General features: G+C 37.8%; 2 protein-coding genes and 2 long non-coding RNA genes across 8 annotated transcripts; 2 read left to right on the forward strand and 2 right to left on the reverse strand.

The window, feature by feature from the left end:
- Window positions 1–2,395: 2,395 nt before the first annotated feature.
- On the reverse strand, window positions 2,396–13,460 carry LOC115929897 (synergin gamma-like; the record flags this gene model as incomplete). Its single annotated transcript, XM_031000037.1, has 9 exons — window positions 13,300–13,460; window positions 8,910–9,135; window positions 7,673–7,845; window positions 6,301–6,541; window positions 5,301–5,541; window positions 4,483–4,704; window positions 3,820–4,159; window positions 3,236–3,458; window positions 2,396–2,629 (listed from the first exon to the last, which is right to left on the reverse strand). Coding segments are annotated over exons 1-9 (1,911 nt in total), but the record flags the coding sequence as incomplete, so codon positions are not given.
- An 8,668-nt stretch (window positions 13,461–22,128) lies between these two features.
- Window positions 22,129–32,821, forward strand: LOC105440573. 2 transcript variants are annotated; one of them, XR_004066795.1, is made up of 4 exons: window positions 22,129–22,467; window positions 25,636–28,846; window positions 31,225–31,350; window positions 31,620–32,821. It is a non-coding gene; the product is annotated as an uncharacterized LOC105440573 (long non-coding RNA). The 2 variants fall into 2 exon arrangements; XR_971708.2 differs by lacking the exon at window positions 22,129–22,467 and having other exon boundaries at window positions 25,608–28,846.
- Window positions 32,822–33,646: 825 nt separating this feature from the next.
- LOC105442619 lies at window positions 33,647–51,395 on the reverse strand. The gene is made up of 6 exons (XR_004066799.1): window positions 51,241–51,395; window positions 49,223–49,408; window positions 48,944–49,017; window positions 35,914–35,986; window positions 33,922–34,107; window positions 33,647–33,721 (listed from the first exon to the last, which is right to left on the reverse strand). It is a non-coding gene; the product is annotated as an uncharacterized LOC105442619 (long non-coding RNA).
- Window positions 37,665–48,307, forward strand: LOC115929940. 4 transcript variants are annotated; one of them, XR_004066782.1, is made up of 4 exons: window positions 37,665–37,866; window positions 38,195–38,341; window positions 46,363–46,488; window positions 46,758–48,307. XR_004066782.1 is itself a non-coding variant. In XM_031000125.1 (3 exons), exons 1-3 carry the CDS (start codon window positions 37,708–37,710, stop codon window positions 46,995–46,997), a joined length of 525 nt encoding a protein of 174 aa, XP_030855985.1. In that variant the 5' UTR covers window positions 37,665–37,707; the 3' UTR covers window positions 46,998–48,307. The 4 variants fall into 4 exon arrangements, 1 of the variants encoding a protein (XP_030855985.1); XM_031000125.1 differs by lacking the exon at window positions 38,195–38,341; XR_004066768.1 differs by lacking the exons at window positions 37,665–37,866; window positions 38,195–38,341 and adding an exon at window positions 43,415–43,983.
- Window positions 51,396–56,568: the final 5,173 nt, after the last annotated feature.

A 56,568-nucleotide genomic window follows, 5' to 3' on the forward strand; every position in this document is an offset into this window, starting at 1 on the left:
TCAAAATGAAAGTTAAATACTCATAAGTACACTAGTCAACATACTCTTCTACATACGCATGCATACACAATTCAACTTTGAGTACATAAATCCATGTGAGCCATGACACTCTTAAATCCTTTAACACTAAAAATTGTCTTGTTGGGGAGTATATTTCTATCTTTTAACAATACAAGAATTATTTTTCCTTTTTTGGTGCATGAAATCAAATCTATTCAACAATCAGACAAGTATTTCCATGCGTGTAACTTAATTCCTTCAAAAATTCTGTGAATTTGTAAGTTTACTCTTCCTATGTTGTCAGAAATACAAGAAAATTGCATCATAGGCATAATTTCACAAGATAACTTTTACATAATGGTGCCTTTTATTATTGATTGTCTTGCATGATACAAAAAATGTCACATTGTAAAAAAACTTGAGTATCAATTCTACATTTTTTGAATAATTTAAAAGTTTCCTTGTCCTAAATACAATAAACAAACTTTTGCATTCTACCAAAGTATGGGACTGAAAGGAAGGCATATAATCATCTACTAAATAAACTACCTAAAGCCACTATAAAAGCTATAACCCCTTGCCTGCACAGATTTACTATTGGTTTTCAGACACATGCTTAGAACAGAAAAATGAGACAATTCAGCAGACCTGGAAAAGGAGTACAATATGTGAAGAAGAGGTGAAGAGTTAGTAGAATTAAAACACTTTACACAAGTCACATGAAATATATCTGCAGAGAAATACGGACAACTATATCAATATGTACACACCAGCAGTCAGTAGTGATTAAGCTCAGAAAACAAACTGAAAGTCAACCTACCCTTCATCTGGCAATAGACTGTTCATGAGACATTACATTGAATATGAAATGGGCTGTTCCATTATAAATCAAAGGGTTTAAGTAGACTAACTGCATTAGCCTTGGTGTAGGCTGGTGATGATGAAGTTTTGTTTAGAAGCTGACGAGGATGGAATGACAAGAGATGTCAGGGTTGTAGCAGGTTTCTTTCCTGCTTTAGAACTGCTCTCTGTAAATTTGCCTGTTTCAATCAAAGTAACACACATACCTTGTTTATTTTATACAAAATTATATGCGAACTGCAGAGTTTGTATATATAAGTAAATTACGAGAAGTGTATATATTTCCATTCGAAGGAAACAATTTGAAGCACATATGTACATACCCTTTAAACATAAGTAGCATGGATATTGCTATGAATCAGGCAACCTTTGATAAATGAATTTAACCTTGGTTTATGAATAAAAACCTTGTGGCATGGTCCATTGCTATATTGGGAAAGTAGAAGGTCACATTTCCCAGATACTCTACTGACATAGATGAATTTCAATGGTAAAAACAAAGGGGAAATTTTGTATGAATTATTTCGAATTAGAAATTTGACCATATGAGATGGAAATGTTCACACAATTCAATAATTTCACTCTAATCATCTACAATAAATGTTCTGATGAAGAAGTTGGAATAAGATAGGATTCAAACTCTTGTATTTATGTTTACAAATTGATTTACAATACTGCCCCATCTTATATTGCTGATGCTATTATTGACACTATGGTCCCTCACTTGGTCTTTTTTTCTTTAAAGAACACTACTAGACTTGTTATTCCCAGTTTAAATCTTTCCCCTAACAAAAGAATCCTCTATTGTACTGCCTTAGAACTTAGAAAATGTCAAATGCTCAATAAAAGCAAGATTCCGGGTACATTATACCCACCTGACCCTAACCTTTACTTACTGATTGAAGGAAGGACACTTGTCATATACCTAGTTAGTAAAACCTGTGATACATTCCTTGAGCATAGCACATTACATAGCACCATTACTCACTGATTGAAGGAAGGACGCTTGTCATATACCTACTTAGTAAAACCTGTGATACATTCCTTGAGCATAGCACATTACATAGCACCATTACTCACTGATTGAAGGAAGGACGCTTGTCATATACCTAGTAGTATAAACTGTGATACATTCCTTGTGATAGTACATCACATAGAACCATTACTCACTGATTGAAGGAAGGACGCTTGTCATATACCTAGTTAGTATAAACTGTGATACATTCCTTGTGATAGTACATCACATAGAACCATTACTCACTGATTGAAGGAAGGACGCTTGTCATATACCTAGTTAGTATAAACTGTGATACATTCCTTGTGATAGTACATCACATAGAACCATTACTCACTGATTGAAGGAAGGACGCTTGTCATATACCTAGTTAGTATAAACTGTGATACATTCCTTGTGATAGTACATCACATAGAACCATTACTCACTGATTGAAGGAAGGACGCTTGTCATATACCTAGTTAGTATAAACTGTGATACATTCCTTGTGATAGTACATCACATAGAACCATTACTTACTGATTGAAGGAAGGACGCTTGGTACCCTAGGAATGGTGACAGCAGCAGTCTTTGGGCTTCCTGGAATGGAGCAAAGTCCTCCTCCTCCTCCTCATCAATCTTTGTGCCTTCTTGGTGGGGTTGTGTTGATGGTGGCTGATGAGAAGCAGGTTGTTGGGCAGCAGTGGGGTTGAGCTGGGGGATAGGTGCTTCTGGTAGGCTGCACAGAGCTGCAATAGATACCTCCTGGCCTCTCTGATGAATGGAAGCAAGCAATAGCAGGCATACATGTATGAGGAGGTTAGAGGATAATGGGTTCTAAAAGCACTGTACAAAGTTTATATAATATACGTCTTTAAACAGAGAGCAGGCAACTTTTCATCGAAGAATTACAGACAGCATCTCAGATTTTCTGTGATGTTTTAACTTTTTTTGGTGCATTTGTTTGTAGCAGGATGTAACGTCCTCTTGAGCCAAAGAAACAGCGATGCCTCTCATAGCAGTCAATATATCTATCATATAGCCTCACACTCAGTAAACAAAGTAGCTAAAACATTGTTATTTTCAAGTTCCAAGCAGTCTTGAAGCATTTCAGTAACTTCTTTAACAGATATGAATGTATTTCATATGTGTGCTTTATGTACATTTTCTGAACATTACTGTAAAAATACTAGTAAAATAAATGGTTTGAAGTAGTATGATTGCTCATATTTGTCATCTTTTTCAATTAAATTTTAGAATAAGCAATCAGCTTTAACACAGGAGTTTGGTGAGCCCCAACTTGTCTGTTCCAGTGAGGAACCCCTGTATTAAAGTTTGTAATATCTGAATTGCTCCATGTGAAATATTATGACTACAAACCTGAGCATGAGCAATAAGAGCCAATCCCATGTAAAGCTCTTGAGCCACCAGCTGACCAGGAAGTGCGTAGTTGACCATTGACCAGATATGACCAAGCAAAGGACGGTCCAGTCCAGAGAGAAGGAGTATAGGGTATAGAAGGTTGGTTTGTATGGCTCCATCATTGGTAGATGCCTCGAGGACTTGATGATAGACCATTGGCAATGAGGACTCATTCTGAAGCCTGCAAGACAAACATTGATAAAAGATTCTTCTTGACAGAGGATGCATTGTACGACTGGCTTCTATAAATTTAAAGAGATAGTCTACCCCGATATAAAGTTGATTTTAGCACTAACAAAATAATTAATTTATGTTTCCTCTTACATAAATTTCCATCTTACATATGCCCTAGATATAAATCATTGCACATATTTTTTACACAACCATATGAAAGTATCTATTCCTTCATCAATGGAGACAGGATGGCTCAGTGGTAGAGCAGAGGTCTCATGATCCAAGATATGCTTTCTTTGTTGTAAGGTAAAATAAATCATTAATAAAGATTTCACACTTTGATTCTTCTTCCTCAAGTTTAAACTCACCAGTTTGGAAGTTGACCAGGATTTTGATGTTGCTGGAATGCAGGCAATGTTACAGGCTGCCCAACATCACTTTGGCCCATTCCTCCTTGGACAGCGGTTATGGGATTCTGCTGCCCTCCTTGGGCTGCAGAGGGAAGGGTGAAGAGTGTGGTCAAGTCTTCACTCTCCCGCTGCCATAACCTAGACTTGTTACTTGGTGTGAAGGTACTAACCGACTTATGCTGGATGGTTGTATGATCCTTGACTTCATTTAGTGATGGTTTCTGGTTGAATCGTTTACGCTGTTTCTGGGATTCAGAGAGATCTGTAGACTGCTTCATCATGTTCTCTAAGGATGACCCTGGTAATATGAACGGTATTTCAGGTTTTTATCATGAAATGAAAGGAAACAGTTGGGATTGCATATCATGTCCATTCAAATAAAAGGATATAATCATGAATTAAACGAAAATTTTCAGAAAGGTCTGAAGGTACAATTATATCATTAGCATTTTTGTCCAACTTAAAACATGTAATATGAACTGAAACATATTTTTCACATTGCTAGTCATTAAAGTGTAACTCAGGTTTATATTTTCTCAATGTGAACATGTAATGAAGAGGTCATATAATTTATCCCATCAATCCTGTAAGTATAAGGCTGGAATGATATTAACCACATACCCATGGCCTTTGGATCAGCCTTTGGATCAGAGAATGGATTCTCTTCTACTTGTTTCTTATCATGGTCTTGCTTCTGTGTGTCTGAGTCACTCTGAGGGGCACTCTGAGGGGCACCAGGCCCTCCTCCGAGGAAGTCTCCAAAGCTATCATCATCACCTTCTGATGGTAGGGCTTGTGACCCAGGCTCCACTTTCAGTTCAGTTACAGGATGTACAACAGACTCTAAAATGTTCAAACCAGAAATACAGAAACGCTAAGAGACTGAAAACTCATTCGGATTATGATGTGATATCTGTCATTTCATGTGCTTCATTGAGCTTCAACAAATTTCTTATGTTACATTTTAGAAATTTTTAGTTATTTTTTAAATAGGTTTGTGATGCATAGCTTCATCTGAGCAGCAGCTAACCAATTTGATTGGTCTTTTTGAGAGGCTCCTTACAGAGACTGCGGGGTGTTGCTAGCTGTTAACAATTATCTTTTAATAATAATAATAATATTTTAAAGTCCACTCCAAATTTTATTAGGTTAAACCGAAAGGGACTTTTTTTTTGCCCAATTGATAATGAGCCCGGCAGCCACTGAGCAGCGCCAGATCAACGTTACTCTATCCCTTATTGTTGAACGCCAAACAAGGTAGCAGCAACTCCCGTCTTTTAACGTCTTTGGTATGACGCGGCCGGGGTTTGAACCCACGACCTCCCGGTTGTGAGGCGGACGCTCTACTGAGCCAACACACCGGTTTGATATCTGAACTGGCTATTGTAAGTAATTGCACAATATACAGTGTCTATATAATAATTGTATTGTTCCCAAACCTGAATTTGAAGGGGCATGGAGAAACTCCCCAAAGTCATCTTCTTTAGTTTGACCCCCGCTAGATGTCAATGGTGCAGCCTTCTGAAATCCACTGAATCCATCATCCATACTTTGAGAATGAATCACGGTGGGTGTAGCACCAGCTGGAGGATTCTGTGGTTGCCTAGCACCTAAAACCACACCCTGCATTCCAGGATGATGACCTTGTGGAATAAAAACCAACCGATTGCACAGGCATGCCTGGAATAACAAGAAGCCAACAAGAAATAAATCTATGCATTTACCAACACTTCTCTGGTGACACGTCCATATTGCCAACAGGGTATCGGCCATACTGCCAACAGGATATCGGCCATACTGCCAACAAGAAAATAAATCTATGCATTTACCAACACTTCTCGTGACACGTCCATACTGCCAACAGGGTATCGGCAATACTTACGAGATACATATAATGTCTTTACATGGAATGACAATTTGGATTTAAGCATTAGATACTATTGATAATCTTGTTCGTGAATATAAAAGACTTCTGAAATTATTATTGGCTACTTTTGCTGTTCAATTTTCATGTTCATGTACAGGTGTACAGTACATGCAAATATCATATAAAAAATATCAACTTTATTCATCCATGTATTTTCATTTTCACTGTGTGGAGGATGTCTGCAATTCCTCGAAATGGACACAATAAATCTTCTTGAAACTTGTACATTTACTTGGGCTTGGAAGGAACTGATCTAGTAACACTTTTGATGTCATCAGGTTATTGTGATGCCATCTGTATGTAATTTTGTCAATAAATTAGCATCAAGAAATTGAAACACATCTTTTAACAGAAAGTCTCTGCTACTCGTATTACGCATGATCAGAGACTATGTCATCATCTGCAATTTTGTGTCAATAAACATACTTGTGTTGTCTGTGCAAGACAGCACCTATGAATTTAAAAAGGCTCAAAATTTAACATTTTGAATTTGTTTCAAAACACTCAATTACCATGTTGATAATGTATTCCTGGTGCTTGGACCATGCTCGGATTCTGTTGAGTTGTGGTGTCATTAAGCTCTTAGATAAGAGGTCTCCCATGTCAAGGCTCTTGGATCCCATAGAAGACCTCCCACCAGAAGAGAACTCCTTCAACTTTCTCTTCTGTTCTTCTCGAAAACGATCCTTCCTCTCTTGCTCCTCTTTCTTTTTCTGTTCCTCCAACATCTTCTTTTGTTTTTCTGCATATTTCCTACCAAAAAAAAAAATACCATTAGGCTTGGGGATCCCTCTTCATCTTCAAACTCTCTCAAACACTCATTCTTTGCATGTTGCTGATAACATGAAACATCACAATCAAACTTCCAAGTAATACAGGTATTATGGTTAATATGACAATCTCTGCTAATCGTCTGTTCAATAGATTAAGCAGAGATTCTATTTCAATCATTCATTTTACTTACTAGAAATGTTCAGGATACTGTACATGTCGTATTTCAGCATGACAATAATTACATCATTTGATAAATGGAGCGAATAAAGAGCAAAATCTAGTAAATTAATGAGGCTAAAACTTCCTTTCTCTCTTCTCCTTCTTCTTCTGACTCCCATTCTTTACTTTCTCTTCCTATTTCTCCTTTTTTTCGCATCCATCATCCATATCATTTCATTGCTTTTGTCTGTATATTTTGCTTTTAATTATTATACTTCTACCTTATTATAAAAGACACTGTGTCAAAATTATTTTGAGGAACTTAAATTCTACAAGCTACACATGTACGTATATGCTCTTTATTAAGTTCTTTTTTTCATATGTAATTTCGAAATTATTTAGTATGCAATACAAATTATTTGCTCTGAACAAATACGATGTGTTAATTTTCTTTAGTTCTTCATTTACAGTAAAACACAGTTTCAATATTGTTACCAGATAGAATCATCCTCTATGATACAATTTTATTACCACGGTTTAGGTCAATGTTCTCAAATGGTACCCAGATCGTGAAAACAAGGCTAAAAAATCCAAAAATTTCATGGAATTGACCTTTTGACATACTAATCTATTCAGTTTGTCTCCCTATGATGTGGCATGTTACCACCAAGTTTTAAGTTCATGCCTCCAATGGTTATGAGATATCATGTAAACAGGGCTAAAACCTTAAATTTCAGAAATTGACCTCTATGACAATCAACTTTTGACCTATTTACCTCAAAATTGAATCAGATCGTTGTTTGAAGTTCATATTTCAAATGGTTTTTGAGATATCAGGCTAAAAAAAAGCAGGACAGACAGACAACCCAAAAGCATTATGCATCCAGCAACAACCCAGGCTTCCTTTTTTCATTTGAAATACCAGGTTCCCTGAATTACATGCACACTTACTTGAGTTGTTCTGGTGTCATATTCTGCTGAGTCTGGATATTCTGCTGACCAATGCCAGGTATGATCCCTGCTTGCTGACCAACTCCTCTAGTCATCATACCTGGCTGGATTACCCCTGCTTGACCAATGAATGGACCTTGCTGCATTACCATCTGACCATATCCAGGTGTTGGCTTTAAAGAAAAATACAATTCCTTTAATAGTAAATAATATGTTGACATCTCGTTCCACATCACAATCTATGAGGTGAAGTGACTGAACATGCAAAGGAAGTTTGAAACCCCCTTAGTCTTTATATTCTATTCATCAGTCAGCATTGACTTTGCTAATCTTTCTGAAATATCATATTCTGCTTTCCAAAGTCAACACAAATCACCACTGGATTTACAAGACAACTAGACTATGACTGAGTATTGAGTTAATGTAAATAAAAACAATGGTAATGCAATGGGTTCTAATTAACATGCAAAGGTGACAACTCTCCTCTACACAGGGCTTTATTTATTTATTTATTTATTTATTTCTGATCTTTTGACAGGGTAGCCCATTCACCAGCAAGTAGTGGTCTTCCATGGGGCCCTGAATGAACATATTTACATCGTTTATAACATTTATACAGAACAGTTACAAAAATAATACTCGTTTGCAAAATTAACATATATCATTAACCTAGTAAGCAGTAATGTCAATAGGAAAATATTAATTTCATGTAACATTCTACCAGAGGGATGAAATGTTTTCCACTGCAACATAGCCTGTGTCTATGAAACAGGGGAGGGGCACATAACACACAATGTAGGCTTCAGTCACCAATCTGGGTTGGATTCAAACCCACTATCTTAGGTTCGACAAGCAGTGCAGACGTACTACTGTATCAGGGTTTACCCATGTTCCCCTACACTTCCACAAAGAGTACATGTACAGTAATTGGGTTCTTAACCTCTTTACATGTAGGTGGTGATTCTCCTACACACAAGAACTCCATTTAACATCCTATCAGAGGGATAGAGTGTTTTGCTATTGTAACCAGCATGCATGTTTATTAACACACAATGCGGACTGCAGACATCCATCTAGGCTGACTTCGAACCCAAGATCATTAGTATGACAGGCAGATGATTTATCAGCTGAGCAAACCTTCCCTCTGCTCTTTTCCTTTTTTTTTTTAAACCGTGTGATTTGAAAAGTAGTTTTTACATCACAGATTGTTTTTGTTTTTTAATTATCTCTCACTTACGTAAATTCCTGCAACAGGCTGACTATGATACATGTGGGGAGCCATTCCCCCAGTCTGTCCCTGTGGTTGATGTTGCTGAGGTGGCTGTTGTTGGTGCATCATATGAAAGCTCTGCTGCTGTTGCTGCTGAGGTGTACCCATTGCGAACTGTCCCTGGATATTGGTCATTCCACCAGGTCCTGGTGGTACACGATAGTTCCCTGAAGGCTGGGAGCCATAGGGAGGTCTGATTATAAAGAACATACATAAAATGATGGATGTGCATGCCATATGTAAGTACATAGCACAGCATTGGTGCCTATTACTTATTAATTTATCAGTAATACAACATGCTTGGTCAGAAAAAAACAATTGAAATTGACTGAGTTTTAGACAAAAATTGTCAAACACAGACATAAAATCATAGAAAATGTAACTTTAAAATTTCAATCCAAGCATTTTGTTTAACATTGCCAAAAACTTAACAAGAAAATTAAAATACATACAGGTGTATAACAATTAACATGTGCAGAAAATACCAACAGAATGGCTGAGAGGTTTGATTCTAAGAAATACAAAGAGATTAGTAATAGTATTATACTTATTAGCATTGAGTGGTGAAGCCTGGGAGCAAGAGGGGATGGATGTATATGGGACGTTGAGGAGCTTGATAGGTTTTGTTATCTTGGGGATACAATCAACAGCGGTGGTGAATGCGAAATTACATTCACTTGGCAAGAAGATGCAGGTTGTGGGTTAATGATGTTTAATAACTTACAAGAGCGTCTAGTATAAAAAGGTGCACCCAAGGGAGTTTACTAAATTCAGTGAACTACGTGTGTGTGCAACTGTGCATAGTTTAGTACACTACAGCAATCACTATTATTATTAATATAAAGACAGCATCAAAGTGGCAATGCAAAATCAGGCATTTTCATGTACGTCGCATGCATTTGCATTTGCAGATGAACCAATAATGCTCAGAGGTCAGCGTTTTTGTAATGAAAAGCTACAGTCACAAGGATTTGTACAAACGATGTGAATCTCCCTGTTCGTAAGATTAAGAATTCCCAGAGTTTGTAAGAGATTCATAGATGGGGCAGTCTAGTTTGTTATGTCCTTCTTACTCACGGCGTTCATACAAACGCCGTTTAATTTTGATGGTTGTATGTGTAACTCATTAACTGACTGCATTCTCAAGTCTTTCTTAAGAAGATCTTACAAATGTTGTGTACCCTCCCTAGACTATCCCCAATCCTTACCCTAACCTTAAAATTTAAATCCGGCCCCAAATAATTTAAGTATGTAGTTCTAGAATCTACTTAGGCCAGCACTTGCATTGTGCAGCGGTTTGCCATTAAACCTTTGAAAAAGTGAATTACTAATATCAATGTCTTTCCGAAAAATACTCCAAAAATAACAAGAAAATTGACACGAAACAGGTAATAAACATAACAACCTTTAACTCATGATCTTTATTTAAACATTGATGAATATTTACTTCATTTTGGGTATGTTTTGGTGGGGTATCTCCACTACGGAGTTACGGGTCAAATTTTGGATAGTCTAGACTTCTGAACAAGCGCCCTGCTACCTAGATACTACTTACAGCTTTATTTTATTTGCAAACCTGTCCAGAAAGAAATAGATGAAAATGTGAAGAAAATTGAAAACTGTATAGCTGATGTAAGGAACTGGATGATTGAGAGTCGCTTAAAACTAAATGATGCAAAAACAGAATTCATTTTGCTTGGCAACAGTAGACAGCTCAGTAAAATTAAGGTTTCTCATGTTCAAGTTGGTTCTGTCCCTGTATCTCCTGTACATCAAGCTAGGAATCTTGGTGTAATATTTGATTCTGCCATGTCGCTCGAAACCCATATTTCAAATTGTGTTAAACTGGCCAATTGTAATCTACGTAATATCCGTGCAATTAGGCAATATCTCTCACCTCAATCCACCCAACAGTTAGTACATGCTTTTGTTACTTCGCACCTTGATAATTGCAATTCATTACTCTTTCGACTACCCGCCAACCAAATTAACCGATTGCAAAAAGTTCAGAATGCTGCTGCTCACCTTGTAACTAACACCAGAATATCATCACATATCACTCCTATCTTGAAATCTCTGCACTGGCTCCCTGTTCAACAGCGTGTGATATATAAAATTCTACTCTTAACCTAATGTGCACTAAATGATCTAGCTCCAGAATATATTTCATCCCTTCTATCACCCCACTCTGCAGGTCGTTCTGGTTTACGTTCATCACATAATATTAGACTTAAAGAAATACGTACCAAAAGAAATTGGGGGGATAGAGCATTTGCATCAGCAGCTCCTTCTTTGTGGAATAAGTTACCTTTCTCTATTCAGACGGCCAACACTCTCTCTACTTTCAAAACTGGGCTTAAAACTCACCTGATGCTCAATGCATATTGTTAAATTTCAATGTTCTTTTTATACAATGCATGCAAAACAAACAATCGCACTGTGCCACATTGTATGTACCTTGGCACCATGAAGTTGTATGATCTAATGCAAGTTAACATTTAATATTTCTTTAATCTTAAGTATGTTAAATATTAATTTAAATTATTTGTATGCGCCTTGAGCATCTCTAGAGATGGATATGTTGCGCTTTATAAATATTGTTATTATTATTTATTATTATTACCTAGGCCTAGATCTAACCCTAACCCTAACCCTAACAATTCGCAACTATTCTTGTTCCAGGCTTTTGGGCGCTAGTGTAGTTCTGTATCCTTTTTTTTTAGCAGTTTAATATCCATGCTTAGCAAAGGAATTTTAGCCCAATTCAATTGTTTACTAATTTTAATCATAATCATACATGTGTATATTGCATTTTCCATCTGAATTTGGATCACATCCGACATCGGGAAACCTCCATTTAATTTAGGGCTTCGATGTCAACGACGTCGCTCAGTACCGTCTCAACGCTATAGGCCCGCACCTCAAACTGAAGCTGTCAGTCCAAAATTATGCAAACTTCTTGCATTTTATGGTAATACGCGCATGCACGATACCATAACCCATACAAGAAGTTTGCATAATTTTGGACTGATAGTGATAGAGTAAAGGAGCCGGTAATAGGCCAGCTCCAGTTTTCGGCTGATTGGTTGGATGCAAGGTAAAATCACTCTAAAATACATCGCATAATAGCATAACACATATCCCACACATACCATACCATGCCAGTGTCACTGAAGAACCACATTTGCAATGAAAAATATATCCTAAAATATCACATTTTAGCGATGTAATCGGCGGTCCCGCTACCCGAATCTGAAAAATCGAGTATTTTACGCGTGTCTGTAAGAAATATGGGGACCATAAAATGAGCTTTATTTCAAGTATTTTTCAGATTTAGAGCCCGATTTTGTGCTAGTCGCAAGCTCAAAAGTATCTCATCGCATGTATTAAATCAATGCAGCCGCACACCGCAACGCACACACGATATCTCTGTCTAATTCAGATTCCAACTTCCAATCACCGCTGTGCCCGTCTTCGGCCAGGCGAGCACTCGGGAGCTCCGGCGTGGGATACCTGCTCCGCCCGCTTGTGCTGTACATCAGCGCGGAAACGCACGGCGCGCGCGAGCGCTTCCTATTGACTTTGTACATGAGGCCGTAAACTGAAACGCTCGGCCGATAACAGCTAGGCTCCAAAACAGTGAAAATTGAAATGAATATTGTCATGGCAATTCGTGATTTTTTTCTGGGATTCTTTTTTTGTTTAAATAATAATAATATTTGCTTCATGATTTGAACAAAAAATGATAATAAATAGGAAGTAAAGGGTCCTAAAAAAAAGGATTTTGTCTTAAGTGGCTGAAAACGGGCTCCTTTACTCTACAACTGTAGACTAGCTTCAGTTTGAGTTGCAAAGCTGTAGACTAGTAGAGACAGTACTGAGCGACGACGTCGACATCGAAGCCTTAAACGGAGGCTTCCCGATTTCGGATGTGATCCAAATTCAGGTGGAAAATGTGATATAGATCTAGTCTAGGTCTATGATTATGATTAAAATTAGATCTAGTGAAAAATTGGGCTAAATTTCCTTTGCCAAGAATGCATGAAACTGCTAAAAAAATGGATACGGAACTAGATCTACACTAGCGCCAGATTTTGTTTCTACTTTGGGCAGAATCCGGATAATTACCCTTAACTTCTGTGATATCATACAGGTGCAGATGACATTTAATTCTTGATCTTGCTAGTCAATCCAACGACACTACCGGTAAAGAGACAACATCATTCCCGATCCCGCGCCCGGTCCGGCCGGCGGCCCCGCCCCCGCCCGACGACCTAACATTTGTCTAGACTAGTCTACGTTTCTTTGCAAAAAGAGGCTTAGAGCGGTAAAATAGATCTTGAAAATTCAACATTACCTGTAAGACATAGTAAAATAACCGCTCCCTGGCCTAAGAAAATGAAGTATGGCCGATTTCCTGTACAGTTGGTAGTACAATACCGCTCAATCGTCAAAATTACGTTCCGGTTGAAAATGTACGTACCGTAGGTCTACCGTAAAGTACCCGTAAACAACACATATGGCGAGTAGTCGCAGTACAGTGTATACTGTGCTTATCCGTCTACATAAGGTTTTGGGACAGTTCGACCAATTTACAGCTCGACCATTCATAACCCGACCAACTACCCTGGACAACTTGACCAGGTTGCGTTACGTTATCAGGCGCGGTCGGGTCATGCATAGAGAAAAGTATTATTGGTGTCAGGTCAGAAAATTAGAGCCTGATTGAGGTAATGTCAGAGGTAAAAATGTAAGTGGTAAAATGACATAGATAGACAGATATTAGTTTGTCATTATCACAAAATAATTACTCAGCAGCTGTAAACGATGGTCAAGAACGAATTGCGAAGATTAGGAAAGGACGCAATCAATGAAGGATCTTAGGTGCCAAAAATGGGCAGGGTCCACATGGTACAGCCAACGGCGACGGTTTCCCTGCAGTGTCGATAGAATCAGGAAAATAATTTTAATTTCTGTACCAAAGAGCAGTAGCATACGCAGGATTTTTTCACGGGGGCCCGGGGGGTTAACATTTTTAAATCGGGCCGAAATTTTCGCAACGACTCAGCCAGCCGCTGAATAAGCGGGGAAGGGAGGGGGTATAAGAGGACATATTTTTGTTTTCTTCTCAGCAAAGCCGCTGAATAAGCGGGGGAGGGGGGGTAAGAGGACATTTTTTTTTTTGGAGTCCCAAAACTATTTCGCCACGACTCAGCCAGCCGCTGAATAAGCGGGGAGGGGGGGGGGGGGTTAAGAGGACATATTTTTTATTTTTTTGTTGGTCCTAAACATTTCGCAATGACTCAGCCAGCCGCTGAAAAGGCGGGGGGGAGGGGGGCAGGAGGACATATTTTCTTCTTTTTTGGGGTCCCAAAATTTGAAAATTTGACAGATCGAAATTTTGTTCCGTCCCGGGGGGGGGGGGGGGGGGGGGTAAGGTTACCTTTTTTAGGTCATCAAAAAACGACACAAAAATCCAAAGGGGAGGGGGGGGGGTTCTTCCAAAATACACACATAAACAAAACCAAAGTGGGGGGGGGGGGCGGGGGTTAACCCCCATAACTTCCCCCCCCCCCCCCCGCTCCCCCTGCGTATGCGCCTGCCAAACAGTATCATCATTTCAAGATTTTATTTCTTAAACTCAACTTGGACGTACGCTTTAGGCCGGGGTGTCGATACCGGGGGGGATGGGGGGATATACCCCCCCCCCCAATATTTGAGGTGGGGGGGTGGCCTGTACAATCATCCCCCCCCCCAATAATTCACCATCAACAAAAAAAAAAAAAAAGAGAAAAATAAATGATGAGAGCCCGATTAAAGTAGTTAATGGTTATTGCTCGCAAGATGACCATCAATATTCACATTTTGCTATCTCATTTTCATCATACATACATATATACTAAGTAAATGAGACAACCGTATATGAGACAAGAATAAATTGAATTCTCGCTCATACGGCTTCATCAGGAATTGATAAATTTATTCAATTTGTTCAATCAACAGCATCATAGAAATGCAGTGCGCCAAATGCAAAGACGCAGCGTTAAAAAGCAACGAGCTAAATGTTAAGCGCGTGAGCGAAAAAGTAGCAATCTGCAATACATATCAGACAATCCTGGACAGTGTAAACATAGATGAACTCTGTGACGAACTCGTGATGAGATAGGAGACAAGGAGAAAGCTTCCGCGCTTCGCGCGGGGGCGGGGAAACTGAATTCAGACAAGGATTAAGAGTCGAGAATGGTACATCGAATCGTCTTCTTTCTTTGATAATCTAATGAAACGTCAGAGCTTCCGCGCTTCGCACGGAGAATGGCTGAATTCAGACAAGGATTAAAGGTAATACAAAGTTTTGGTAAATTTTGAAAATTGGGTGGATAGTGACTCTTTACAATTTTGATATAATATTTGGATGCCCCTGTGGATGTATTATAAGCACTAGAAAGTTTAGCCCCTAAAACACTCCTACTTTCGAGAAAAATTGAATATAAAAATTTACCGGTGCTCCCGGTAAATTTTTATAAATTTCACATAGCACCTACGGCTGTTCAATGGTAGCTACGACCATGAAAATCTCACAATATGTAGTTGTGATACATAATTTTCAAACGGGAATAGCTAATCGGTCGATTTTAGTCAATAAACATTGTTTTATAGGTTGGTTGGTTGGTTCTTCGTTTAGATGGCGCTCTTCAATCTCAAAGATTATTTGCGCCAGTCAATTTCGTGTATAGCTTTGGCGTGGGCTTCGGAAATCAAGCCCACGAGCGACTTTCCTTGGTGAAATGAAATTAATAGTGATATGGTTTTATATAAAAAAATAAATAAAAAAAAAAAAAAAGCTGCAATATTAAAATTGCATAAAATGCACATAAAAGGCGAGATGGGAGTTAGTTGCAATTGTTCATGGAAAAACCGCAAATACTTCATTTTATATATTATTACAGGATCGACATAAGTTAAGGGGATCCCTGATAGCTTTAAAAGCTATCTAAAACGATTAGTATCGTATATGTAACCCAATAATTCACGAGTAAAAATTGGGTTAGACATCAATAATTGTTTCAGATTGGGGTTGTTCAATTTAATCCTTTCTTTTAAGAGACGTCTATCTTTGTCGTATTTTGTACAATAGAAAATAAAATGTTTAATTGTTTCATCTTCTTGACAAACTTCACAAAGACCAGTATCGTGTTGGTTAATTTGAAAAAGGTAATAATTTAAACTACAGTTACCTACTCTTAGTTGTTGTATCAAGCATTCTTCTCTGCGAGATAGGCCTTGTCTATGTATGGGCTTTGAAACGTCGCTATGCAAAGCATATAAAAATCTACCGTGTTCTGCATTGTCCCATTCTGCTTGCCATAATTTGTTATAATGGATCAAACGAGAGGCTGCCAATTCACTTCTTGTATTTGGTATAACTATGTCTATACACCTTTTCATGGCTCCTTTTTTGGCAGCCCGATCTACGATCTCATTGCCCCTAATATCGCAATGTGACGGAATCCATTCAAAAGCAACACAAACATCCTTAAACTGCAAAATATTAATTATGGATAAAATTTCATTTACAATAGCACATCTAATAAAGTATGAATCGATCATTTGTAAAGCTGACAAAGCGTCGCTAAAAATTACCACCGAAGAGGATTCAATAAATGTATTAATCCACTCTAGTGCCATTAGTATGGCCACTAGTTCTGCTCTCATAATACAGACATGGGATAATCTAAAAAATTCACCACATTATAATGAGACACATAAAACGCGGCTCCTGTCTTCCCATCCTCGAGTTTAGAACCATCTGTATATATATGTAAAAACCCATTCCATGAATTTCCAATGCTATCTAGAACAATCGATTTTATTTCAAATGGAGGCATTTCCTTTTTTTGCACTTTGCCATGGTGTTCGAAAGACACTTGTGGTCGTGCTAACCGCCATTCTGGGATTTTCGGCAATAAGTTGGTTTGCCCTTCCACCACTACTTCGTCTCTAAAGGATCGCAGTTTAAAAGGTCCTTCTCCTATCTTCCATTCTAAGTTATTTAAATCATAGTCATCACCCAATACTTCTTTTGTTGGGTGGTTTAAAGTACTAATAAGACAGTAAATAAACTCGAAAGTTATCATTTAACAACCTTCTACGATATCTCAGAGGCAGCTCCCCGGTCAAAACTTGTAAAGCCTGCAAGGACACATTGTGTATTGTGCCTGTAATAATCTTTAAGGCTCTGTATTGGATAGAGTCAAGTTTTTTTGTTAAAGATATACAAGCAGAATCATACATTTCACTCCCATAGTCCAAAATGGATAGGATAAGTCCTTTATAAATCATCATCAAAATCTCATACTTACTTCCCCAGGGGGTGCCGGAGACACAACGTAGCAAGTTTATTCTTTTCTTACATTTATCAATGATAGAATCTATATGGACAGACCAAGTTAAATTGGAGTCAAACCTCACACCAAGGAACTTATACTGCTCGCATATAGGTAGATTATGTCCTTTTATTTGTAGAAGAATATCTTTCTTTTGTTTGTTGGTAAAGACTAATACTGCAGATTTGGTAGGGGAAACGTTTAACTTCCACGTCCAACACCATATCTCAAGCTCATGCAGGGCCTCTTGTAATTTCCTGCGGGCCAGCTCTAAATCCTTATTTGAACACCAGATTGCAATGTCATCAGCATAGCAAGATAATTTAACATCACTTACATTTATCTTGAGATCATTTAACATTAAAGTAAATAATAAAGGACTTAATGAACTTCCTTGCGAGATTCCATTTTCTAACGTGTAGTGGCGAGACATATAGTTATTTATCCTCACATTAGAAATCCTACTCAATAGAAATGCTTTTATAAAAAGTAACATTTTTCCACCAATGCCTAAGATAGATAATTTTCTTAGTAGACCTGTTTTCCATAGCGAATCATATGCTTTTTCTAAATCAAGAAAGACCGCTACGGTATATTTTTTACTTTTCAAGGATATATGTATGTCCGTCTCCAATCTCACTAAGTGATCTTTGACATTCCTATATTTGCGGAAGCCAGATTGAATAGGATTTAATAGTCTGTTCTTTTCTAGAAACCACGTCAGGCGATTTTTTATCATTTTTTCCATAATTTTAGAGAATGTTGATATCAACGAAATCGGCCTATAAGAGGTCACTTGAGTCGGATCTTTTCCGGATTTCAAGATTGGTATTTGAATAACCTCATACCACTGATGTGGAAAAAGTGAGATTTTCCAAATGTCATTATACAAGTTTAATAAATACACGAGTGCCTTGTTCGGCAAATTCTTAATCATAATTAAATAAATATCATCCTTACCGGATGAGGAGTTTTTCATCTCCTTTAAAACATTCCCCATTTCACTCATGTTAAAGTCATCATTGATACAATCATCATCATTTGTTGAAGAATTATTGTACAAGATATTTTCGTTTTCATTTTTAGTTACGGAAAGTGATTCATCAACCGATTTAAAATAGGTTGCCATTGCATTTGCTTTTTCCTCAGATTCTTTCAAGATATTTCCGTCTACAAATAGATTGTGAAAGATGTGCTTGTTCATTGTACTGTCCCGCATTCTTTTAACCTGTTCCCAGACTTTCCCAATGTCTGTAAATCTATTCATTCTACGGCAGTACTCTAACCAATAATCATATTGAGCTCTCCTTAATTAATATCTTGACCTTGAGAGGGAGCTATACAACATAAACAGTTTATTATTTACAATTTTTTAACTTAAGACTCGATTTCAACTGCGACAACGGTCACTGAATATTGTAGGATCGCATTGGCTTCCAATAAGTTCATTTGCACCAAATTCAAGACCCCATACCAAAACTTTGTAATACCTTTAAGAGTCGAGAATGGTACAACGAGTCGTTTTCTTTCTTTAATAATCTAATGAAACGGCAAACGGGGAAACTGAATTCGGACAAGGATTTAGAGTCGAGAAAGGTACAACGATCGTCTTCTTTCTCTTATAATTAAATGAAACGTCAAAGCTTCCGCGCTTCGCGAGGGAGGGGGTGGTAAACTAAATTCAGACAAGAATTAAGAGTCGAGAATGATACATCGAATCGTCTTCTTTCTTTAATAATCTAATAAGACGTCAGAGCTTCCGCGCTACGCGCGGACAAGGGGACCTGAATTTAGACAAGGATTATGAGTCGAGAATGGTACAACGAATCGTCTTCTTTCTTTAATAATCTAATGAAACGTCAAAGCTTCCGCGCTTCGCGCGGGAGCAGGGAAACTGAATTCAGACAAGGATTTAGAGTCGAGAACGGTACAACGAATCGTCTACTTTCTTTAATAATCTAATGAAACGTCAGAGCTTCCGCGCTACGCGCGGAGGAAGGGGAACTTGATTCAAACAAAGATGAAGAGTCGAGAACGGTCCAACGAATCGTCTTCTTTCTCTAATAATTTAATGAAACGTCAAACTTCCGCGCTTCGCAAGGGAGGGGGGGAATTCCCCCTCGATCCCTGCACCCAACCCCCTAGGAAGCGCTCTTCGCGTGCTCACTACCGCCCCCTCCCTAAAATGAAATCCTGGCTACGCGCTTGGGGAGGGGGTGCAAACTGCCACACGCTTCTATCTCTTGGTTGATTTGATCCATTGCCGAAAATATTTTGGCACCTATCATCCCCCCCCCCCCCCCAACCACGGATACAAATCGACACCCTTGGCTTTAGGCCTCTTATCTTATCTTAGCATCTTATAATTGGGCGCTAAACTTCATAACGGGCCAAAAAAATTTGGGACTCGAAATTTACCTTTTTTTGCTCAAGGGGGGTTGGGGGTGGGGGTGTTGAGCTAAAAATCGGCGGGCGCGATTTTCATATTTCCGGGGGTAACTTGAAAATTAAAAATAGAAATAAGTGCTCACCAGGGATCAGTAATTATCGAGGAGGCCTATATATTGTCGATTGTCGATCGTCTTCAAAGCTCAATCGACGCACTACAATTAGCTCTTGAAAACTCAATATGATCCAGTTCTACATGTCATGTTTTTTTTTTTATAGAAATGATGTTTGTATGAATATGTTTTGGTACTTTCATAAGAAATCAGGGTGAAATAAGAGATTTTGTTTCTTAAAAATCATAAGCAACAAATTTGGTCGAGTGATCAGGGTGGCAATTGCACACCCTAGCTTTTATAGCATATTGAAATAGCTCGATCGATAACCCGACCAGGTTGAGTTGTCCAGGATAGTGGGTCGGGTTGTTCAGGGTCAGGATGTCTGTCGGTCGGGCTGTCCGGAGTCCGAACCCCCTGTAGTATAAACCTCAATCTGGTCGAATAGACCATTTCGTAGCTGGTCAAATGACCCCTCGTGGAGAAGTCCCACTTTGTGTATTTTAGAATAATCAATGCCAAAGTCATGTATGTGCTTCATGGTGAGGATATGTTATAATGTTTGTTTGTAATAACATGAACATAAGTCAATATAAATTGATCGGTATACAAATAATTTGCGAATTATCTGAAAGTTCCGCCTCCAGGCTTTTCATCCGTATTTTTATACATCTATATTTTATCTATATTTATCTATCGACTCTATCTATTATAATTAAATCTAAGAATAAATGTTCTCGTTTTCCTTTACTTCCCATCTTTCTCTCTCTCTCTCTCTCTCCCTCTCCCTCCACCATTCTCTTTCTCTGTCTCTCCTCTCTATTCTCTTCTCTCTCGCGTTCTTTTTTTCCGTTCTTCGTTTTCTTCCACGCATTACTAGGCGTTTTCTTTTTGTCGTTCTAGTACTTCTCCCACCCTTTTCTTTTGCAATACACAGTCTTGAAATTGCTTCGTCATCTTTTCTAGCACGCTTAGGGTAGGTGCAGGGAATTGGGGACCGCAGGGAATTGGAGACCACCAAGCTTGAACCCATCACTGTCTGTCCGTACGTGTTGGCTCCAATATTGCTATAGCGCCATTTGTGGCCTTTAACTGAAAACTAGACTATGCAATGTGCTCTTTCCCCGAGAAAATTGGCAAAATTGACCAAGGTAACCAATTTTTATCGTAAAATTTTGCTCTGATATAAAAACACAATTTTCACTGAATGTTGTGGTGTATTGCAGATATTTAGGGGTGGCTCTTAAAAGGTAGTTTTAAAATGATGATGAAGTGTGCCAACCATCACAGAAAACTTATGGCCATTGTATGTTGTGAATGGGTGTTGCACAGCACATTGTGTCTGATCAGAAATGTGTGCAGGCAATGGGGGACACCAGGTCCAATATTTATTATTATTATTATTATTCATTTATTGGTATAGAGTGATCGACCAGCAGCACAAAGCTGAAAGGGTTAAATTACAAAGGTACGGTAAATGAGTCATGTACAATATTATTACGAAACATAGTAAATAAATCTGTCAGTTGGTTTCAATGGGGACCAATTGCCAATTGGTTTCAATGGGTACCCATTGTTTCACTTTCCATTTAGGGGAGAGCGGGGCTAGTCCGCCCTGGGGGCAAGTCCGCCCACCCCTTGATTCTCAGCCTTGCGGTGATTGGATAAAACTTTCGCCGGTGATGTAATGACAAACTAGCAACACCCCATAACATACAACAGCACGAGGACAATGGCTTTATGATAAACAAAATTACGCTAAAATTACCATTTCAAGGCCACGTAAGTAAAAAAATTGTCTTGACATTTCTTGTATTTACCTGTAGACATTGATGGGTTAGGGTTAGGGTAAGGGTTTGGTTAGGGTTAGGGTTAGGGTTAGGGTTAGCGTTAGGGGTTAGGGTTAGGGTTAGGGTAAGGGTTTGGTTAGGGTTAGGGTTAGGGTTAGGGTTAGGGTTAGGGTTAGGGTTAGGGTTAGGGTTAGGGTTAGGGTTAGGGTTAGGGTTAGGGTTTAGGGTTAGGGTTAGGGTTAGGGTTAGGGTTAGGGTTAGGGTTAGGGTTAGGGTTAGGGTTAGGGTTAGGGTTAGGGTTTGGGTTAGGGTTAGGGTTAGGGTTAGGGTTAGGGTTAGGGTTAGGGTTAGGGTTAGGGTTAGGGTTAGGGTTAGGGTTAGGGTTAGGGTTAGGGTTAGGGGGGGGGGGGTTAGGGTTAGGGTTAGGGTTAGGGTTAGGGTTAGGGTTAGGGTTAGGGTTAGGGTTAGGGTTAGGGTTAGGGTTAGGGTTAGGGTTAGGGTTAGGGTTAGGGTTAGGGTTAGGGTTAGGGTTAGGGTTAGGGTTAGGGTTAGGGTTAGGGTTAGGGTTAGGGTTATTTTTGTACTACCTCTTGGCGCCCGAGAAAATACATGGCTTCTAAAAATATACAATTGGCGTCTGAGTATCTACCGTGGCATCTGAAAACCTACAATTGGCGTCTGAGTTTCTACAATGGCGTCTGAAAAGCCACAGATGGCGTCCTATTATCTACAGCTCGGCGCCCGTAAAGCTACATGCTACCCTAAAACTTACATGTTGGCTTCTTTTCATTTTACTCCTCTTAAAAGTAGATTTCCTTCAAAGTTATGGGCTGCCCATTGGTTTTTACAGGTAAGAAACGATATTTAACTTCCATTTTACCATTTACTTACGTTTTGTTTGAAAATAATTAGTTTTTAGTGAAATATGACGGTTTTTAGTGTCCAATGTTTTTTTTGGGTAAAATTTACCGAAACTTGTCTGATTTAGGACCTTTTTCTTTCACTTTAATCCCTTTTATCTTAGAATTGCAATCGTTTTGTTCTTCATGAATGAAAGATATCAATTCCTTATAGATTCATCAATCTATAAGTGTTTGCATATTCGATTTTGTATTTTGAATAACAAAATATCAGCATTTTTGTCGATTTACTACGAAAACCGATTCAAAAAAATTCAGGGTGCTGTTGCCGATCTGTGCCATCACCGTTAACTCTTTGTTTGCTTTGTTCGCCGATTTGCACGGACGTAGGCGTGCCAACTTCGCATTTTTGCACAGATGTATACGAGTCAATTAGACATTCATAATACCGCTCGCAGTGTGTAGCCACGCGTTGCGTTTACTATTGTTTACATTGTATACATCGCACACTTTCCGGTAAACTGTTTTTCTTCATAGTGTTACATTCGAAATTACCGTGTATTTAGCGGTTTTCTTTGGATTTTTTTTACTGATGTTACGATGGCACCTGCTGGAAAACGTCCACGTGTGTTTAGTGTAGAGGAGGCTCGAGATCTTGTTACTATGGAAGCATGGAGCATGGACTCTGATTCCGACGAATCGAGCAGTGACGAAGACTCTAGTGATAAAAGTGTTCCCTGAGAGTAGACTGATAGAATAAGAATGAATAAAAATTAATGAAAGAGCTAGAGATGACAGCAAGAAAGAGAGTAGACTGATAGAATAAGAATGAATAAAAAAAATGAAAGAAGGAGATAGAGATGACAGCAAGAAAGAGAGTAGACAGTGATAGAATAAGAATGAATAAAAATAATGAAAGAAAGAGATAGAGATGACAGCAAGAAAGAGAGTAGACTGATAGAATAAGAATGAATAAAAATTAATGAAAGAGCTAGAGATGACAGCAAGAAAGAGAGTAGACAGTGATAGAATAAGAATGAATAAAACTAATGAAAGAAAGATGTATCCTGTCTTGCCGTCATCTTTATATCTTTCTTTTATTATCTTTATTCATTCTTATGCTATCAGTGTTTACTCTCTTTCTTTCCGTCATCTCTATCTTATTATTATTATCATTTTCCTATCTATATGTACCCTATGTCTTGCCGTCATCTGTATATCTTTTTCTTATTATCTTTATTCATTATTATGCTATGAGTGTAATACTCTCTTTCTTGCCGTCATCTCTATCTCATTATTATTATCATTTTCCTATCTATATGTACCCTATGTCTTGCCGTCATCTCTATATCTTTCTCTTATTATCTTTATTCATTCTTATGCTATCAGTGTTTACTCTCTTTCTTTCCGTCATCTCTATCTTATTATTATTATCATTTTCCTATCTATAATTATGTACCCTATGTCTTGCCGTCATCTCTATATCTTTCTCTTATTATCTTTATTCATTCTTATGCTATCAGTGTTTACTCTCTTTCTTGCCGTCATCTCTATCTTATTATTATTATCATTTTCCTATCTATATGTACCCTATGTCTTGCCGTCATCTGTATATCTTTCTCTTATTATCTTTATTCATTCTTATGCTATCAGTGTTTACTCTCTTTCTTGCCGTCATCTCTATCTTATTATTATTATTATTTTCCTATCAATATGTATCCTATGTCTTGCCGTCATCTCTATATATTTCTCTTATTATCTTTATTCATTCTTGTGCTATCAGTGTTTACTCTCTTTCTTTCCGTCATCTCTATCTTTTTATTATTATCATTTTCCTATCTATATGTACCCTATGTCTTGCCGTCATCTCTATATCTTTCTCTTATTATCTTTATTCATTCTTATGCTATCAGTGTTTACTCTCTTTCTTTCCGTCATCTCTATCTTATTATTATTATCATTTTCCTATCTATATGTACCCTATGTCTTGCCGTCATCTCTATATCTTTCTCTTATTATCTTTATTCATTCTTATGCTATCAGTGTTTACTCTCTTTCTTTCCGTCATCTCTATCTCATTATTATTGTTATTTTCGTATCAATATGTATCCTGTCTTGCCGTCATCTTTATCTCTTTCTCTTATAATCTTTATTCACAGTAAAGTCCTTTCATTTCATATCACTATTTCTCTCTCATAATGTCTCTCACGTCCGTTCTCCATATTTTATTCATTGCATACTCCACTCGTCAATCATTTCTGATAATAAGCTCTCTCACAATAAAGTAAATGGAAAACAATGCAATATAGTTTATATTTTAAGATTGATTCATTCTTTCTTTGTATATCTATGGCTGTGATAAATGTACTTGAAATCAATTTTATTGAGGGGTAAAGAAGGTGAGAGAACAGATGCGGTGAACATTCATAATGAGACATTTCAATAAGATGCTGATTATGTCATGTATATCACATATAATATATTATGCCTATACCATTTTTACATGCTCATACCAGTGGGCAAAATCAATAACATTCTCTTATTTCTTATTGACTTATCATGGCACAACAAAGAAAAACATCCCCACGACGTCCCTTTTCATGCCCCGCTAAACCGGACATTGACAATAACCTGGGGTAATAGGGATTTCAATGGGCAGATTAGCCCATTGTCAAGGGTGGCTGAGCGGGGTACTTTCAAGTCTCTCCCTATTGAACTTCTTTTCTTCAACAACCTAAATACTAACCTTCTGAATTGTTAGAATACTTGAGCAAGGTATGTAAAGAAAGGTAAGAAGTCCACCTTTCTAATAGATTCGATTTGAAGATGTCTTATCATTGCTAAATAAGAAATTCTAGAGGGATAAAAAACTGCCGTAAATAAGAAAAATTAAACATTATATAATTATGATTATTATAAAAATGATAATTCAAAATATAACAAATGACGGTTCATCGAAAAGCACGTTTTCCGGTCTACAACTTTGCTGCACAATATTTTTCATCATGATCATCCAGTGAAGAGTTATAGCCTCTTGATTCAGCAGAGTCAATAAAGATTCCCTCGAAATGTGTGACCCTAAAAGAATGTGGCACAGGGTTTTTTTTTAAGTGGCGCATAAAGAGTTAAATAGCTTTGTTCCTGACCACCACTGACAGGGCATTTGACCGAGGCACTTTTCCGCCTGAAGTACTGGCCTGGTATTCGGCTGTTTTCTGGTATACAATGACGTGCAATGACATGGTAAGCAATTTAGATTGACCCCACTTATTTTCTTATTTCATACTTTTTATCCAAAAAGAGCCACTTCAATATGTTGAGTACAAATGAAAGTTTTTGTTTATGGTATCCATCCACTTGGCAAAGATGAAATTGATTGAAAAATCTCATTTGTTTTGAGTGGAAAACCTATGGCAATTTGCTCCACAACTCCTGGCCTAGCATTCGGCTGTTATCTGGTGAAGAAAAGTGATGCATTTGGTATGATACAAAATTTAGATTGACCCCATTTATTTTCTTACGTTTTGTTTTTTATCGACAAAAAGCCCCCGCGATATGTTAAGTACACTTGAATATCATTGTTTACGTTGTCCATCCACGTAGCAAACATTAAATTGCTTGACAAATCTCATTTGACCGAGGCACTTTTCCGCCTGAAGTACTGGCCTGGTATTCGGCTGTTTTCTGGTATGCAATGACGTGCAATGACATGGTAAGCAATTTAGATTGACCCCACTTATTTTCTTATTTCATACTTTTTATCCAAAAAGAGCCACTTCAATATGTTGAGTACAAATGAAAGTTTTTGTTTACGGTATCCATCCACTTGGCAAAGATGAAATTGATTGAAAAATCTCATTTGTTTTGAGTGGAAAACCTATGGCAATTTGCTCCACAACTCCTGGCCTAGCATTCGGCTGTTATCTGGTGAAGAAAAGTGATGCATTTGGTATGATAAAAAATTTAGATTGACCCCATTTATTTTCTTACGTTTTGTTTTTTATCGACAAAAAGCCCCTGCGATATGTTAAGTACACTTGAATATCATTGTTTACGGTGTCCATCCACGTAGCAAACATTAAATTGCTTGACTAATCTCATTTGTTTCAAGCTGAACACCCTTCATTAGGTGTTCAACTTGAAACAAATGATACTTTTCAATGTGTGGTGCATTTGGTATGATACAAAATTTAGATTGACCCATTTATTTTTGACAGTTATGTTTTTTCGACAAAAAGGCCCTGCGATATGTTTTGTTTCCAGCAGAAAAACTTGAAAGGGCGATCTCCCTTGCCAAGTATTTAGCCGTTTCAATTGGATGATTACGCAAAACCGTCATTAACTCCAACTTCGTGGACGTCCTATTGAAATGTATGATACAGAATTAACATTCGTTTCTCAAGGATGTCTACAAACTAAACTTAGTGATGGTTTTGAGTAACGGCCCCTCGTTGTTAAAGTTCTGCCTTCCGGTGCACTTGATAAGATACACAATTTAGTTTGACGCCATTTTTTGTTCTAATTTTATGGGTTTTTTTTAACGACTTTAATATACTAGCCACTGCGATATGTTAATTCTATAGAAAATCTTAGTATAAGGTGTCCATCAACTACATCGACCTCAACATGTGCTCCATCAATTACACTTGCTAATATTTCAATTATAATTAATTGCTTCATTTGTTTATACATTTCTTATAGGGTTATATATGAGCGACGTGTAGGTTGACGTCGAACAATGGGCAGAGGTAATACATACACGAAACTGGACACATGGGACCGATGTATATTTAGGAACAAGGAATGACGACTTATTATCGCACATGTGTAAATATAATTAAAGAGTATTAAGAAGTGATCGTATCCATACTAATTTAAGGGGAGTCTATCCTTATTGTAAGGATAAGAGGACGTTTTGTGGGCAAATACGAAGATTTCAAAATGTAAAATCTCGCCATTTTGTACGGACAGAGGGTCCGAGCTTACGAACGATGCGAGCAACTTCCACTCCAAAAGTTAATCGACATCGGTATGTATTTAGCTGGCTGCTGACCCATCTAAAAGTCCTCAAGTTACTATTTTACCATATTTTTAAAGCTTAATAAATTTCCTTTCATAATTTTTAGCTACTTTTGGGGCCTTCGGAAAAAATTGTGGAATTTAAGACGAAAATCAAAACTTCAAATTTCCAAAAAAAAGTCATCGTTCTAACTACTGATTTTTATAATTTTTTCCCACTTTTTTGAAAAAATAAAGATGATATTTCCGTGATTTTAACTTTTAACTCTTCAAAACAAAAACAATCATTTGAAAATCTCATTTTATAACGGAGCTACGAGCATTTCAAAACGAGTCTTCATTTGCGACTTCTGAGGTTTTGTAGCCACACATGCTAATATACTGTTAGTGCCAATTCTCACAGTGAGCTATTTGACCCATTCAATTAACCCCACATTCCATTAAAGGTGGTCATGGCAACAGGCCTCCAAGGCCACTATACTTACAAGAAGCTGTATGCAATGTACATACTCTCATAGAAACCGGTTTTGTACACTACTATTCTATTGTACAATCTTTCTGAGGCCATCTTAAACTATAATACTTTCGATCATTTTCTCTTATGTTATTCATTGTTTTTCTTCTCTCTTTCCTCTTATTATTCTGTAGTTTCCTTCTATTGATCATCTTCTCTTATGTTATTCATTGTTTTTCTTCTCTCTTTCCTCTTATTATTCTGTAGTTTCCTTCTATTGATCATCTTCTCTTATGTTATTCATTGTTTTTCTTCTCTCTTTCCTCTTAATATTCTATATTTTCCTTCTATTGATCATCTTCTCTTATGTTATTCATTGTTTTTCTTCTATCTCTCCTCTCATTATTCTTTATTGTCCTTCTATCATCTCCTCTTATGTTTCATACATATGACACAAAGTGATATGATTACTGAACTTGAATAGCTACATGTACATGTATGCTGTAAAATCTTTTTGTTTTGTACTTGGGTGGGTTCGAATCCCGCGAAGCTGTTTTTAGCACAAGAGCTTTCATGGTGCCAGTACAATATCATTTGGTTCTATAGCATTCAACGTGCACGTTTCTGATACAGATACAAATGTTGAAAGTAAAGAGGACATCTCCTCAGAATTGGCAGAGAACTCAAAGATAAACTAATTGAGTATAAGGCACTTGTTTAGAGACATAAGAGGACAATTTAGAATTGTTGTTCTGGATCCAGTTTAGAACAAGGCTTTTAATTTCTTTGTAACAATAACCTAAGTGACCACGGTATAGATCTGTTTGAAATAAGGAGCACCCAGTCCTGCAACTGCCACGCCCACCATCGGTTTGTCCACAGGATCTTCATCCCTGGTATGCTTGCCATATTGTATAATATTGTATTTATGTTTAGCATAGGCTAGGTTTAGATCATTCCTATTGTGATCAGGCCCAACCGATTTGATTGTTTTGGATAAATTATGCCCCCCCCCCCCCTTCAAATTTTTTGTTAATTATAATTCACTCCTAAATCAGTGACTTATAATCGAATATATAGTTGGCCAAAAGAGTCCTAGACATCTTAATTGATGAGGAGAAACAAAGGAACAGAGTGCTGGTGATGCCATGTGTCATTCCAAATGCTGACACCAATTACACCACAAGTAACTGTTTTCTTCTCTTCATTTTATTATTCTAGGTAAGCTTATTCTCATTTATATTTTATATCTTATTATTAACTGTATATGTAATTGTTATCATTAATGTCATGTATCACCCTCTTAATATTAATATATTCCATATCAGGAATATATGGACTTTTAGGGATGAAATATGAAGATAGCTTTGTGACTGTGATGGTGCACTAAACTTAGTTCAGCGAGTACTCTAATGCTGATGTACTTTTGTGTTCAGATATATATATATATCGCCAGGATATTGTTACTAAACAGTATAATGAATTAATGAGTTTTGCAAGTACATATAAGTGTGTACTATTTCAATGTTTTATTATCATGCGTTAGAAGGTATAGAATCAGTAGAAGAATAGGATGATTTGTATGATGTGAATGAACGTCTCATGAAATGGTAGTGTATGTGGATATATATACCCATTTCACAGCTAGTGGGTTAACATATATGCAAGCCTGTATATTGTAGCCACTTGCATAGACTTACTGTCGTGAAGTGTAAACATGGTACCCAAGTTGTGTATAGATTAGATGTGAATAGGACCTTTGTTATAAGAGAGGGATTTAGTCGCCTCTCTGATAAGCTACATCTAAACAGTTTGGTAAATAGAGTTTCTCTCCTCCACCAGCGATAGAAGTCTAATTAGGCGCAGACCCATTTAAAAGATGTAGTTTGTTATATTATATAATAGTGCAGTTATTGATTGATTAATAATCGAAGCACACATTTAATGAGTTTGATTATATATTATTATATTGTACATGTGTATTTTGTAACCATGATACTACAATAGAGCAATGAGCTTAGTAATTTATTAGTTATGTTAGAGAAGGCAACTTCAGTGGTCTGAATTGTAGAATAATTGAGAATTAGGCAAACCCAGCAGAAGTTTCGGCAAGATGCTTTATCTCACCAGTTTGGTAGAAATCAGTTTCTCTAAAGCTCATGCATATATTCGTTTATTAAATCTTAAGTTTATTTTCAGATGATTTATACAATCATTACATGTATTTAATTGTCCTTGTGGGTTTTGAGACAACGTAAAACTGTTATACATGTAGTTGTATATTTGTAGAATGTATAGTTTTATCTTGACTTATTATGTTGCGGATGCACCAGTAATTTGGAATTGCTTGGTTCTTAAAACGAAAGGATTATATATAGTAGAATATATTCTATACTAAACTTTTAATAGATGAACAGATATATGAGTGCATCATATAGTTACCAGAATTGCAACACGTGTATTCAAAGATGGGATACTAAGTTAACTATTAATTGAATTTGTTAGAAATGGAATTCAACCTTATATTTTACCTGTGGTATTTAAGCCACGAAAGTTTAGTTAGAATTAACTAAAACTATATTATTGTAAGCTGTTTATATACTTAGTTAGAAGTTAGATTAGGTTTTGTTACGAGAGAAGATCTGGCTATTGCAGATCGATGTGATATAGTTTTAATGTATAAAACTGAAGCATGAACATGTGTTCATGATCGCCGTTGATATTTGATTACTCTTATTCATGAATATTCTTGCTTATTGCGATGGTATTAAGAGTAATAAAAGTCATTCTACATGCTGATGCCAATTACACCACAAGTAACTGTTTTCTTCTCTTCATTTTATTATTCTAGCTCCCCTTCCCTGATAGGGGCGTTACACTATTTATATTGTTGTTTTGTTGTATTCTGTATTCTTTGTATTATTAAGCTATGTTTGTATTCTTTATTATGTATCATTATCATGATATGTACATGTGTTGTACTCTCATACCCCAGAAGGGGGTCGAATGAGTCAATAAATTCTATTCTATTCTATGAAACACATTTAAATGACAATTGCAGACCTTTTAGTTGCTTTCCTTGACGGTATTTTCAGACTTGGTTAAAGATTCATTGATGACATTTCAAAATTGTGATGGAATAGGGTTAGACATCTATACAATAATTTGCTGAATTGTTTGAAATATTTGCTTATTAATGCTTTTTTTTAAATGTGCAATTCACAATTCTTTTCTTTATTTCTTTCACCCCCCCCCTTCTCTTTCTCCATAATAGTGCTCGACCACCAGCACCAAAAAACTGAGGGTGAAGTGCAAAAAACTACCCCAACATAATGAGCATCCAATCCCGCTACTACCAGACACATCATCCGTTAGTGTGTCAGCTGGATAATCATCCCTGGTATGTAACGCATTTAAATGGCAATTGCAGCCCTTTTAGCTCCTTTCTTTGACGGGTAATGTTAGACTTGTTCAGAATTTCATCAATGTCATTTTAAAACTGTGATGGAATAGTGTTAGACATCTATACAATAATTTGCTGAATTGTCTGAAATACTTGCTTATTGGTGTTATTTTTTAAATGTGCAACTCTGTTATTATGGGTCAAATTGTTTCACAATTCATTTCTTGATGTCTTTCATCCCCCTCTCCTCTCTTTCTCCATGATAGTTCTGCAGTACCAGCGATCAAGCGGCGAGGGTAAAATTCACCCAGGAAGAGAAGGAGGCAGTCCAGAAGCTTTTCCAGAGCTGGATAGAAAAGGGTGACATGCCTCGCATAGGCGTGGTGAGGGACATAGTTAAACAAAATAAAAAAGTAGCACGTTGCCTCTCTAACCGATCATTTCTCCAAGTGAGGGACAGAGTCCGCAATGCAATAAAAGCTCAAACAAAATCTACGTCTATGTAGATCATCAACTATTTCATTCATCTTTCTTTTTTCTCAGTTGCTTTCTTAATGTAATATCCCTCACAACGCCTATGCAAGGCATGTCACCTTTTTCTATCCAGCTGTTGATATTCTAATGAAATGTTTAAGAAATGGCAGTGCACACTTGTCAGTAAGTCTGAATGTTTTGTTAAAGTAGTTTTCGTGATTCTTCTTTCTATTCTTGTTCTTTTACTTTTTACATGATTATGATATGCTTTTTATGAATATGAAGGTACAATTGTATCAATAAAAACCTTCAATTGTCATTAATAAAACACTTTGAGCAGGACATAGGAGATAGTTTTGTATTATGTCCGAACTAAATATGAGTTGAGTCAAATCAAAAAATCATAATTATCTACATTGGACGTAAAAATGATTGAGTTATGGCATTTTTGAACTTTTGTATTGTTTCATGAAACAGTTATATGCATAACATGGGCTGTATTTCGATTAGTGACATGCCGCACTGTCATATGCTCGATTTTCCTTATGTGTATTATATTAAATATATATTCCTGTACACTATTAACATATTTTTAAAAAGAATACCCGTTTTACCGGTCCTAAGCTTTGGAACGATTTACCTTAAACTATGAGGAAATCTGTACTTCTATTGGAAGCTTTAAAAAATGTATAATTTTAAATTACAGTGCATAAGTATTAGCCCTATACCCGATGAGGCTGACGAGTGTGTGTGTGTATATTGTATAAGGGGATGTGTATATAACCCAATTATATTGTACTGGCACCATGAAAGCTCTCGTGTTATAAACAGCTTCGCGGGACTCGAACCCACCCAAGTAAAATAAAAAAGAGTTTACAACACACATGAAGCTATATATTAAAGTTAATTAATAATAGCAGTTTGTGTCATATATATTTAAAAGAATTTGCACTTTAGGAATGCAAAAGATTAAATGTATTTTCTTACACCGTAACGAACGTTTCACATCATTGCTTGTAATTCCAGTCCTTAATTTCAATTTCACAGTATGAAATATGAGATAAAATGCACTTGAGAGAGAGAGAGAGAGAGAGAGAACAAAAACACAGGGAAAGTTAAAATTGAGATAGTGAGTGAAACTAATATGATGGAAAGTGGCAGTTGAGATAGAGAATGCAATAAAAGGGGGGAAATGATAATAAAGACAGAGAAAGTGGGGATGGAGATAGAAAGAGGGAACATGATGAGGGAAAGTGGAAGTGGAAGTAGAAGTAGTAAGGAAGAGCAGGTAGGGTAGTATGAAATATGAGATGAAATGCACTTGAGAGAGAGAGAGAGAGAGAGAGAGAACAAAAACACAGGGAAAGTTAAAATTGAGATAGTGAGTGAAACCAATATGATGGAAAGTGGCAGTTGAGATAGAGAATGCAATAGAAAGGGGGAGGGTGATAATAAAGACAGAGAATGTGGAGATGGTTATAGAAAGAGGGAACATGATGAGGGAAAGTGGAAGTAGAAGTAGTAAGGAAGAGCAGGTAGGGTGGTAGCAGAGGTAGTAGAAGTAGTAAGGAAGAGCAGGTAGGGTGGTAGTAGAGGTAGTAATAGAAGTAGGGAAGAGCATTGTCCATTCAGGAGAGAGAAAGAAAGACAGATGAGGGAGGGTAAGAAATATTAAGATATTTAATGATTGACAGATCTGGTGAGAATGGAAGAGGAAGGGGAGCAAGGGAGAACGGATAGTGTGGTAGTGGAGGTAGTAGAAGTAGTAAAGAAGAACAGATAGGTTGGTAGTAGAGGTGATGTCCACACGGTCATTTTACCTGATGGTCGGGTCCTTGTCCATTGCCCTTTGTTGTAGGCATACCGCCGCCCTCTTCATGTGTTCCTCGCTGGTCTGCAAAGTTACAAAAGAACAAGATTATGTAATAAATACAAGTTCATTTAAAGTTCACTCAGGCATTTCAACCATTATGACAAGAAGAGAAATTGATGAACATGTTCTTTACTGTCTATTGACCACAACTTAAGCATACTATTTTAGAGTAAATTTGGGAAAAAAACAAAAATGTAATGAATACCAGGCTGGTGGCTAACCTCTTGAGATATCGATTTAAAAGTGGCTATGTGCCTGTCGAAGCTAGAGGCATTGACTGTTGGGGTTGTACCCAGGATGGTCAGCAAGTTTCTTAAGCCTTCAACTGCCAAACCACCAACCTCCGTTGGTCAGAGTAGTCCTAGGGTTTATTTCTGCAGATTTTCCAGGTCCTTTGCATGAATTTTCTGAGGAAAACAATATGAGGAAAAGTGACATTTGAGATAGAGAATGCAATATGAGGGACAATGACAATTGAGAAGGAAATGAAGACACGATAAAAGAAAGAGGAGATTGTGATAGCAAGAAGGAACACAAACAGCATGTTTCTATTAGTTTTAATGAAATTATCCGTTTCATTTGTTTTCCGGAAAATAGCATATAGTACCAGGGAATGGGCAGTTTCTATCTACGCGTATTATCCGGATAAATACACTGCTCCGATTTAGTGGGTTAAAAGGTTGTGAATAAGTTTGCATCGATCATGCCTAAGGCACCGCAAAGTAATGTGGGACTGCTAGGTCCACCTGGGATTTTAGTGGCGAGGTAAAATATTCCGATCACGTGATTACTCTGATTTCAGGTGTCACTCTGTTACATGTACTCAATCGGAACGGCGTGAGTTTCTGCTAGGCCTACTTAGCTTTGGCCTAAGTAGTAGGCTTAGGCTCCACTCATTTCTAATGAATTGACCACTAGAAACATCAAATTGGGTAGAACAAAAAATTGAAGCACAATAAGGGGGAGGAGGGGGGGGGGGGATTAGAAAATGTCCTATGTTTAGTGACGCTGACAACTTTTATGCACCATAACAGCAATCAGAGATCTGTTTTGAATTTTTCCTTGTATATGCTAGGTCAGGACGGCTGTTTTATGTCTTTACATTTCATGTGTAAATGTCAATGCCAACAAATGCGACATCAAAAAAATAAGGGGGGGGGGGTGGATCTTCAACATGTCGATGCTATACGGATGCTGAACATGAACATTCTGTATTCGCGCATTAACGTAGCCTTCATATGCCTTTTTTGAATTTTTCCTTGCAAATACTAGGACAGGAAAGCTATCTTTATTATCGTACATGTCTTTGCATTTGATATGTGAAGTGTCAATGCCAATAAGGGGGGTGAATCTTAAACATGCATGCTGGTGGTGTGCAGATGCTGCGATAATCATGGACAATCAGTATTCGCACAATAATGCAACAAACCGAGGCTTATTTTTGATTTTCCCTTGCATATGCTAGGTCAGGAAAGCTCTTTTTATTATCGTGCATGTCTTTGCATTCTATATGTGAACTGTCAATGCCAACAAATGAGAAATACAAAAAATAAGGGGGGTGAATCTTAAACATGCATGCTGGTGGTTTACAGATGCTGCGATAATCATGGACAATCAGTATTCGCACAATAATGCAACAAACCGAGGCTTATTTTTGATTTTCCCTTGCATATGCTAGGTCAGGAAATCTCTTTTTATTATCGTGCATGTCTTTGCATTCTATATGTGAACTGTCAATGCCAACAAATGAGAAATACAAAAAATAAGGGGGGTGAATCTTAAACCTGCAGGTGCTGTACTGATGCTGCGATAATCATTGACAATCAGTATTCGCACAATAATGCAACAAAACGAGGCTTATTTTTAATTTTCCCTTGCACATGCTAGGTCAGGAAAGCTCTCTTTATTATCGTGCATGTCTTTGCATTCTGTATGTGCAGTATCAATGCCAAGAAATGAGAAATACAAAAAATAAGCCTAGAAGTTAGAACATGCCGATACTGTACGTGAAGCTGCGATATCATGGGCATTCAGTATTAGCACAATAACACAATAAAGTGTAGTCCTACTTACCTTATGGCTTAATGCAATTATTCTTTTGGGCATCTAACAAGTAGACTAATTGATATAAGATCTATATGCTTCACAGTCAGAGTCATACCAGGCAGAGGCCTAATGCCAGGCCTGGACTGGAGTTTCGGCCGACAGCCTACCTGTGTTTAGGGGGGAGTGCTTGTTGTTCACGCAAAGTTGCATATCTCACAAAGTTGTGTACAATTTCATGACCTATCGAGAGAAAGTGGATTGATTAAAGTCTAAATTAGTATAAATGGACAGTCAGATAAATATAGGGCACAATACATTTAAAAACTCACCATTTAAATGAATAATAAGAGCTGACTGCCCGCTGGAATGAATCTACTTTTGTTTGTTTAGTTTCTACTGTTACTTTGATTCGTTTGTTATTGTGTGAAGCTCCCTCTACGTGAGAAAAGTACCAATGGCGGGAATTGATGGGAAAAATTAATTTTTGTATCACTTTTTAAGGAAAAAGCATAACAATTAATAAAAAACCAATTGCAGGAAAGTAGGCCTGGATTATCAAAGATCAATTTGAGTATGGTATATTCTGTGGCTTCAATGTAAAAATGTTTTTTTAAAGAACTTTTGTAGAGCACCTATTTTTTGGCCTACACTGTACAAACCTATGGTGAATATTAGATTTTTCGTATTTCGGGGGATATTTTTGTTTGCTAATATTTTGGTTTTATGATTAAAAAATAAGAAACGAATGAATATTTAATGTTAAAAAGGGTTTAAATGTTAAAATTAAAGCAGCCCCCAAGTCATATCTTCAAATTTCAGCCCCAAAAGACTAATTGAAAATTTGCAAAAAAGCGAATTTCGAGAAATACCGTCCTAAACTTTTTTTTTTAAATTGCTTGTAATTAATTAAATAATTAACCAATTTTGCTAATTTTTTCAGGATATGCTCATGATAAGATGCACTAAGCAGTGCATATTTTATTTAAATTTATAAGGGCCTCGATTAGTCTGACCTTTTCATCACCTCAAACAAAAATTCATCTAGTCAATTGTTAAACTCAGTTTTACTTCATTTTTTGGAGAAATGAATAAATCATTTTTTAAAGTGCTAGTTTAAAGAAAAAAACCATCAGGGCTTAGGAGTTAGTGGCCCCAACCGCTATCTAGCAAAATCCTTGAGTTTAATAGGGGTATTGAACCCTATGAACCAGCAAAGGTACCAAAGGGTAAGTACATTTTACTAAAGTACCATTTTCAACACTTTTCCATATTTGAAATTTAAAAAGCGGATCTGTGAAGATTAAGCAACTAAATAGCTTTCATTTAAAAAAAAAATGAACAAAATCGATGAAGAATTGAGTGAGCTAATGACATTTTCCAAAACAGTGTGTAGGACATACACCGGCCCCCAAAAGTTACACCGAGGCACCTTTAGAGTTCAAGGTCAATTTAATTACCGGACGAGCATTATTCCGCCGCGATACTCATGTTAGATGAAAGCCCAACTATCTAAGAGTCCACCTTAAAAAACCCGAACGAAATCGACCAAGGATAACTAAACTAGAAGCAATTATAAAAAAAAAGACTGATTCTATGAATCTAATTAGGGTTAGGGTTAGGGTTAGGGTTAGGGTTAGGGTTAGGGTTAGGGTTAGGGTTAGGTTAGGGTTAGGGTTAGGGTTAGGGTTAGGGTTAGGGTTAGGGTTAGGGTTAGGGTTAGGGTTAGGGTTAGGGTTAGGGTTAGGGTTAGGGTTAGGGTTAGGGTTAGGGTTAGGGTTAGGGTTAGGGTTAGGGTTAGGGTTAGGGTTAGGGTTAGGGTTAGGGTTAGGGTTAGGGTTAGGGTTATTTTTGTACTACCTCTTGGCGCCCGAGAAAATACATGGCTTCTAAAAATATACAATTGGCGTCTGAATATCTACAGTGGCATCTGAAAACCTACAATTGGCGTCTGAGTTTCTACAATGGCGTCTGAAAAGCCACAGATGGCGTCCTATTATCTACAGCTCGGCGCCCGTAAAGCTACATGCTACCCTAAAACTTACATGTTGGCTTCTTTTCATTTTACTCCTCTTAAAAGTAGATTTCCTTCAAAGTTATGGGCTGCCCATTGGTTTTTACAGGTAAGAAACGATATTTAACTTCCATTTTACCATTTACTTACGTTTTGTTTGAAAATAATTAGTTTTTAGTGAAATATGACGGTTTTTAGTGTCCAATGTTTTTTTTGGGTAAAATTTACCGAAACTTGTCTGATTTAGGACCTTTTTCTTTCACTTTAATCCCTTTTATCTTAGAATTGCAATCGTTTTGTTCTTCATGAATGAAAGATATCAATTCCTTATAGATTCATCAATCTATAAGTGTTTGCATATTCGATTTTGTATTTTGAATAACAAAATATCAGCATTTTTGTCGATTTACTACGAAAACCGATTAAAAAAAATTCAGGGTGCTGTTGCCGATCTGTGCCATCACCGTTAAATAGCTTTGTTCCTGACCACCACTGACAGGGCGTTTGACCGAGGCACTTTTCCGCCTGAAGTACTGGCCTGGTATTCGGCTGTTTTCTGGTATACAATGACGTGCAATGACATGGTAAGCAATTTAGATTGACCCCACTTATTTTCTTATTTCATACTTTTTATCCAAAAAGAGCCACTTCAATATGTTGAGTACAACAGAGCTGCCAAGTCTCCCGGATCCTGCGGGAGACTCCCGGATTTTGACCCAATATCCCGTTTTCCCGACCCCATGCAAAAATCTCCCGGATTTCCAGATTTTAAGTTGTATTATTTTCATAAACGACTGTTTCACAAGACTAGCATGTTGAGTTCGTACGTACGTATACAAACACACGGCAATTCTGTAATATGAATTTTCCTGTTATCCAGTCGTCGAATATAAATTTACCGTGATATCGTACTTTATTTTAACAGCGTAATAAATGAGAGTTACGCCGAACGACTGGCGGGCTAATCTAACAAACCATTGGGAACATGTGATAATGTGAGTGGTGTTTGTGTGATAGCAATTCGCCTGCTTGCTCTGCCGGGCGGCTTCCTCGCCGGCCCCCGTAGCGTCCCGGTACGTTGGTGCCGGTTTCCGATCGGTCGCGTCAGAGCAGCCAGAAGTTGCACTGATACAACAAGCAGACTTTGTCTGCTGCGATCGGCCCAAAAAACTGCACATTTCAACATCAGTTTTTGGATTGATTTGGGGACTTTTGCGATGTGATTTTTAAGTGGATTATCATTTGATACCAACATGGCAGTGTTACTGCAGAGTGGATTTTGAAGCCGACTTTTTTTTTCTGATCTCCTTTGCCGTTGGGAACGCATCGATATAACTTGCATCTTCCGAAGGCGTAAGTCAACTTTGTCCAAAACAAGGCTGTATTTTGCTCTCTGTTTGAGTATTAAAATATCATCCAGGACAATGTCGAAGTCGAAATATTATCAGAAATATAAAGATGACTACCACTTGGAATGGCCTTGTGTTGGGAAATCTACGAAAGGCGAATACTACGCATTTTGTACAGTTTGCGGCGCAGATATCTCCATCAAGAGTGGGGGAAGAAATGATGTATTTCGCCACATCACATCTGACAAACACAAGCAAACCGCGAAAGCAAGGGGCAATACAAAAGGAATACAGAGCTTTTTCAGGTTAGTATGAACAGTTCTTAGATTTGTAAAATCGAGAAATAGTCTACCCCTCTATACCATAGACCTGAGTTCATTTCGTCAGTAGTTGGGGACCTCATTAATCTCCCTAAAACTTAGACTTACTCATAAACACGTGTGCGGGACTTGAAGGGTGGATTTTCTCACGATTTTATGTTTTTATTTGAAATACTAATCTGCACGTTGACTGTTTTATGCCAGTATCATGAACTTTAATAGTTTGTTAGGTTACACACATTGCAAGACAATAGCATCATTTTTATGAATTGCTTCGATCCTTAGTTTTGAAAATTCGAATTTGACCGTTAAATCGTATTTAGCGCCCTCTCTCGGTAACAATGATGTTTTGTTAATTATCTGGCATATGCAAGGTTATTTAAAAGATTTGACCACAGAATGATAAAAAAGAATAAATTCTGAAATTTTCATCCAATTCTGTGCATGGGAAGGTGTTCTTTATCAAGGAAGAATGTGACTATGCCTTGAAAACCTGGCCACTAGATGTTAAGTTCCTTAAGGAGGCTGAAGTGATTGATGTCAGTTCCAGAAGAGATGTGTCATTTTCATCTGTGCAATACTTTGTTGAAAAGTACCCTTGCATTTTGAACAGACAATCAGAGAATGGAGACCTGGACAAGCTTGAGCTGGAATTTGCACAATACCAGGTTGAAGACTTTTCAGGGGAACCAGAGATCCTGAACAAAAACTTGAGAATAGACAAGAAATGGTCTGCAATTTCAAAGATGGAGGATGGCAATGGCTCAAAGAAATACACACTTCTGAGCAAAGTGATGAAATCTTTGCTTGTGATACCACATTCCAATGCTTCATGTGAAAGAGTTTTTAGCATTGTTAGGAAGAACAAAACTGATTTCAGGGGATCAATGAATTTGAAAACACTTCAAGCACTCCTAACAGAGAAAATTGCCAACACAGATGTCCCATGCTACCAAAGGGAGTATAGCAAGGACCTCCTTAGCAAACTCAAGCAAGCAACCTACCAGTCACTTCAAGGAAAACCCTCAAGCACACCCCAGTCCTTGCCTTCCACAAGTACATCCCCCATTTCACAATAGAGGTAACAGGAGTTCATAGTCTGAAATATGATGTGAAGTTCATATGTTATCAATTGTATGCAAATAAAATGTGCCATATCAAAGCCTTCCATTTTGAGAAATCATTGAAAAAATGTGTTCTAAAAGGGTTTCAAAGAGGCTTAAAACCAAGAGCTTTTGGGGGCCTGCCCCCTGCCCCCCCCCCCCCACCAGGGGCACTAAAAGGCCATTCTTGGTTCCCGCCAACAATGAAGTCGTTCGATGCTGCTCTCTCAGAAATCTCCCTGATTACCCAAATCAAATGTTGGCAGCTCTGGTACAAATGAAAGTTTTTGTTTATGGTATCCATCCACTTGGCAAAGATGAAATTGATTGAAAAATCTCATTTGTTTTGAGTGGAAAACCTATGGCAATTTGCTCCACAACTCCTGGCCTAGCATTCGGCTGTTATCTGGTGAAGAAAAGTGATGCATTTGGTATGATACAAAATTTAGATTGACCCCATTTATTTTCTTACGTTTTGTTTTTTATCGACAAAAAGCCCCTGCGATATGTTAGGTACACTTGAATATCATTGTTTACGGTGTCCATCCACGTAGCAAACATTAAATTGCTTGACAAATCTCATTTGACCGAGGCACTTTTCCGCCTGAAGTACTGGCCTGGTATTCGGCTGTTTTCTGGTATGCAATGACGTGCAATGACATGGTAAGCAATTTAGATTGACCCCACTTATTTTCTTATTTCATACTTTTTATCCAAAAAGAGCCACTTCAATTTGTTGAGTACAAATGAAAGTTTTTGTTTACGGTATCCATCCACTTGGCAAAGATGAAATTGATTGAAAAATCTCATTTGTTTTGAGTGGAAAACCTATGGCAATTTGCTCCACAACTCCTGGCCTAGCATTCGGCTGTTATCTGGTGAAGAAAAGTGATGCATTTGGTATGATACAAAATTTAGATTGACCCCATTTATTTTCTTACGTTTTGTTTTTTATCGACAAAAAGCCCCTGCGATATGTTAAGTACACTTGAATATCATTGTTTACGGTGTCCATCCACGTAGCGAACATTAAATTGCTTGACTAATCTCATTTGTTTCAAGCTGAACACCCTTCATTAGGTGTTTAACTTGAAACAAATGATACTTTTCAATGTGTGGTGCATTTGGTATGATACAAAATTTAGATTGACCCATTTATTTTTGACAGTTATGTTTTTTCGACAAAAAGGCCCTGCGATATGTTTTGTTTCCAGCAGAAAAACTTGAAAGGGCGATCTCCCTTGCCAAGTATTTAGCCGTTTCAATTGGATGATTACGCAAAACCGTCATTAACTCCAACTTCGTGGACGTCCTATTGAAATGTATGATACAGAATTAACATTCGTTTCTCAAGGATGTCTACAAACTAAACTTAGTGATGGTTTTGAGTAACGGCCCCTCGTTGTTAAAGTTCTGCCTTCTGGTGCACTTGATAAGATACACAATTTAGTTTGACACCATTTTTTGTTCTAATTTTATGGTTTTTTTTTAACGACTTTAATATACTAGCCACTGCGATATGTTAATTCTATAGAAAATCTTAGTATAAGGTGTCCATCAACTACATCGACCTCAACATGTGCTCCATCAATTACACTTGCTAATATTTCAATTATAATTAATTGCTTCATTTGTTTATACTTTTCTTATAGGGTTATATATGAGCGACGTGTAGGTTGACGTCGAACAATGGGCAGAGGTAATACATACACGAAACTGGACACATGGGACCGATGTATATTTAGGAACAAGGAATGACGACTTATTATCGCACATGTGTAAATATAATTAAAGAGTATTAAGAAGTGATCGTATCCATGCTAATTTAAGGGGAGTCTATCCTTATTGTAAGGATAAGAGGACGTTTTGTGGGCAAATACGAAGATTTCAAAATGTAAAATGTCGCCATTTTGTACGGACAGAGGGTCCGAGCTTACGAACGATGCGAGCAACTTCCACTCCAAAAGTTAATCGACATCGGTATGTATTTAGCTGGCTGCTGACCCATCTAAAAGTCCTCAAGTTACTATTTTACCATATTTGTAAAGCTTAATAAATTTCCTTTCATAATTTTTAGCTACTTTTGGGGCCTTCGGAAAAAATTGTGGAATTTAAGACGAAAATCAAAACTTCAAATTTCCAAAAAAAAGTCATCGTTCTAACTACTGATTTTTATAATTTTTCCCACTTTTTTGAAAAAATAAAGATGATATTTCCGTGATTTTAACTTTTAACTCTTCAAAACAAAAACAATCATTTGAAAATCTCATTTTATAACGGAGCTACGAGCATTTCAAAACGAGTCTTCATTTGCGACTTCTGAGGTTTTGTAGCCACACATGCTAATATACTGTTAGTGCCAACTCTCACAGTGAGCTATTTGACCCATTCAATTAACCCCACATTCCATTAAAGGTGGTCATGGCAACAGGCCTCCAAGGCCACTATACTTACAAGAAGCTGTATGCAATGTACATACTCTCATAGAAACCGGTTTTGTACACTACTATTCTATTGTACAATCTTTCTGAGGCCATCTTAAACTATAATACTTTCGATCATCTTCTCTTATGTTATTCATTGTTTTTCTTCTCTCTTTCCTCTTATTCTATATTTTCCTTCTATTGATCATTTTCTCTTATGTTATTCATTGTTTTTCTTCTCTCTTTCCTCTTATTCTATATTTTCCTTCTATTGATCATCTTCTCTTATGTTATTCATTGTTTTTCTTCTCTCTTTCCTCTTATTCTATATTTTCCTTCTATTGATCATTTTCTCTTATGTTATTCATTGTTTTTCTTCTCTCTTTCCTCTTATTATTCTGTAGTTTCCTTCTATTGATCATTTTCTCTTATGTTATTCATTGTTTTTCTTCTTTCTTTCCTCTTATTATTCTGTATTTTCCTTCTATTGATCATCTTCTCTTATGTTATTCATTGTTTTTCTTCTATCTCTCCTCTCATTATTCTTTATTGTCCTTCTATCATCTCCTCTTATGTTTCATACATATGACACAAAGTGATATGATTACTGAACTTGAATAGCTACATGTATGCTGTAAAATCTTTTTGTTTTGTACTTGGGTGGGTTCGAATCCCGCGAAGCTGTTTTTAGCACAAGAGCTTTCATGGTGCCAGTACAATATCATTTGGTTCTATAGCATTCAACGTGCACGTTTCTGATACAGATACAAATGTTGAAAGTAAAGAGGACATCTCCTCAGAATTGGCAGAGAACTCAAAGATAAACTAATTGAGTATAAGGCACTTGTTTAGAGACATAAGACGACAATTTAGAATTGTTGTTCTGGATCCAGTTTAGAACAAGGCTTTTAATTTCTTTGTAACAATAACCTAAGTGACCACGGTATAGATCTGTTTGAAATAAGGAGCACCCAGTCCTGCAACTGCCACGCCCACCATCGGTTTGTGGGTCCACAGGATCTTCATCCCTGGTATGCTTTCCATATTGTATAATATTGTATTTATGTTTAGCATAGGCTAGGTTTAGATCATTCCTATTGTGATCAGGCCCAACAGATTTGATTGTTTTGGATAAATTATGCCCCCCCCCCCTTCAAATTTTTTGTTAATTATAATTCACTCCTAAATCAGTGACTTATAATAGAATATATAGTTGGCCAAAAGAGTCCTAGACATCTTAATTGATGAGGAGAAACAAAGGAACAGAGTGCTGGTGATGCCATGTGTCATTCCAAATGCTGACACCAATTACACCACAAGTAACTGTTTTCTTCTCTTCATTTTATTATTCTAGGTAAGCTTATTCTCATTTATATTTTATATCTTATTATTAACTGTATATGTAATTGTTATCATTAATGTCATGTATCACCCTCTTAATATTAATATATTCCATATCAGGAATATATGGACTTTTAGGGATGAAATATGAAGATAGCTTTGTGACTGTGATGGTGCACTAAACTTAGTTCAGCGAGTACGCTAATGCTGATGTACTTTTGTGTTCAGATATATATATATATATATATCGCCAGGATATTGTTACTAAACAGTATAATGAATTAATGAGTTTTGCAAGTACATATAAGTGTGTACTATTTCAATGTTTTATTATCATGCGTTAGAAGGTATAGAATCAGTAGAAGAATAGGATGATTTGTATGATGTGAATGAACGTCTCATGAAATGGTAGTGTATGTGGATATATATACCCATTTCACAGCTAGTGGGTTAAACATATATGCAAGCCTGTATATTGTAGCCACTTGCATAGACTTACTGTCGTGAAGTGTAAACATGGTACCCAAGTTGTGTATAGATTAGATGTAAATAGGACCTTTGTTCTAAGAGAGGGATTTATTCGCCTCTCTGATAAGCTACATCTAAACAGTTTGGTAAATAGAGTTTCTCTCCTCCACCAGCGATAGAAGTCTAATTAGGCGCAGACCCATTTAAAAGATGTAGTTTGTTATATTATATAATAGTGCAGTTATTGATTGATTAATAATCGAAGCACACATTTAATGAGTTTGATTATATATTATTATATTGTACATGTGTATTTTGTAACCATGATACTACAATAGAGCAACGAGCTTAGTAATTTATTAGTTATGTTAGAGAAGGCAACTTCAGTGGTCTGAATTGTAGAATAATTGAGAATTAGGCAAACCCAGCAGAAGTTTCGGCAAGATGCTTTATCTCACCAGTTTGGTAGAAATCAGTTTCTCTAAAGCTCATGCATATATTCGTTTATTAAATCTTAAGTTTATTTTCAGATGATTTATACAATCATTACATGTATTTAATTGTCCTTGTGGGTTTTGAGACAACGTAAAACTGTTATACATGTAGTTGTATATTTGTAGAATGTATAGTTTTATCTTGACTTATTATGTTGCGGATGCACCAGTAATTTGGAATTGCTTGGTTCTTAAAACGAAAGGATTATATATAGTAGAATATATTCTATACTAAACTTTTAATAGATGAACAGATATATGAGTGCATCATATAGTTACCAGAATTGCAACACGTGTATTCAAAGATGGGATACTAAGTTAACTATTAATTGAATTTGTTAGAAATGGAATTCAACCTTATATTTTACCTGTGGTATTTAAGCCACGAAAGTTTAGTTAGAATTAACTAAAACTGTATTATTGTAAGCTGTTTATATACTTAGTTAGAAGTTAGATTAGGTTTTGTTATGAGAGAAGATCTGGCTATTGCAGATCGATGTGATATAGTTTTAATGTATAAAACTGAAGCATGAACATGTGTTCATGATCGCCGTTGATATTTGATTACTCTTATTCATGATTATTCTTGCTTATTGCGATGGTATTAAGAGTAATAAAAGTCATTCTACATGCTGATACCAATTACACCACAAGTAACTGTTTTCTTCTCTTCATTTTATTATTCTAGCTCCCCTTCCCTGATAGGGGCGTTACACTATTTATATTGTTGTTTTGTTGTATTCTGTATTCTTTGTATTATTAAGCTATGTTTGTATTCTTTATTATGTATCATTATCTTGATATGTACATGTGTTGTACTCTCATACCCCAGAAGGGGGTCGAATGAGTCAATAAATTCTATTCTATGAAACACATTTAAATGACAATTGCAGACCTTTTAGTTGCTTTCCTTGACGGTATTTTCAGACTTGGTTAAAGATTCATTAATGACATTTCAAAATTGTGATGGAATAGGGTTAGACATCTATACAATAATTTGCTGAATTGTTTGAAATATTTGCTTATTAATGCTTTTTTTTAAATGTGCAATTCACAATTCTTTTCTTTATTTCTTTCACCCCCCCCCCCTCTCTCTCTCCATAATAGTGCTCGACCACCAGCACCAAAAAACTGAGGGTGAAGTGCAAAAAACTACCCCAACATAATGAGCATCCAATCCCGCTACTACCAGACACATCATCCGTTAGTGTGTCAGCTGGATCATCATCCCTGGTATGTAACGCATTTAAATGGCAATTGCAGCCCTTTTAGCTCCTTTCTTTGACGGGTAATGTTAGACTTGTTCAGAATTTCATCAATGTCATTTTAAAACTGTGATGGAATAGTGTTAGACATCTATACAATAATTTGCTGAATTGTCTGAAATACTTGCTTATTGGTGTTATTTTTTAAATGTGCAACTCTGTTATTATGGGTCAAATTGTTTCACAATTCATTTCTTGATGTCTTTCATCCCCCTCTCCTCTCTTTCTCCATGATAGTTCTGCAGTACCAGCGATCAAGCGGCGAGGGTAAAATTCACCCAGGAAGAGAAGGAGGCAGTCCAGAAGCTTTTCCAGAGCTGGATAGAAAAGGGTGACATGCCTCGCATAGGCGTGGTGAGGGACATAGTTAAACAAAATAAAAAAGTAGCACGTTGCCTCTCTAACCGATCATTTCTCCAAGTGAGGGACAGAGTCCGCAATGCAATAAAAGCTCAAACAAAATCTACGTCTATGTAGATCATCAACTATTTCATTCATCTTTCTTTTTTCTCAGTTGCTTTCTTAATGTAATATCCCTCACAACGCCTATGCAAGGCATGTCACCTTTTTCTATCCAGCTGTTGATATTCTAATGAAATGTTTAAGAAATGGCAGTGCACACTTGTCAGTAAGTCTGAATGTTTTGTTAAAGTAGTTTTCGTGATTCTTCTTTCTATTCTTGTTCTTTTACTTTTTACATGATGATTATGATATGCTTTTTATGAATATGAAGGTACAATTGTATCAATAAAAACCTTCAATTGTCATTAATAAAACACTTTGAGCAGGACATAGGAGATAGTTTTGTATTATGTCCGAACTAAATATGAGTTGAGTCAAATCAAAAAATCATAATTATCTACATTGGACGTAAAAATGATTGAGTTATGGCATTTTTGAACTTTTGTATTGTTTCATGAAACAGTTATATGCATAACATGGGCTGTATTTCGATTAGTGACATGCCGCACTGTCATATGCTCGATTTTCCTTATGTGTATTATATTAAATATATATTCCTGTACACTATTAACATATTTTTAAAAAGAATACCCGTTTTACCGGTCCTAAGCTTTGGAACGATTTACCTGAAACTATGAGGAAATCTGTACTTCTATTGGAAGCTTTAAAAAATGTATAATTTTAAATTACAGTGCATAAGTATTAGCCCTATACCCGATGAGGCTGACGAGTGTGTGTGTGTATATTGTATAAGGGGATGTGTATATAACCCAATTATATTGTACTGGCACCATGAAAGCTCTTGTGTTATAAACAGCTTCGCGGGACTCGAACCCACCCAAGTAAAATAAAAAAGAGTTTACAACACACATGAAGCTATATACTAAAGTTAATTAATAATAGCAGTTTGTGTCATATATATTTAAAAGAATTTGCACTTTAATTATGCAAAAGATTAAATGTATTTTCTTACACCGTAACGAATGTTTCACATCATTGCTTGTAATTCCAGTCCTTAATTTCAATTTCACAGTATGAAATATGAGATAAAATGCACTTGAGAGAGAGAGAGAGAACAAAAACACAGGGAAAGTTAAAATTGAGATAGTGAGTGAAACCAATATGATGGAAAGTGGCAGTTGAGATAGAGAATGCAATAAAAGGGGGGAAATGATAATAAAGACAGAGAAAGTGGGGATGGAGATAGAAAGAGGGAACATGATGAGGGAAAGTGGAAGTGGAAGTAGAAGTAGTAAGGAAGAGCAGGTAGGGTAGTATGAAATATGAGATGAAATGCACTTGAGAGAGAGAGAGAGAGAGAGAGAGAGAACAAAAACACAGGGAAAGTTGAAATTGAGATAGTGAGTGAAACCAATATGATGGAAAGTGGCAGTTGAGATAGAGAATGCAATAGAAAGGGGGAGGGTGATAATAAAGACAGAGAACGTGGAGATGGTTATAGTAAGAGGGAACATGATGAGGGAAAGTGGAAGTAGAAGTAGTAAGGAAGAGCAGGTAGGGTGGTAGCAGAGGTAGTAATAAAAGTAAGGAAGAGCATTGTCCATTCAGGAGAGAGAAAGAAAGACAGATGAGGGAGGGTAAGAAATATTAAGATATTTAATGATTGACAGATCCGGCGAGAATGAAAGAGGGAGGGGAGTGAGGGAGAATGGGTAGGGTGGTAGTAGAGGTAGTAGAAGTAGTAAGGAAGAGCAGGTAGGGTGGTAGTAGAGGTAGTAATAGAAGTAGGGAAGAGCATTGTCCATTCAGGAGAGAGAGAAAAAAAGAAAAATGAGGGAGGGGTGAGAAATATTAAGATATTTAATGATTGACAGATCTGGTGAGAATGAAAGAGGGAGGGGAGCAAGGGAGAACGGATAGGGTGGTAGTGGAGGTAGTAGAAGTAGTAAAGAAGAACAGATAGGTTGGTAGTAGAGGTGATGTCCACACTGTCATTTTACCTGATGGTCGGGTCCTTGTCCATTGCCCTTTGTTGTAGGCATACCGCCGCCCTCTTCATGTGTTCCTCGCTGGTCTGCAAAGTTACAAAAGAACAAGATTATGTAATAAATACAAGTTCATTTAAAGTTCACTCAGGCATTTCAACCATTATGACAAGAAGAGAAATTGATGAACATGTTCTTTACTGTCTATTGACCACAACTTAAGCATACTATTTTAGAGTAAATTTGGGAAAAAAACAAAAATGTAATGAATAAAATACCAGGCTGGTGGCTAACCTCTTGAGATATCGATTTAAAAGTGGCTATGTGCCTGTCGTAGCTAGAGGCATTGACTGTTGGGGTTGTACCCAGGATGGTCAGCAAGTTTCTTAAGCCTTCAACTGCCAAACCACCAACCTCCGTTGGTCAGAGTAGTCCTAGGGTTTATTTCTGCAGATTTTCCAGGTCCTTTGCATGAATTTTCTGAGGAAAACAATATGAGGAAAAGTGACATTTGAGATAGAGAATGCAATATGAGGGACAATGACAATTGAGAAGGAAATGAAGACATGATAAAAGAAAGAGGAGATTGTGATAGCAAGAAGGAACACAAACAGCATGTTTCTATTAGTTTTAATGAAATTATCCGTTTCATTTGTTTTCCGGAAAATAGCATATAGTACCAGGGAATGGGCAGTTTCTATCTACGCGTATTATCCGGATAAATACACTGCTCCGATTTAGTGGGTTAAAAGGTTGTGAATAAGTTTGCATCGATCATGCCTAAGGCACCGCAAAGTAATGTGGGACTGCTAGGTCCACCTGGGATTTTAGTGGCGAGGTAAAATATTCCGATCACGTGATTACTCTGATTTCAGGTGTCACTCTGTTATATGTACTCAATCGGAACGGCGTGAGTTTCTGCTAGGCCTACTTAGCTTTGGCCTAAGTAGTAGGCTTAGTCTCCACTCATTTCTAATGAATTGACCACTAGAAACATCAAATTGGGTAGAACAAAGAATTGAAGCACAATAAGGGGGAGGAGGGGGGGGGGGGAATTAGAAAATGTCCTATGTTTAGTGACGCTGACAACTTTTATGCACCATAACAGCAATCAGAGATCTTTTTTGAATTTTTCCTTGTATATGCTAGGTCAGGACGGCTGTTTTATGTCTTTACATTTCATGTGTAAATGTCAATGCCAACAAATGCGACATCAAAAAAATAAGGGGGGGGGGGTGGATCTTCAACATGTCGATGCTATACGGATGCTGAACATGAACATTCTGTATTCGCGCATTAACGTAGCCTTCATATGCCTTTTTTGAATTTTTCCTTGCAAATACTAGGACAGGAAAGCTATCTTTATTATCGTACATGTCTTTGCATTTGATATGTGAAGTGTCAATGCCAACAAATGAGAAATACAAAATATAAGGGGGGTGAATCTTAAACATGCATGCTGGTGGTGTGCAGATGCTGCGATAATCATGGACAATCAGTATTCGCACAATAATGCAACAAACCGAGGCTTATTTTTGATTTTCCCTTGCATATGCTAGGTCAGGAAATCTCTTTTTATTATCGTGCATGTCTTTGCATTCTATATGTGAAGTGTCAATGCCAACAAATGAGAAATACAAAAAATAAGGGGGGTGAATCTTAAACATGCATGCTGGTGGTTTACAGATGCTGCGATAATCATGGACAATCAGTATTCGCACAATAATGCAACAAACCGAGGCTTATTTTTGATTTTCCCTTGCATATGCTAGGTCAGGAAATCTCTTTTTATTATCGTGCATGTCTTTGCATTCTATATGTGAACTGTCAATGCCAACAAATGAGAAATACAAAAAATAAGGGGGGTGAATCTTAAACCTGCAGGTGCTGTACTGATGCTGCGATAATCATTGACAATCAGTATTCGCACAATAATGCAACAAAACGAGGCTTATTTTTAATTTTCCCTTGCACATGCTAGGTCAGGAAAGCTCTCTTTATTATCGTGCATGTCTTTGCATTCTGTATGTGCAGTATCAATGCCAAGAAATGAGAAATACAAAAAATAAGCCTAGAAGTTAGAACATGCCGATACTGTACGTACCGACGTCCGAAGCTGCGATATCATGGGCATTCAGTATTAGCACAATAACACAATAAAGTGTAGTCCTACTTACCTTATGGCTTAATGCAATTATTCTTTTGGGCATCTAACAAGTAGACTAATTGATATAAGATCTATATGCTTCACAGTCAGAGTCATACCAGGCAGAGGCCTAATGCCAGGCCTGGAGTTTCGGCCGACAGCCTACCTGTGTTTAGGGGGGAGTGCTTGTTGTTCACGCAAAGTTGCATATCTCACAAAGTTGTGTACAATTTCATGACCTATCGAGAGAAAGTGGATTGATTAAAGTCTAAATTAGTATAAATGGACAGTCAGATAAATATAGGGCACAATACATTTAAAAACTCACCATTTAAATAAATAATAAGAGCTGACTGCCCGCTGGAATGAATCTACTTTTGTTTGTTTAGTTTCTACTGTTACTTTGATTCGTTTGTTATTGTGTGAAGCTCCCTCTACGTGAGAAAAGTACCAATGGCGGGAATTGATGGGAAAAATTAATTTTTGTATCACTTTTTAAGGAAAAAGCATAACAATTAATAAAAAACCAATTGCAGGAAAGTAGGCCTGGATTATCAAAGATCAATTTGAGTATGGTATATTCTGTGGCTTCAATGTAAAAATGTTTTTTTAAAGAACTTTTGTAGAGCACCTATTTTTTGGCCTACACTGTACAAACCTATGGTGAATATTAGATTTTTCGTATTTCGGGGGATATTTTTGTTTGCTAATATTTTGGTTTTATGATTAAAAAATAAGAAACGAATGAATATTTAATGTTAAAAAGGGTTTAAATGTTAAAATTAAAGCAGCCCCCAAGTCATATCTTCAAATTTCAGCCCCAAAAGACTAATTGAAAATTTGCAAAAAAGCGAATTTCGAGAAATACCGTCCTAAACTTTTTTTTTTAAATTGCTTGTAATTAATTAAATAATTAACCAATTTTGCTAATTTTTTCAAGATATGCTCATGATAAGATGCACTAAGCAGTGCATATTTTATTTAAATTTATAAGGGCCTCGATTAGTCTGACCTTTTCATCACCTCAAACAAAAATTCATCTAGTCAATTGTTAAACTCAGTTTTACTTCATTTTTTGGAGAAATGAATAAATCATTTTTTAAAGTGCTAGTTTAAAGAAAAAAACCATCAGGGCTTAGGAGTTAGTGGCCCCAACCGCTATCTAGCAAAATCCTTGAGTTTAATAGGGGTATTGAACCCTATGAACCAGCAAAGGTACCAAAGGGTAAGTACATTTTACTAAAGTACCATTTTCAACACTTTTCCATATTTGAAATTTAAAAAGCGGATCTGTGAAGATTAAGCAACTAAATAGCTTTCATTTAAAAAAAAAATGAACAAAATCGATGAAGAATTGAGTGAGCTAATGACATTTTCCAAAACAGTGTGTAGGACATACACCGGCCCCCAAAAGTTACACCGAGGCACCTTTAGAGTTCAAGGTCAATTTAATTACCGGACGAGCATTATTCCGCCGCGATACTCATGTTAGATGAAAGCCCAACTATCTAAGAGTCCACCTTAAAAAACCCGAAGGAAATCGACCAAGGATAACTAAATTAGAAGCAATTATAAAAAAAAAGACTGATTCTATGAATCTAATTAGGGTTAGGGTTAGGGTTAGGGTTAGGGTTAGGGTTAGGGTTAGGGTTAGGGTTAGGGTTAGGGTTAGGGTTAGGGTTAGGGTTAGGGTTAGGGTTAGGGTTAGGGTTAGGGTTAGGGTTAGGGTTAGGGTTAGGGTTAGGGTTAGGGTTAGGGTTAGGGTTAGGGTTAGGGTTAGGGTTAGGGTTAGGGTTAGGGTTAGGGTTAGGGTTAGGGTTAGGGTTAGGGTTAGGGTTAGGGTTAGGGTTAGGGTTAGGGTTAGGGTTAGGGTTAGGGTTAGGGTTAGGGTTAGGGTTAGGGTTAGGGTTAGGGTTAGGGTTAGGGTTAGGGTTAGGGTTAGGGTTAGGGTTAGGGTTAGGGTTAGGGTTAGGGTTAGGGTTAGGGTTAGGGTTAGGGTTAGGGTTAGGGTTAGGGTTAGGGTTAGGGTTAGGGTTAGGGTTAGGGTTAGGGTTAGGGTTAGGGTTAGGGTTAGGGTTAGGGTTAGGGTTAGGGTTAGGGTTAGGGTTAGGGTTAGGGTTAGGGTTAGGGTTAGGGTTAGGGTTAGGGTTAGGGTTAGGGTTAGGGTTAGGGTTAGGGTTAGGGTTAGGGTTAGGGTTAGGGTTAGGGTTAGGGTTAGGGTTAGGGTTAGGGTTAGGGTTAGGGTTAGGGTTAGGGTTAGGGTTAGGGTTAGGGTTAGGGTTAGGGTTAGGGTTAGGGTTAGGGTTAGGGTTAGGGTTAGGGTTAGGGTTAGGGTTAGGGTTAGGGTTAGGGTTAGGGTTAGGGTTAGGGTTAGGGTTAGGGTTAGGGTTAGGGTTAGGGTTAGGGTTAGGGTTAGGGTTAGGGTTAGGGTTAGGGTTAGGGTTAGGGTTAGGGTTAGGGTTAGGGTTAGGGTTAGGGTTAGGGTTAGGGTTAGGGTTAGGGTTAGGGTTAGGGTTAGGGTTAGGGTTAGGGTTAGGGTTAGGGTTAGGGTTAGGGTTAGGGTTAGGGTTAGGGTTAGGGTTAGGGTTAGGGTTAGGGTTAGGGTTAGGGTTAGGGTTAGGGTTAGGGTTAGGGTTAGGGTTAGGGTTAGGGTTAGGGTTAGGGTTAGGGTTAGGGTTAGGGTTAGGGTTAGGGTTAGGGTTAGGGTTAGGGTTAGGGTTAGGGTTAGGGTTAGGGTTAGGGTTAGGGTTAGGGTTAGGGTTAGGGTTAGGGTTAGGGTTAGGGTTAGGGTTAGGGTTAGGGTTAGGGTTAGGGTTAGGGTTAGGGTTAGGGTTAGGGTTAGGGTTAGGGTTAGGGTTAGGGTTAGGGTTAGGGTTAGGGTTAGGGTTAGGGTTAGGGTTAGGGTTAGGGTTAGGGTTAGGGTTAGGGTTAGGGTTAGGGTTAGGGTTAGGGTTAGGGTTAGGGTTAGGGTTAGGGTTAGGGTTAGGGTTAGGGTTAGGGTTAGGGTTAGGGTTAGGGTTAGGGTTAGGGTTAGGGTTAGGGTTAGGGTTAGGGTTAGGGTTAGGGTTAGGGTTAGGGTTAGGGTTAGGGTTAGGGTTAGGGTTAGGGTTAGGGTTAGGGTTAGGGTTAGGGTTAGGGTTAGGGTTAGGGTTAGGGTTAGGGTTAGGGTTAGGGTTAGGGTTAGGGTTAGGGTTAGGGTTAGGGTTAGGGTTAGGGTTAGGGTTAGGGTTAGGGTTAGGGTTAGGGTTAGGGTTAGGGTTAGGGTTAGGGTTAGGGTTAGGGTTAGGGTTAGGGTTAGGGTTAGGGTTAGGGTTAGGGTTAGGGTTAGGGTTAGGGTTAGGGTTAGGGTTAGGGTTAGGGTTAGGGTTAGGGTTAGGGTTAGGGTTAGGGTTAGGGTTAGGGTTAGGGTTAGGGTTAGGGTTAGGGTTAGGGTTAGGGTTAGGGTTAGGGTTAGGGTTAGGGTTAGGGTTAGGGTTAGGGTTAGGGTTAGGGTTAGGGTTAGGGTTAGGGTTAGGGTTAGGGTTAGGGTTAGGGTTAGGGTTAGGGTTAGGGTTAGGGTTAGGGTTAGGGTTAGGGTTAGGGTTAGGGTTAGGGTTAGGGTTAGGGTTAGGGTTAGGGTTAGGGTTAGGGTTAGGGTTAGGGTTAGGGTTAGGGTTAGGGTTAGGGTTAGGGTTAGGGTTAGGGTTAGGGTTAGGGTTAGGGTTAGGGTTAGGGTTAGGGTTAGGGTTAGGGTTAGGGTTAGGGTTAGGGTTAGGGTTAGGGTTAGGGTTAGGGTTAGGGTTAGGGTTAGGGTTAGGGTTAGGGTTAGGGTTAGGGTTAGGGTTAGGGTTAGGGTTAGGGTTAGGGTTAGGGTTAGGGTTAGGGTTAGGGTTAGGGTTAGGGTTAGGGTTAGGGTTAGGGTTAGGGTTAGGGTTAGGGTTAGGGTTAGGGTTAGGGTTAGGGTTAGGGTTAGGGTTAGGGTTAGGGTTAGGGTTAGGGTTAGGGTTAGGGTTAGGGTTAGGGTTAGGGTTAGGGTTAGGGTTAGGGTTAGGGTTAGGGTTAGGGTTAGGGTTAGGGTTAGGGTTAGGGTTAGGGTTAGGGTTAGGGTTAGGGTTAGGGTTAGGGTTAGGGTTAGGGTTAGGGTTAGGGTTAGGGTTAGGGTTAGGGTTAGGGTTAGGGTTAGGGTTAGGGTTAGGGTTAGGGTTAGGGTTAGGGTTAGGGTTAGGGTTAGGGTTAGGGTTAGGGTTAGGGTTAGGGTTAGGGTTAGGGTTAGGGTTAGGGTTAGGGTTAGGGTTAGGGTTAGGGTTAGGGTTTAGGGTTAGGGTTAGGGTTAGGGTTAGGGTTAGGGTTAGGGTTAGGGTTAGGGTTAGGGTTAGGGTTAGGGTTAGGGTTAGGGTTAGGGTTAGGGTTAGGGTTAGGGTTAGGGTTAGGGTTAGGGTTAGGTTAGGGTTTAGGGTTAGGGTTAGGGTTAGGGTTAGGGTTAGGGTTAGGGTTAGGGTTAGGGTTAGGGTTAGGGTTAGGGTTAGGGTTAGGGTTAGGGTTAGGGTTAGGGTTAGGGTTAGGGTTAGGGTTAGGGTTAGGGTTAGGGTTAGGGTTAGGGTTAGGGTTAGGGTTAGGGTTAGGGTTAGGGTTAGGGTTAGGGTTAGGGTTAGGGTTAGGGTTAGGGTTAGGGTTAGGGTTAGGGTTAGGGTTAGGGTTAGGGTTAGGGTTAGGGTTAGGGTTAGGGTTAGGGTTAGGGTTAGGGTTAGGGTTAGGGTTAGGGTTAGGGTTAGGGTTAGGGTTAGGGTTAGGGTTAGGGTTAGGGTTAGGGTTGGGTTAGGGTTAGGGTTAGGGTTAGGGTTAGGGTTAGGGTTAGGGTTAGGGTTAGGGTTAGGGTTAGGGTTAGGGTTAGGGTTAGGTTAGGGTTTAGGGTTAGGGTTTTTAGGGTTAGGGTTAGGGTTAGGGTTAGGGTTAGGGTTTAGGGTTAGGGTTAGGGTTGGGTTAGGGTTAGGTTAGGGTTAGGGTTAGGGTTAGGGTTAGGGTTAGGGTTAGGGTTGGGTTAGGGTTAAGGTTAGGGTTAGGGTTAGGGTTAGGGTTGGGTTAGGGTTAGGGTTAGGGTTAGGGTTAGGGTTTGGTTAGGTTAGGGTTAGGGTTAGGGTTAGGGTTAGGGTTAGGGTTAGGGTTAGGGTTGGGTTAGGTTAGGTTAGGGTTAGGGTTAGGGTTAGGGTTAGGGTTAGGTTAGGTTAGGGTTGGGTTAGGGTTAGGGTTAGGGTTAGGGTTAGGGTTAGGGTTTAGGGTTAGGGTTAGGGTTAGGGTTAGGGTTAGGGTTAGGGTTAGGGTTAGGGTAGGGTTGGGTTAGGGTAGGGTTAGGGTTTAGGGTTAGGGTTAGGGTTAGGGTTAGGTTAGGGTTAGGTTGGGTTAGGGTTAGGGTTAGGGTTAGGGTTAGGTTAGGGTTAGGGTTAGGGTTAGGGTTAGGGTTAGGGTTAGGGTTAGGGTTATGGTTAGGGTTAGGTTAGGGTTAGGGTTAGGGTTAGGG

The sequence above is a fragment of the Strongylocentrotus purpuratus genome, unplaced genomic scaffold, assembly GCF_000002235.5.
Source record: "Strongylocentrotus purpuratus isolate Spur 01 unplaced genomic scaffold, Spur_5.0 spur5_contig_735, whole genome shotgun sequence".
NCBI classification, from domain to species: Eukaryota; Metazoa; Echinodermata; class Echinoidea; order Camarodonta; family Strongylocentrotidae; genus Strongylocentrotus; species Strongylocentrotus purpuratus.

Bases quoted from the DNA above. Each gene is read 5' to 3' on its own strand.
- LOC115929940 (XM_031000125.1), top strand. From the start codon at position 37,708: ATGGCGTCTGAAAAGCCACAGATGGCGTCCTATTATCTACAGCTCGGC. The intron at 37,867-46,362 runs GTAAGAAACGAT...TCTCCATAATAG, and splicing joins CTGCCCATTGGTTTTTACAG to TGCTCGACCACCAGCACCAA. The intron at 46,489-46,757 runs GTATGTAACGCA...TCTCCATGATAG, and splicing joins CAGCTGGATCATCATCCCTG to TTCTGCAGTACCAGCGATCA.